Source organism: Nelusetta ayraudi, unplaced genomic scaffold, assembly GCF_046127955.1.
Source record: "Nelusetta ayraudi isolate G7.1 ecotype Tasmania unplaced genomic scaffold, CSIRO-AGI_Nayr_v1 ptg000161l, whole genome shotgun sequence".
NCBI classification, from domain to species: Eukaryota; Metazoa; Chordata; class Actinopteri; order Tetraodontiformes; family Monacanthidae; genus Nelusetta; species Nelusetta ayraudi.
This window is the reverse complement of record NW_027466211.1, coordinates 33-72121: the sequence shown is the minus strand read 5'-3', so window position 1 is coordinate 72121 and position 72089 is coordinate 33. Positions and strand designations below refer to the sequence as shown.

At 48.0% G+C, this 72089-nt stretch overlaps 1 protein-coding gene across 1 annotated transcript; it reads left to right on the top strand.

Moving 5' to 3' along the window:
• Positions 1–28691: 28691 nt before the first annotated feature.
• Positions 28692–71649, top strand: LOC142880195 (neuropilin-1a-like). The gene is made up of 8 exons (XM_076013923.1): positions 28692–29133; positions 30201–30375; positions 46680–46861; positions 53324–53551; positions 55749–55904; positions 59726–59892; positions 68771–68926; positions 71455–71649. The coding sequence occupies exons 1-8, from the start codon at positions 29067–29069 to the stop codon at positions 71647–71649; spliced, it is 1326 nt and encodes a 441-aa protein (XP_075870038.1). The 5' UTR covers positions 28692–29066.
• The last annotated feature ends 440 nt before the right edge of the window (positions 71650–72089 follow it).

Below are 72089 nucleotides of genomic sequence, written 5' to 3'. Positions count from 1 at the left end.
CCTCGGTTACTGTCGACTTGACTTTCTTCAAAAACTTGTCCCTTGCCCAAATTCCACTTATTCTCAACAGATCTGAAATCATCTTCCGAATGGGGAGCGTGATCTATTAATACCCCAGCCCTAGAATCCACATCGGTCGGCGCTGTCAGACTTTAACATGGGGGAATATTGGAAGTTCTTTGGCACGGCCGTGTACCTGGCTGAGCCAGTAATCAACCTAAACTTTTTGACGATGCCTAACTTTCACTTCACCTCAGTGGACTGTCCAGATGCCGAATGTCGCCAACTCGTTCTGACTCTTGCCCGTACTCTCAGATCCTATTTGGATAGCTGCCACTTGTCCACTGTGCACCAACACAGCATCAGGTGCGAGCGTGCGTCTACTCCCGACTCATCCCTTGCCCAACTCTAATTTCGCCCCCTGCCAACTGGTGGCGGCTGGCCGAACAACCGCGAGCTTTGCCAGAATCCCAACACAGGCTGCAGATGCAAAGAGTGACACGGTGGGCCCCCTCACCCCGATGGCATTAGCCCCAGCCCCCCCCCCCCCCGGCCATCTGCTGCCCCCAGAACAGGTGCCAGTCACTCTTCACACCAGCCTGCACTCCGCCGAGACCCCTCGGACTGGCTTCACAGCTCCCGCTCCCACCGCCTCGCTTCCCCGCTTGACATCAGCGACTTATCTGCTGCCCAGGCAGGGCCGAGCCCGCGGGACACGCAGGGCCAGGCACCAACTAGCCGTGGTTCGCGCGGAATCTTGATGGGGGAGCCGGCGCGGAACACGCGATGATCAGAACGAGCCGCGTTTCGCGCGCAACAGATTTGTCCCTTTGTAGCGGCCCGAGCAGCGGAGGAACGGCGGAGCGGCAATCTTAGCCAGGCGGAGCGATCGCTTTGTCTCTGTTCAAAGCACAACGGTTCGAGCTGCTGAAGCAGGGGGGTCACACCACGGGCACCAGGTCGCCCCCAAGGACCACATGACACTGCGTCAAAAATTCACCTTTATCCAACCTTCTTAAGTCATTGTTGAGAATTGAGAACTCATTTAACGTGATCGGCGTCTTCGCATGGATCGGCGTCGTTCGTCATAACATACAACTGAGAAAGTTTATCCAAGTAGAGTGAAGCGAGAACCGGCTGCGCCTCATATGAACCCAGGACCCGTGAAACGGTTGGTGACCCCTGTGCGCTAAAGCGACGTGGCGCACAGGTAGGATTTGCTCAATCAATCCGTCACACCGTCAGCCAAAGAGAGAAATCTTCCGGTCGGAGCGGCGAGGAGCCAAAGATGGAGCCACTGATTTGACTGATGACATTTCGGCAGACATTAGCACTCCAGCCGCCTCTCAGAGAAGCCCATCAATATGTCTGTCTTGCCATCGAAAGGCAGCACTTTGTCCGAGTCGCACTATTTTCCATCTTTCATGTCATCGGATTGGATGTCTGCGGAGCGGCTGTGATTTGTTTGTTTGCTCGCTGACAGTTCAAATGACACGGGGGGAGGGGCAGTACATCAGCGGTGACGTTATTTCCATTTTGAATCATGTTCCCTGGGAGGGGGGGGGGGGAGACTGGCTGCTCTCAGTTTGACTTGAGTAGCTCGAGTTACTCAATCAATCCCCCCCACTCCCCGCCCCCCGCCCCGCTCGTCGTCAGCGATTGTACCCCAGAAAACAAAGAGGGGGGGGGGAAAGAGACTTTTAAATCAAGAATAAAGTTTTGTGTCAAAGAGCTGAAATAACTGTTTATGCCCCTTTGACAAAAGACACTCATAATTCAGTTCCTTTTGAAAGCCGAGGACGTACTGCCCCACTTCGGCGGCACGTCGTGAAAGTCCCCCTGGCGTCGCGCCGCACACATCAAAAACTGCTCAACAAGTTAATTCGGAGGGCGGCGTGGAAATCCGTCCCCTGCCTGTGCCACACTCGGGTTGACATGAAGACGGACGTTATTGGTGGTCCCATTGAAATGCCGCCGTTGTTTTTCGGGGCGGGGGGGGGGCATTGAAGATGACGAGTTGCCGCTCTGAACGCGTCCTGTGCCGCTGATGCGCGGCGAGATTTACCAGATGCCAATTACAGACTTTGGGGGAGGCTCTCGCGTTTGCGCACTTCAAAAAGGTCCAGTGTGTAAAATTTGACTTGATTTACGGTTTTCATATTGCCGCGCATGCATCAATAAAACTGTATCCTTGCCGTGCAATAAAAGCAATTTGGTTTTCCTGCACTTGCATTATTGTACTGAACAACACATTGGGAAATAACGCAATCAATTCCAGTGTGCGAACCGCTGTACACTGTGTTCACTGAACGATTCATATTGTCATGATGATGTTGTCTTTGTGTCTCCTGTTTTATTTTGGGGATTTTTCTGTGCTCTACATCCCGTTTCTGTTTTCCCGCCTTTTTTTTTTTTTTTTTTTTTTGTCACCCCCTTGATTTCAACACCTGTGTCTTGTTGTCAGGTGTTGCCCTTGATAGTTTCTCACCTGTCTCGCTTTATCCGAGCTCGGTCATTGCCATTTCTTCAAGGGCGTTTCCGCCCGCTCGTCTTTGGTCTCGTCGCGGTCGCGTCCTCGGGTTCTCGTCGAGCTTGTCCCTCCTCTTCGCGTCAAGTCTCCCATTTTGCGTCTGCGTGTGCATTTACGTATTCATACTTTAATGACTGCGCGATTGGTTCAGACGAGGAGGGAGGTCCCCCCCCCCGCCCCCCCCCGCTTTTGCCAAAGTTTTAATTCTCAACGACTCAAATGCGTAATCTCCTTCACTGCTTCACAGTTGCGCAGAACAATTGCAGCCTGAGTGCTTCATATTGTATCAACAGTGTGATCGAGAGGAAACAAAGGCCTACTTACTAATTGCTGGATGTGAAGAGGAATAATTAGTTTGACAGTAGAGAGCCACTGACAGCATACAGTAGCTTGCAAGGAGCTCATCAGTGCCCATTCACAGAGGGGTATACATTTCCTGTAATGTTGTCAGATGAAAGCAAATTCTATCACTGCAGTCTATTTACTGCTTCGCTTTTGCAGTGGAAACGGATTCAGATGATCTCAACCAAAGCTAAATGTGTGGAACAATTTGAAATGGCACATGATCATTCCAAAGCTACCTGCTAAGAAGCACTCTTACCGAGGTCCTCTTGTCCTCTTGGCTGCGTTTCCATTACCCCTGGAATCGCGCAAAACCGAAATACCGCAATAAACTTCGCAAAACCTCTCAAATATCGCTAAAAGGTTTTGACGCGCTCACGAGGTGGTTTTCCAGACGTATCGATATAGAGGTGCGTCGCAAAAGTGTCACGAAAACACTTTTTATCGCGTGTGCACGTTACCGGACGTGACGTTGTGTTTGGACGGAGGAGGAGACGGAGTATTTTATTTTTACAAGTAAGGGAAAAATGGAACAGCTATTCATGAAACAAACGAGAAATGTAAAGAAACAAAAGAAAACATCATTCTTGTAAATCTCGGGGGACGGGATTTTACGAGAATTACGGTTTCGCTGCGCTTGACCCCATTCCACGGAAACGCCTGCAAATCGCAACTGTACTTTTTTCTAAATTTTTAGAAATTTAGCTTTCACTTTTCCAAAAAACTGTCACGGCAACGCAGCCACTGGCTCGTGATAAACCTTCTCGGCATCCGCCGTCGAATAGCAACGCGCCCCTCCGCAGCCGGCAACCGAGCTCGTTACGACGAGCTCTCTATCCCGCGGTTGCGGTGTTTAAGAAGAAAAAAAAAAAAAAAACAGCTTTGTGACCTCAGCGCCAATGACCCACGTAACGTCCATTTCTTCCCGCTGTGGAGGTTAACCAACCCTCCCCTGTCGGCCCGGTGCAACATTTGGATGACCAAAGCATTCAGCGGACCATTAGCGGCGTACAAAGGGAGCAAACAGTACGAGGAAAGAGGGGTTGTGTGTGCACATACTTCAGTGTAGCCAAGCGTGGACGGACGTTAAAATGCACTGTTTTTACGACATTGTTAAGACCACAAGTGAGGGCACTTGGGACCAACCACTCCACGCTTTGCGGCCGCGTCCTTGTCCCTGGTGGCGGCCACACTCTCCCACTTGGTTTTTTTTGGCAGATTCTGAGTGGTCATGTGTCATTGTGAGCCCAACTGTTTACTTTTCTCTCTCTCTGTGTCGCATTGCGAGGCCCCCCCCCCTTCTCGCTAACACAAAAACCCCATAGACCGACTTGAGCTTCCCCTTGTTCTCCCCTCCCCTGGCGACATTTCACGGAGCTCCCCTCCCCTCAAGTCGACACGAGGCGGTGATTTTTCACAGAACATGACCGAAAGAAGCTATTGTAACTTAAAGCTTGAGTGGGGAAGAAAAAAAAAAAAAGAAAAAAAAAGAAAAAATATCCGGGGCGGCAATCGAATTGCGAAAGCGAGAGGAGCGCATTCGGATGAGATATGTTAATAAGCTCGCCGAGCGCGAGCGCAGTTTCGGCTTAATGGCACAACACTACAATCTGGCCCTCCAGGGGAGAGAGAAATGAGCATCTTTATCACCGCGACCCCCTCTCCTCCTCCTCCCCCCCTCCCCACAGCCGAGAGTAAGGAAGAGTCGCATGGACGGGCGGCATTAAAGAGTCAACAAGTAAGACGGAGGAGGCTACACAGCCGAGCCGTCTGCGCAAATGTCTCTCTTTCCAAGACGCAATTTCGGAATAATGTCTGAATAAAGAGCGCGTGCAAGTAGGAAGAAGGCGGCCCGAATGAGAACTTAATTGAACAGAAGTGAAGGAGAAATGCAGCGGATAGCAGGGATGAAAGGGGGAGGATGGTGTTTTTTTTTTTTTTAAAGCAGCGGGGGTCGGGGCGGGGGAGGGGTTGGGGACACATCAACGCTACGGATTTCATCGCACACTCACCCACAAATGTGATGCTCATGAAAAAAAAAAACACATCACCAAACACCAAAGAGATTCGCGACTGGAGCCCGAAACGACACACAACTGACACACAATAACACAATAGTCGCACAACTGGACGAGCTGGGTGTGTGTGGTGAGGTGCACATATGTCAATGAAGGTGTACAAGTTTCGTGAAAGACGAAGGGGCCCTCCGGCCAATGGGAGGCCCTCATTAAAAGCACCGCCTGTGTAGAGCTATCCGAGACAGAGCTGGATTTTTAGTTTTTTTTTTTTATCTATTGTGCGTCTGTGATGAAATTTTGACTCGCGCATTCCTTCTGATGAGACGTCCTCGAACAACACACGACTGCCTTGAGTGGCAGCCGTTTGTGAGGATGTATTCACGAGATCGTCGCCGGGAGGATAAATTAGCATTTTCCCCCTTCGAGGGAGCCGCCGCTGCCATGTTATTTTCCTCACGCGACCCAGAAGTGAACCCGCTGGAAATTTGATCCACTCGTAGAACAAGTGTTTTTGTGTGTGTGTGTGTGTGTGTGTTTGTGTGATTTTTCTTTTCTACACTTCACAGAGTTGCGAGAGTGAGACACACTGCACGCTAAACAACATCTCTAAAATAATCTCCCTCTAAAACACGATCCAGTTTTATATTTAGCTTCACAATGGCGCAGTTCAAATAGCTCCGCTTCAAGCAACAAACAACTATAACAGTAAGCGAATTAGTTTGAACAGAATTTATATCTTTTATACGAAAGAGGATTAGGGCCACAATAAGAGAGAAAGACATTTTTTTTTCCAAGTTTCCAATCCGAGAATAAAGTTGACATTTCGAGATTAAAGTCGAAATTTCGATAATAAAGTTGACGTAAACAAGACAAAATTTAGTGAATGCAATCGAAATCTTGCAATTAGTGTCAACGTGAAGTGAGTCAAAGTGGAGTACTTCCGTTTTCGCAAGTTTCCTTATTACTGTGGGTGAACCTTGTGGGATACACCTGTTTTTCGGCAGTTTACTTTTAACTGTGGGTAACTGGGTGAATCCACCATCTATCCGGTGTACTCGCCAATTTCCACTTTATTTGCGTCGACTTTATTCACGAAATTTTGACTTTATTCAAGACGTTTCGCCTTTTTACGTCGATTTTACTCACTAAATTTTCTCTTTTTTTTTACATCGTCTTTTTTCACAAAATTTAGACTTTATTCACGAAATTTCAACTGAAAACTCAAAATGAAAATCTAAATAAAAATCTCCCTCCGATGATATTTTTCTCTCCTCTTGTGACCCTAAAGGTGTTTTTTTTTTTTTTTCCCCCCAAACGTAAGAAGTAGAAAGTACAAATGTTTGTGCGCAAATGTAGGGAGTAAAAGTAAAAAGTTGTCAGAAACAGACACGCACGAGTAAAGTACCGATACCTGAGAAACTACTGAGGTACTTCGAGACAGCATTTGTACTTGGGGGGGGTGGGGGGGGGGTAGCTGGTTGTCTGCAGATTTGTAAAACATCTACTTTACGTATGTCGTGACACATTGACACGATGGTCTTCGGTCCTTTTCTCGCAGCTCATCCCTGTCGCTTCGCCTCATACACACCGACAGGTTAACATACACCTCCGTTCCGCACGTGCTTGCGCGTGCGCGTGCGCCATCAGACCCCTGGAGTCGCTCCCGCCTTTCCCTCAAGATTCCCGCCATCGCTTTGTCTTCCCGCTCCACGAGACGGAGGAGGCGCGCGGACGGCGGCACGACGCAGAGATTAGCGTCACCCTGTGGTTGCCCCTCCTCGTCCCCTTTCTCCCTGGAGTGATAAATCATGTCAGCCCAGTGCGTGCGAGAGTGAGGTGGTGCGCGTAGCTCCGGCAGCTCGTTTGAACATAATTACGCCGCAAAATGTGCTCCGCTCGCTCGAAAGCCGATGTCACAGTCGATCAGTTAGCCCTCTGTTGCGCGCGGGAGATCCGACGCCGACGCGGCACAGTCGTAATGATAAAAGCATTTGTTTGCAGGCCAAGCTTTTGAAAGCTCATATTGTCGACAGGGAAATCTTCCTCCCTCGATTCACTTCACGCTGTTCCACTTCTCTTCCGCGAGCTAACGCCGTCCCATCGTGCTCCGTGTACCAGGCTGTGCGCTACGAGGCGCGCACATTAGAGAGACAGAGAGAGAGATGAAGGGAGGGAAACTCCGCTTTCACAATATATATCCAGGCTGGCTAATCAAAAGATTTAGCCCCTGAGTTAGCGCTACATGGGAGAAGAGAAGTCTAATTATGTCCTGAGGGCCGAGAGAGAGAGAGAGAGAGAGAGAGAGAGAGAGAGAGAGAGAGAGAGAGAGAGAGAGAGAGAGAGAGAGAGAGAGAGAGAGAGAGAGAGAAGGGGGTGGTCCTCTCTTATGAACTAGTTAGTCATTACATGTACTGAATACAGGGCATAGCCTCCAGTTTTGAATTCTTCGTCTGCCCCGTGTCCTCTGACAACTGCGGCCTGTCCACTTCATACTGGAGCCCATTATGGGATAACGAAGGCCAGGTGACCGATAAGCGGCTGGACGCTCCACAGCCGGGTCAGTGAGAGCGCTGACCTTTGCAAGCGCCCGCAATCGTTGACTCATTCCGCAGAGAATCCCAGGACCTGTGTTGGCACGGGAGGTTATCTACATTTACAGAAAAACAAAACTACATAAAAATAAATAGTAAAAAAAAAAAATATATATATATATATATATTGTGGACTTTATCCCCAGCAGACTTGCAGAGAGAGTAGCGAGCTTGTGTGACCTTGTTAGCCTCCGTGCTCGCAGGAACCTCAAAGCTGCCCCCTGGTTAAAGGTTAACACTCGGCACAACACAGCCGCTTTTGTAGCCGCTGACCTCTTGCGCACATGGATCTCGTTGCTTGTGTAATACATAACGGCCGACGCCACCCCCCCCACCACCCCAGTAAATTACAAACTAAAACAAAGTGCCCACAGAGCCGTTTGCTCCTAGCGGCTCACTGCGCCATCGCGAGTGTAGCGCAAGTCTCACAATACCAAAATGATTAATTATATATTTATAATTAATTATGATTATATACTGATGCAATATATTTGCTAAAATGCATACCGTGGAAAAACATCAGTAAAAAAGACCATGAGTCTTGGAACAAGGTAGGTCATATGGTTTGGTATGCAGTCAGAAAAATATTGACCAACTACCCATAGTAATTTCATAGTAATATTACTAAGTTCAGATAAATCTTGCCTGTATATTTTCAACCTGCTATGTTCTGCACATACCATTGGCAATATATATGATTCATTTTTCGTGATTTCATACCTGCACCTTATGCTAACAGTTCAAAAATTCACTTGCACACATTGCATATATTATGTGTATATACTTACTGTACATTGTATATAATTCACTGCTACGCACTTCTGGTTGGATGCTAACTGCATTCCGTTGCTCTGTACTTGTGAGTACAGGACAGTTGAACGTAACGTAATTTAGAGCGTCCACGCTCATACCGCCGGCGCCAGATTGACCTAGCGGCTAACCCATCGTAGCGTCGTTGGTCTGCAACAGGAAACCAGCTGGCCTGGGCTTTGTTGAAGTTTTGAAGAAACTGAAAGAGCCACGAGCCTCCATGGTGGGAGGGGCTCACCTGACTTATACACTTTCCAGTAATTGTGCAAGCGTCTTTGCAGGACAAACGTAGTTTGCTCTCATTCGACTTTTCTTCTCGAAGGCATAAAAATTCTTAGCGAGGCATAATTCTCTCATTGTCCGCGCGGGTTTAAAAAGCACTTCCTCTCAGGTGGGCGCGGAGGTGTCTGTGGGGTTTCCCAGACCGCCAACGGAGGCCTGCAGAGTAGTGTCGGGTTTCACTCGCTCTCCACGAACGGAGGCGTCGACTCCCGTCGTGGAGGCGGGGGCCAGAGAGTGGCCGGAGCTGCAAGCGGCCTGACGAGCGTCCGCTCCCGATTAGTTGCAACGTTGCAAAGAAATCGTTCATTGGTCTTTGACCCAGAGACCCGTGAGACACGGCCTTCATCACTTCTCATGGTAGTCCTCGTCTTGTACCAACCTGCGCTAGTGGCAGTTCTACTTTGTGACAGGAACAAAACTTGACATGCGTGTGTATTGGCTAAATCCACTGAGGTTCCTTGACAGTTCTGGATTGGATGTTCTTCGAAACTTCATACTTCCGCTTTGGATTAGTGTTAAGTCTAACAGCGGTGGAACAGAGGCTTTAAGTTAAGTTAAGTCAATGAGAGTTGCCAGTAAAGTTCAGGATGTGAGAGGAGAAATTGTGTCTTTGTTTCAAAAAGGTAATTTGATCCATTTTTCCTGTCTATTAGATCTTTAGTTTTCATCATAGACTTCAGTATTCAAAATGTTAACTAAAAATGTATATTTAGCTCTATGTGGGATTAATAAAGGCTTCTTCTTCTTCTTCTCCTACTGCTACTATTGCTACTGTTACTTCTTCTTTTTTTTTCTTCTTCTTCTTCTTCTTCTCCAGGTTTTAAACTTTGTTTTAAGCCAGGCTAAGTTGGGGGTGTGGTTGAGCCGGAAGAGAAAGATAGTTGATGGGGCAGAGGTCGACCCCTCTGTCATCTGTAAAAAAAACTCATCCAGTCCAGGCTGCGCATTGATTTTATGTTTTACAGGAGGGCAGGGGACTTGGAGCTTTTCTGTGACATGTGGACTTTTAACAGTGCATTGTGTGCGGTGACAGAGGGGGAACTATTTTTTAGCGACGTGCTTGCGTAAAAAGAAACAACAAGAAAATTATTTATTTATTTATTTATTTAGTTTGATTGATTGAATGGAAATGAGAGCGGCAAATAAATGTTATTTTTCAAAAATCAAAAATCAAAAAATCTTCTACTGCTACTATTGCTACTGTTACTTCTTCTTTTTTTTTTTTTTTTTTTCTTCTTCTTCTTCTTCTTCAAGCCCGCTGCTTGAACGCTGTGTTTTAGCTTCCTGGGAAGGGGACAAAGAAATGTCTCGGAGGGAAGAGCCACTGGCTGGCTGAGGACGTTGTCACTTTAGGCCAGGGGCCCCCAAACTACGGCCCGTGGGCCACATCCGGCCCGTTGCGTGTCTCTGTCCGGCCCGCGTGAAGGCAGTCATAATCCCCCCCCCCCCTCCCCTCCCCCGCCACGTAACTTTGCCAACACGTTAGCGTAGCGCGACAGCTATAGCGCGCTCCCGTTAGCGCTATTTCCAACCAGCACAAACCCACCCCTCACCCCCCCGTCAACGAACCGTGGCCCGGCGACATGATGCAGTTCCGTCATGTGGCCCATTGCTAAAAAAGTTTGGAGACCACTGCTTTAGGCGGTAGAGATTTCAGTGAGAGGGCTGATATTAACAGAAGTGTGTGTGTGTGTTTCAGCACACCCTTTATGAAAGGAGGGACCGTCTCAATCCTGGGGAGTCCCCCCCCCCTCCCTCCACAGAGAGTAGAGACACAAATTAAAGTGGTATTTGTATAATTTGGCACTTTCAAAAACAAGGCATTTTTCATTCCTTCCCCTTTTTCCATTTTTTTTTTTTTGGTCTTTGTCTGCGATGTTTGTTCTCGCGACCGTTGCCCACGCTCGAAGCATTTTACGTTTTCTCCGGAATGTTTTCGTCGGGGGATGATTTCCACGTTCACGCTCAAAAATATTTCCCCTTTGAGTTGTTTTGACAGGGCAGAGACAAACAAACGCGACAAACAAGTCAGCCTGACAATTACATTACATGCAACATTTAAGTTTCCCCCCCCCCCCCTCGCCTTTGTCTGTACTGTGGAGTTTGGAGTTTGTTGTTGCCGTCGTCTCTCAGGTGACCCCGGGCTGACCGCACACAACGAGCACGGACGTGCGGCCTCGCAAAGATAGGAAGTCGTTGCGCAAACCTGTTGACATTTCAGCGCGTTGCTCAACTCTCAGCCATAGTGTCACGTTTTCGCACGTGGCCCCCGCGCTGCGCCCTCGGATTTCTCAGCCAAACCAACCTGCCTAATCAGGTTTATCCCCCCCCCCCCCCCCCCCACCCACCCACCCGGTCGTAATATTGCCTCCTCCACGACAGGCATTGTTATTGCTGCATGGCCATTCGGAACTGAACAAGGTTATCAAGCCGTCGCGTCGTTCGCCCCGGACGTGACTCCAATAGGCAGTTAAGATATTCAAAAAGTGATGGGAATAAAGGGAAGGGGGAGGATAAGAGACGCCTCGCAGCTCTGCAACAGACGGTGTTCTGTGGCTTAGTCCCACGTAGACCATTCATTTTTTTTTTTTTTTTTTTTTTTTTTTAACACACCGGGACACATTTTTGAGTTTGTGCGTCTGATTGAATTCCTGACTTTCTCAACTCGAAAATTGGTTCGACCTCGAAATCACAAAACAGTTAAAGTGAGATTTAAAAAAAACAAAACAAACAAAAAAAAACAACAACATAATTTAAGCACTGCAAGTTTTCCGAAGATTAAATGCATGTAATAAAAGATCTGTGGGTTGCCTCTAAAACATTTAACGTTCCCTGGCCACCCACAGTTTGATCAACAATCTTAAACTTTCATTGCTGACTTGGTCTTGGTAAATTCATGTAAAAAAAAAAATTCAACTCCTTTACCTTCTTTTCATCGTTTGTGATGTGGTTAATTTCAACCTGTTAACAAAACCAAAGTGACTTAAATGTTCAAACCGAAAACAAATCATTTGTTACGCAACGTTGACTCGTGCGTTTACCCGTTGTCTGTCGCAGTGTTTTCACGATATGGGGTTTACACGATATTTGGAAAAGTATCGATTTTCAATACGATTTCCGATACTGGCGTGGAGATTGCGTCGTCCCGTGGAAGTCTCTTCGCGATGCGATCTCTCGTCATATCGTTTTTGCTTTTCAGTACAGAAAAAAATATAGCGACAACCTAACTTAACATAGCATTACTCAACCTAATTTAACTAAACTTAACGTTACATAATTTAACTTAACTCAGCATAACTTCATTGAACTTGGTACGACGCGCCTCAACACAACTAAACTTTGGGTAACTTACCTCAACTTAACGTTACATAGCTTACCTTACCTTGTCCTAGTATAGCGACACTTAACTTTCCTTAACTTAACTTTAACTTAACTTACAAACAGCTAACAAACTTATTTCTCGTATTTATTCATGAACCAGTAACTTTTTTTTTTTCTACCAGTATTCATTTCTTCCATGCCGTAAGACCACTTGAGTGCACTCCCTAAACGCAGCCTGTGATAGAATCCCACCCGTTGACAGTGTATTACATATTTTAACACGCTGTAATCTGGCTGGAGTTAAGGCTTGGAGTTTATCTTCGAGAGCCGACTTGGGCCGGCGCCACCGACTGGAATATTTTCTTCCGTTCAGCCTGAAAAAATGCGTCCACCGTGTTGTGTTTGCCGCCTCGTCCCTTGATCAGCACGCTGTTGAAATTGTTGTGGGGCATTGCGGTGCAAGCAAACCAAATCTTTTATTGACAACCAGCTGACAAAAATGGACACAAGCGTGCGCACACACACATACACACACACACACGCAGGCACACACACTCTTTATCACAGCAGCAGGGGGTGGGTTTGAAGCTGTGACAGACTGTCCAGCCAAGCTGCCACTATCCACAGAGAGCCCCCCCCCACCTTCCCTGTTCTGTTGTTTGATGCCACTTTCGTAATTAACTCTGACAAAAGCTCCGACAGCTCCCCTTCTGATGTGCGCTCGACTCGTGCGCGCTCGCAAACACACATCCTACATCAATCATTGCCGATAAAAGCGGAGTCTGAGGAGGCAAAAAAAAAAGAAGAAGAAAAAGTGATGCGTCAGCAGCGTCAATAGCATCATTGAGAAATAGTTTTCAAATGTGACTGTGGGAACCTGCGAGTGTCTGAGACGGAGTCGAGTCCTCACACGTTTTAGTTGGTATTAAGAAAAAAAAAAAAAAAAAAAAAATGAAAACGAAAATAAAATTCCTCCATTTCCAAGGCCGAAACGGGAGACATGGCAACAAGCCGACTAGTGCAACGTGTAAATATGCAGCCAGTTACTCCACTAACAAACCTCCTTTGTCCTTGAATGCAACAATGTGAGTGATGTCAATCAAAAGCTACTTGGAGAGTAGTTTCACTCTGTGTGTGTGGTGTTTGGACTAGGGCTGTTGAAGTTAACACTGAACCGTTAACCGTTAGTTGAGATTTTGTTTTTGGAGAGCATTCTGGACAGTTTAAGTATGTAATCATTTTGGAATGTTCCAATGAAAATAAAAATAGAATATTTCCACAAAGGAATTGTTGTCCAATCCAATCCTAGACTATAAGAAACAATAAATATCTTGTTACGTTTCATATAGAGCAGGGTAAAAAAAAAAAAAAAAAAATTGCACTTAATTTGCGATCAATCGCGAGTGAACTCAGGACTCGATGCGATTAATCGCGATTAAAAATTTGAATCGACTGACAGCCCTAGTTTAGACCATTTCTGTGGTGGCTCTGCGTTCGAGTGGGTGAACCCACTTCTTTTTTTTTAAGGCCGGAATTTGCTGTGATGCATTTACAAATGGAGCAAGCAACCCTTGGAAGTAGGACCACCAAAATTATAATCCATTAAATCTGGAAATCCAGCTTTGCTCTTGCCCACACTTGTGGAAGACTTGGAAATCATCGGCGAGCAACTACTCCTCTCCTCTCGCCTCCGAAAATTTGTTTGACCTACAGTCACTGGCAGCCGCCGTTCTATTTTTTTCCCTTTGCTCCAGCCTTTGTTCCCTCCTGCCTGTCTTCATTAAACTTGTCAAGTTCCTGCTGCAGCTTTGCCAGCCCTGTATTATACTCGGCTGTGCTCATCACAATGCCCTTCAGTTGCCAGGAAACCAAGTATGACGATGACACGCAAAGAGGCAGCGAACACCTTCAGACGGGGGGGGGGGGGGGGGGTACAAACATCGCACTGTGGAGGATGAGGCGTATGGAAAGTCATGGGGATGAAATTGAGGAGCGGATTGAGTGAACTTCGACAACTTTTCCTCAGTTTGCGCCTGGTGTGTTCGTCAAGAGAAGCCAGCGGGTCCCTCCAGAGCAAGCATGAAGCGACGGCGGCCAGGAAAAACTCCCCGGTGGGAAGAAACCTCCAGCAAACCCTGCCAACTCTGGAAGGTTCTTCCACGGTCTTTCAAAGTCTGGACTCTTTTACAATCAACTTTGTCGTGGACAGTAATCAAGGATACGCGATAGGGTTGAGTGCTTTAGGTACTTTACTATAGGTTTGTTTTTGGCTGTAAACAAAAAAAAAACAAACTTAAGGTAGTCTGTTAATGTAACTATTAACAAAAAAAAAAACTGGGAGACTTAACAGAAAAACAGAGCAAGGCCAGTACAAAAGTGCTAGCACGAAAGGAAACCCAAGAACAACAGCCAGGGACAGCATGGCACAAACCTTGGACAGAAGATAATGATCCCACAAAGACAAAGGCAGACAAGGACTATTTATACCCCGGGGCAGGGGAGCACGGGTGAGAGCAATCAAGGGCAGGGCTGACGACGAGACACAGGTGACTGTCATCAAGGCATGAACGCAGCAAGTGACGCTGAAGACTTCCTTCAGTTTTACTTTCGCGTATTCTGGAAACCGAATAAGCGGATTTCAAAATAAAACAGGAAAAACACAGAACATGCCACTCAAGTTTCAGTACGTAAAAAGGCCACGACACGTGACAGAATTGCTTTCATTTTCTTTCCCCACAGATGCTGTGTTATTTGAACAACATTCCTCAGCGTGGTTTTTAGGACAAGATCACTGCAGTACAAACGCACATTTAACAAATTTGTCATATACATACATAGAGAACCGGTATCAATGTTGTGGTATGGGCACATATTTTACACGTACAAGTAGAGTACTCAACCTTGGTATTGGTACGATACCCGACATTTGTATACCGGCATCAGCTGTATACTAAAACTCCTTATGGACCGTCTCTGATGTACTGCTGTGTTCACTCTCAACGTCCGCATTCAAATGTATGTATTTATTCTCCTCCTGTCAGCCCTCGCTAGCCTTCCTCTTCTTTGAATCTGCACCCAAGAAATCTCTATTTTTCATCACTCCATTTCTGTCTCATATCAATCTCCATTTGTCACTTCGGCTGTAGCTTCATACATCTCTCGCCCCTGATATTTCCATCTCTCTGTTGTGCCTCGCCGCTGTTTGTCTTCGCCCGTCTCGTCCTCGTCCCCGCCGTCTATTTTTTTATTTTTTTTTCCCCCGCCGGCGCGGCGTCTCTTTTCTCTCGCTGTCCACCTCGATTTGTATCCACGGACAGGTCCGCGCCTCTCTGACACGCTCAAATGGACTTGGTTTGTTCCTGCGGGCAGGTGGCGGCACTTAGCAGTCAGGATATCAGCTCAGCATATTGATGGGGGAGAAGAGGCACGCGACTGCCGGGGTCACTGCGAGCTGGCCGAGGGTGCGAGAGGTGAAGCCTTTGATGAGCCGCACGCAGCCGCCTTGAGCACTGAAGCGGGGACGGGCCGAAAGAGAGATTATGGTTTATTACCACAGTGTTCACATTTCGTGCGAGGTAAATGCTCCGCATTAAACTGGACAGGAACACGGGGGGCGTAGGGTTAAAATGAAGATCATCACTACTGAAGGCCTTCACGCTAACACAAACGTTCTTGGGTGAAAAGGAGTGTGGTATGCTCCTGATCGTTAAGAAGAATCGGAAGGAAAGTTTCACCGTGCAAATGTTCAACCCAACAGAAGCCGAACGCAAGGTCCAAAGTATTTTCAGCTCACTCCAGTTGTACGTCAACCGCCCACCTTGTCTTTTTTCCTGACATAAATCTTCTCTTTCAAAGATGCAAAGATCCACAAAACACTTGGACTAGTTGGGCAAACTCCCAATTTGCCCTGCAGCGCCCCGGGGAGGGCAAACAGCTGGTCCACTGATCCAGGGCTAGGACGTAAACCACACGGCTCTTCCAGTCCGAGGATAAAGAGTATTGTGGCTTTTAACGGATTTGTTTATCTCATTCGTTTGGTTCATTCAGAATCAGTGGTTGGACTTTGGAGGTGAAATCTCTCAAAGATTCACCGTTGCCATCGGGACTTTTAACTTTAACCTTCACATCGTCGCACTGACAGCAATTAATTGCATGGTCGGCGGTTCACGTCCCAGCTCCCACTGTCCGCATGTCCGAGTGCCCTTGGGCAACACACGGAACCCTACGTTACTCACAATGGGCCTGCTAGCGCCTCGTGTGGCACCAGCCAACCAATGGTGTGCGATTGGATGAATGAGAGGCTTTCAGGTTGTTGAGGTTCGATGAAGTTGTTCAGTGTGGTGGTCAAGCAGATCCAGAGTGGCTAATCGAGAGGGCTGGCCTCAACCGGTGCTGTGTTGATTTTTCTGCTGCTTTGACACATTTTCCTACCGCTGTTTTAAACAAACCCTCACGCAAACCTAACTCTAGACCAAACCTACAGTGGCTGATAAGGGGCCGAACGCAACTGCGTGATGCGCCTTCGTTAGCGAAAGCAGCCGCAGGTATGGAAGCCATGCAAGTTCACAGACACAAGTCGAGACAAGGTACAAAAAGAGGATTGTGGTGCAAATGTTAAAACATATACTTCATCGTCAAATGTGCTTGCAAACAGAGAAGCGATGCAAAACGCAACAGGTGCAAACCAAGAAGACACACGCAAACGAAAAAAACGCTGCAGAAACCAGTCACTACACTGGAAGTGCTCCAAACCTGCAGGGGGCACTCTAAGCGGAACAGCTCAATGGCTAGAAAGTTTTGAGTAGAAAACGAGGCTAAAATATACTCAAATAAAAGTCACATGACCGTGCTAAGCCCCGCTGTTGTTTGAAACACCGTCAGTCAGCCGTTCTCGGACACTAACCTTCAAAAAAACGAAGAAAAAAAAAAAACGTTCTCGAGGATGTGGAACATATGCAGAACCAGACGCACCCTGATGCGTCATGTGACACGTCTTGGCCAATCCGGAGAACATAAGGAGCCCTTATTGAGTCTTGATCTTATTTGCACTGAATTGGAAATTTAGAAAAATACACTCAATTACGAGGCCTCAGAGAACCGCGTCCCTTCTGTAGACTTAACATGGAAGATTATAATTACACGATTTTTTGATATAATAGGTTGTGATCTTAAGTGGGTCCCTCTGAGGCATAACAAAAAAAAAACAAAAAACCCTAGGCTGAAAATGAGACCCAGTCTGGCCCTGAGATCAGGTGATGCAACTGTCCAACCTGGCCTGGCAGAGAGGAGGCCACATTGTCACAGCTGAACAAGAGGGAACGGGACGGACATTCCGTCCCGAGCGGCGTGCGATGGAAAAATGTTGTTGACACTGAAAGAATTCCAGTCTCATCAGCAGGTGAATTCTTTGGCCAGACCACATTTTTGCTCTTTAAGGAAGAAAAAAAAAAAAGAAAAGAAATTCCGTTGCGCGTTGTAATTGTGTCACATGACCTTTTTCTTTTTTTTTTTTTTCTTGTTTTTGATGAGCCTTACAACACAAACGCGTTTCATGTGATGAGTCGACCGGCTCGTTCTGCTTTCTGACGGAATTAAACAAACTCTTTACTTTCTTTTTGTGTGTGCAACTCGCGCCTCCTTTCAGAGAAATAAAGCCAGAGAGAGAGAGAAAAAAAAAAAATGCTTTTCTTGCCCTTCACTGTGATCTCAGCAGATTCCAGCTTCCTCTATCCCATCCTGTCCCGTGTCACGCCATCAGCACTCTGAGTAAATAATCCAGAGATGTCTCCGCGGCCCTCTCGCATTCAGTCAGCAGCGACTGACTTTGTGACGAAGGCCAGACCTGAACAAAGACAACAACTCAATAAAAAAAAAAAAAAAAAAAATGACCAATGCGGCGCTCCTTTAAAAATAGATCCGCTGAAAATGAAAATGCATAGCGTTGGGGGAGCGGGGGGGAAAAAACAGCCGCCTCTTAACTGCAGCGCTCTGTGTTCTGGCCTGGCCGGGCAGACTGATAAGATACCTCCCAGCCTCGGAGCAACAATTACTGCGGTACAAAGGCCGGGTCTCAGGTTCCACTGTAGCCCGCCTCACTGTATCGGCCGCTCTCTGGCAGGACACTGCAGACTGTCATTGTTTGGATTCCGCGTCTTAATTACCAGGACACTGGGCTTTGTCCCTGCTGCGCTGCTGCTTTCGGATCCATTTCTAAACCTGTTGTGTGCGCTGTTTCTCTGTGTGTGTGTGTGTGTGTGTGCGCGCGCGTGTGTGTCGTTGTCCCGCCATGAGCCCAAATAGCCACGGGGGCTGCTCAGGTTTACCACCTGTTGTTGGAATCACTGACGGGAGCATTAAAACGCAGGGAAGGGCCTTTTTCGTTCGCATTTCAAGAATGAAATCATTTGGCCAAAAATTTGACGCGCCGTATTTAGATCACTACGATTTCCATTTTTGAAATCTCTCATCTGTCTCGCCAACCTCGAATTGCATCGTATTGAAATGGATTTGCATCGTATTGAATTCGATGATCCGAGGCTCCTCTTGCAATGAAAGCAGCAAGCAGTTACTGCTCGACAGTGTTGCTGGGATTACTCCATAAAAGTAATGCAACTACTGATTACTCCTGAAATAATTCGAAGATTTGGGAAAAGTAACAAAATTACTGAATAAGGTAATTAGGACATACTTACCACTTTTGCCACGGTAATCCCATTACATTACTCCGTTGCTCCAAAAGTATTTTTGATGACAGTCGTGGATTGCATAGCAATAGATTACTTGCCAACGCCGCTACAGCCGCGTGCCCCCACAATTCCCCCACAACCCCGGGAGCTGTACTTACCTGGCCGAACTGTCGGCAAAACGGAATGAGGAAACTAATATTATTTGAGGTTAGCTCAAGCCAAGGTGGTACACTTGGGTTTGATAGGGAGACGGCTCATCTCGTCCATGGGTTGGCAACCGTTGCCACTCGGAGTGCCATTTGGACCCCCAGAAAAGAACACACTGGGAGCAACAAAACCCTTTCTGCTTTGCGTATAGTCAATTTGCAAGTTTTCGCCGCCCGTTCCAAACACACCCTCACAAGATGTATTTGTTTGATCAATTTGAAAATGAAAAAAAAAAAAGATGAAAGATTCGGGAGCCGTTCCATCTGGTGAGCCAAATTATCAGACTCATTCTCTTCGCAGAAAAAGCCGGGGGAGATCAATAGCTGGCGGATAGTTTTTTTTTTTTTTTTTGTTCGCTGCAAAAGATGCTTTGAGATTTCAGTGGGGGCCACTTAGACAGCCGGGGCAGCGGTTTAACAAGACGTGACAGTGCGTCACCTCCACCCTCACCCAACACTTTATTAGCATTGTTTAATGCTAATGGCACGATTTGAAAACAGTTCAAACCTTGATGGCTATTAATTTGGGTTGCAAGCGGAGCAAGGATAACTTCAGAATAGAATATATTCATGAGGACATTTCTCATGCATAGCATTATAAAGGTGACATTTTAGGCGAGAACCCACTGTTTGCTATTCATCGTTATTACTGATGCATTGTTTTCCTCCTGCTCTTGAGGGAGTAAATGACTTGTTTAATGACACTTGGCTTTGCTGCCCTCAGCCGTCCCGTTTCTTTTGAGTAAGTGTATAAATGATGAGCAGACCCCCCCCACTTTATGAGTCATCGTATGTAAGAAAAAGAGAGAGAGAGTCGCATGCAACGCTGGAGTGCCTTCAAGAGTTCTCCGTAGTCTCTGTGGCATTCAAGTCGCCACCAATGTTTGTACAACACAGCGTCTGTCAGTGTGTTTACTGGAGCGTAGAGAAATTAACGATTTAATGTGTTACCCCAACAGAAACCAGACGTTCAACTTCTGCGTTCAGCATACCAGCACACTTGAAATCATTATCAATGAGAGCCCTCTGTAACGCAGCAGTGCGATTGGGTGCCCATTTACTTAGACTGAGGCTGACACAGCATTAATAAAACAGGAGTAATGCAAGATGAAAAGAAATGCACAAGACATTTTTTTTTTTTACCAAGCTAGTGTGAACAGGTTCATTTAGCCTTATGACTATTTATTTTTTGACAGGCTAATTTTCATTGATGTAAATAATGGGATGACACATATAAATCACCTGACAGATGACGTCACCGGTGAACACCTGGCCGATTCTTCCAACAAAGATGGCAGAAGCAGCCATCCAAACTATCAGGCTACACCAATGAAAATGAGCCTGTCAAAAAAGAACTTGTAAATTGATGAATCTACCAGGCTATAAGGTTGTCTGTGTGCCATGATACCAGTGGGCCACTAACTTATAGGTTCAGTGTTTCGATCCAAAACCCAATAATGAACTGGAACGCGGCAAATCGCCAAATATTTTAGTGGTGTCAGTAAGTTGATTCACCTTCTGTTCAGTATACTAGCATAGACTCTCAGTATACTGCACCAGGACAGCTAAAGTAAATTTTTTTTTTTTTTTTTTTTTAAACATACAATTGTTTTTGATAAGCAGTATATCAGTACATTTTGATTGATTATTATTTTTAGTAGTAGTAGTCGTAGTTGTTGTTGTTGTTGTTGTTGTTTTCTTTATTTTGAATTATGCCCTCGCAAAGAACAATGTCACTGTGTGGGTCCGTGAGTTTTTTCTAGAAGTTCTTGCATCATTTTTTTTTTTTTTTTTTTTCTAAATTGAATCCCAACTCATTTTCCAGACATTTTCCTCATCAATGATATCGTTTCCGGATCAAAGCGGTTCATTCGAGGAAGCCTTTCCATTCATTCAATAACTCATTGTCGTGGGCCGCAATTTTGAGTATTAAATCGTGTACATTCAGCTTAAAAAAAATTATGTATGTCATACAATAACCAGTGCAGATGTGTATGGGTTGGGGCTTCCTCCTGTACCAAGGTCATTTCGAGGTGAATTATTCTATCATAATTTGAGTCGCACGGATTCACCGGAAATCAAATCAGCTTCCTGGACTGCTGAGCGGAGGAGCCAATATCCCAGTGCACTTCTCCATTGACCTACATAGCATCCCTCCCTGAACCCCTCCTCCCACATCCCCGACTCAACCCACCCCCACCCGGCGCTGTCTGCTCCTCTCTCCCGGTTGCCTCCGTCGCCCAGATCTCCGGCGATCTCCGCGGTTCGCTCGTCCTTTTGCGTTTGATGATGAGCGGCGCAAGGTTCGTCCTTTCAGCCTTTGAAATCAGACGCGAGGAGGAGGAGAGAAAAAAGGTGGAAGGAAGGGGAGGAGCAAAAGAACATTAACCCGCCCTGAAATGGCGGGGGGGGGGCTTTGCGTTGTTCCAGAAAAACTCATCAGGCGTCAGAGAGAGAGAGAGAGAGAGAGAGTCTAGAATGTGGGTGCTAAAAAAAAAAAAAAAGGTGCTAGCTTGTTTTGGTATCAACGATCGGATACTTTCCGTCGGTGACTAAGTGAAAATTGGGATGTTGCATTTTGTCTGCGTCTGAAGGTGTGTCTCTGTGTGTGTGTGTGTGTGTGTGTGTGCGTGTGTACACGCGCACTCCCAAGTTCCAAGTCCGGGGCATAGCCATTTGCAGTTGAATGCTGTCACATATGCAGACAGACAGTAAGCGCCTTCATCATTAATTCAGGAGCCATCACTCTCCAAGCGCTCCTTCTGCCCCTGAGAAGCGCGGCATGTTTCCCGGCAACATTATGCATATTTATTCGCACAACTCAGCTTTGCTAAATGTCACCGTAAATGTTTCTGCCCCTAATGAAGCCGCATTCTTTATGTTTTTTTTTTTTTTTATTTGTTGCCCCCGATCGCTTCCCTTCACCCTAAACCTCAACCTCCTGCGTTTCAGTGAGGACAAACCCCGGAAAAAGAAACAACATTTGCAGGTTGGCCGTGCTCTCCCCTTTTCTGTTCTCTTCATTTTTTTTTTCTTTTCTTTCCTGCTCGACTCTCCATTACCATAATGCCTCTAAACTTCACAGGCACTTTATTCAGCCTTCTGCTAATTCACACTTAGTTTCATCTCACTCCCCGGACACCTCTGAGGAGAAGCGCTGTCTTTGTAGCAATTACTCCGGAACCTTGATCTGACTGAGCCCCACCACTCCAACACTTTAAGAGTCAGCAATACAGACAAGTTTTTTTTTTTCACACAGTGCCCCAGCGAGCGGAGTAAAAAAAAAAAAAAAAAACAAAACCACAAAAAAAACAAAAAAACAGCCAGCTCCCACTTGGCTCTTGTTTCCTTCCTTTCTTTCTTTCTTTCTTTCTGCAACTATTCATGTGTTTTTCTTCCCCCCGTTTACGTCCCAGCACAGCCGTGTTCTACTCCTGCACTTCTGCGGCTGCAAACAGACGCTGCTTGAAAACCTGTAGGGATGCACCAACGCTGATATCAGTATCAGATATCGGTACCGATACTCATACTCAATATCTGCCGATACCACGACACCGATACCAGTTGTATATGTATAAATATATATATATATTTTTTTTTGCACTACAATAAAACTTGTTGGTATGTTGTTCAAATAACACAAACATCTATGGAAAACCGGGTAAAAAAAAAAAAATCCAATGTGTAATGGCCTTATTAAGTACTCAGTATTGGTATTAGTGAGTACTGAAAATGTTAGTACTCGTGATCTGAATCCCCAAAAACTCGAATTCGTCGAAGGATTCGCGCCACGCTGAGCCGCCGGCAATTACCACCAGCTGTGGACGTACTCAAACAGGTACGGCAGCCAGCGCAAGAACGGCTCGGTCTCCCTGTTCATGATGCCGTCACTGTGGTCGCCATGGAGCACGGGACAGACTGGACTGTTTTATGATTAGTGGGTAACTAAGTGGGACTTTGAGAAACTTCATGGCCTGCTCTGCTGATCTGCTTCGGAGGAGGAACGTGGATTTAAATATCTCTCTCTCTCGCTAGTGGAGTGGAGGGAACCTGTCATCTCATTCCAAACTTTCAGTTCCTCGCTGCCTGTTGCCAAAACCCCACTGATGAATACATATATATTATGAATATATTACAGCTCGTATCAGAGCTTTTCGGGGGTTTATGGCGTGTAATTCTATGGTATTAGATGGCTCATGCGACGGTAGCGCAATGTGCCTGACAGATTGGCGTAACATATGTTGAATCATATGACATCAAAACTGGCACACAGCACCTGCTCATTTTGGGGCTGCAGGGCTGGAACAAAAAAACAAAAAAACTCAGGCCTGTGCAGCTGCAATTGGAAATAAGGGGAACTTTTTCATCTTGGAAGGACTGTTTGGGAATGTTCTCCTAAACCTGAGCAGTTTGATCCTCCTCCACAAGGGCGTATCGAACTCCCTGGACCATATGAATTGATTGCATTCTTAGTGCAGAAAAAGGGGAGGTGCTGTAGCTGTGGGTTGAGCTGAGCGATATGGGCAGTTTTTATCAGATCTCCATGACATTTCCTTGGTAAAAGAGCAACGTGCAAAGGATTCGGAAACGGATTTTCTCCGGAAAAAGGCCAGCGGCGCACATCAAACATTGTCCCCGGCACCATTGGGAAGCAACATGCTGTTAAGACATTCAAGTGGCGGCGGAGAAATCTGACTGGCCACCTAATGTGTCAGACCGAAGCTCCAATTGCCTTTCACATCCCTTTTGGAAACGTCAGTCACTTTCCAAGTGACTCCTACGAGCTCTCTCTGCGATGGTATAACATTAGCTTCGCATAACATTGTCATACGGCAGGGTTGAACATTGTCCTGCTAATAGAAAAGGAAATGGGCTGTCAACTCTGAGAAATAATCAAAACCAATTTGAGGCGAGCTAAAATCAGCAGGTAAGAAGAAAAGAAAATCAATGCCTATCTCTATTGATCAGTACAAAAAACAGAGATACGTGGTGACAGCGCCCCATAAAACCTCACACATGTCACAGAATTGCTTGACTAATGCAAATGGGGATAAATGGGGACTTTTTACAGTGCGGGAGACACGCCTGTGGATCGTCGGTCCCAACAAGGTTTTTCAGTCCCTCAGGTTGCACTCCTACCGTGTGTTGCAAGAATGATGTACAGACCCCCTTGAACGCACCGTGCATACGTTGCCCTTTCCTAGCTCCCCTTGTACCTGCTGCAAAGAAAATCCTATTTTCATTGAAAGGTTTCCTTGGCTCTGACTCACTCAGTGCCAACATCTGCTTTTGTACCGGAGCTGAGTGTTCAACAAAAGATTTGCACGGACAAACATGTGAAGAGGAAAAATCATTTGAATGCACTGGCCGCTCCTTTGTTCCAGATACTGAGTGAAATAACTTAATAAATAAATAAACACTATTCTTCCCGCCTGCTGTGATGTACGGAAGTGCATTGCTGCCACCCTAGATAAAAAAAAAAAAAAAAAAAACAGGGCTCAGTATCACATTATAACGTCAAACTATCACGTTTTAACGTGATATTTTTCAACGTAAAAAACGTGGGGGGGGGGGGAAATCACATTATTTTGTGATAATTTCAAGTTATAACGTGAAAATAATTCCGGAATAACGTAATGACGTGAAACTATCACGTTATTTTGTGAAGCTATCGCGTTACAACGTGAAAATGATCACGTAAAAACGTGAAGCTACCACGTTATTTTGTGAAACTATCGCGTTACAACGTGAAAACTATCACGTGAAAACGTTAAAGTATGACGTTATAAAGTGATACTGAGCCCTGTTTTGTTTTTATTTTTGTTTTTGTTTTTCCCCCCTAGGACGACCGTCGTGATGAACCGGTGACTGGTCCGCCGCGTATCCCGCCGTCGTCCCGACACCGCGGCAGTCACGCCCACCACCAGCGAATAAGATAAGTAGCGATAGAAAATGGTTGAATACGCGGATGAATCGCGTGTCCTCAAAACTTATCCCCAACACGTGAAAGGGAGTTTGCGCCGCCTTTGTAAGCGAATCCTCCCTCCGCCCCTCTCCCTCCACCCCCTTCCATTTTTTACATTCGCGTTATCAGCAACGACAGAGAATTATAGAGTGGCGCGAGAATAAGACTACTCCATCTTCTGTTCCGCCAGCCCTTCATTTTCTAAGAATGAAGTAATCGCGCGGAGGAATTGTGAGCTTAGTGTGCGCGTTTGTGTGTGCTGAACAGGCCATCTTTTAATACAGTGGCGTTGCGTTGTAGTTTTGTTTCACCGTTGAACATATATTTTCGTCTTTATTCCTGTGTGAAAATCGCAGATTCTGGCTCACAGGTGGTGTCACGGTAAGGAGAAATCAGAGAGCGCTGTCGACGCTTGAATGCTGATGCCATTACACACTGAATACTGTGTACACTTGCGAGGGGAAAAGGAGAACAACTTCTCTATCAGGGTTTTTTTTTTTTTTTTTTAATGCACAGTTCAGGTGAAGCAAAAGGGGTGAGAAGCGGTTTCCCTCCGTGCCGCTCACCAGCTCTGGTGACCCCTACAGGACAGAGGGGGGTCCTGACCCTAACAACCTGCAGCTCACACCACCTCCTCAAACTGATTGGAGTCAGTTCCTCTCCGGCCCTCGGCCCCCCCGGTGACCGTGATGAGAGGAACCGCGAGCTGTTTGAAAGCCCAGCCGGGAATCTTCACTTCCTCCTCTCTCCCTCTCCCTCTCTCTCTCTCTCTCTCTCTCTCTCTCTCTCTCTCCCTCTCTCTTTGAGTGTGGTTTTCGCTCAACGAGAGAAATTCCGAATTGGTGTGAAACAAGAATGTTTTGATCCCTTCACAGCGATTTGCATTGAGCCATCCGCTTTTAATTGAATCAGACGCGTCCGGGGTAAAAGTGTTTACAGTCTCCCGGAATGTTTGCTCGTGTTCTAGGAACAAACGAGTCTTTCTGCCCTTCCTTTTTTCATGAGAACAATCATTCGATATTGAGCAATGTTTCATTACATCACGATCCCAACATTTTTGAAACGGCTTATTTGATACAGACGGGAGTGCCGCTGTAAAAAATAAATAAATAAATAAATAAATAAAAATAAAAATTCTGGCTGTTCTGAGGGGTTACGGCCTGAAGTGAGTGAATGACAGCCCTGTCTCGCTCCTCGCTTGCCTCGTGTGCCAAGAGAGAAGCGATTCTCTGGAAGCGGAAACACTCCCCGAGCACTCTCAGGGGCCCTCGGAACCTGCCGGAAACACGGCCTGCAGTGTGGGCGCTGCCATATGTTATTTTACTGAAAATCCCTACATGGGCTCCTTCAGCGTGAAATTGATTTATTAGCATGTTTAATATACTGAGTTAGCGTGCTGCGTGTGGCTGTGTGTCCCCGCACGGAGACCGCTCTCGCTGCTTGTGCGTGCGTGTACGTGTGTATGTATGACACACACACACACACACACACACACACACACACACACACACACACACACACACACACACACACACACCCGCAGTGTATGTATACATTATCATTGTTAGCGTTATTTGAAAAAGAGTTCGAATTGAAACTTAGCCAGCGCAGAGGTGAATCCTTGCTGCGTCAGACGGTGACGCTGCCGATAAAGTAGATGGCTAAAATGAGCAAGTCGATTTGAGAGAGAGCGAGAGAGAGAGCGAGAGCGAGAGAGAGAGAGAGAGAGAGAGAGAGAGAGAGAGAGAGAGACTCGCTCACAGCAGCGCGAGGAGCTGGCAGCGCCGCATTCGCGTGAGCGGAGGGAGCCGAGAGCGGCGGGTCGCAACAGGAACCAGCGGAGAAACTTCCATCACAATCAATCTGTACTTTTTTTTTCTTTTTCTTTTTCTTTTTCTTTTTCTTTTTTAAACTCCGCGTTTCCCGACTTTACACTCCCAACCCCTATGACATTTTTTTTTCTTTCCCTGTGGGAGGTGTTGGCGGTGGGGAGCGTGTGTCGGATTCCCTTCCTCCCTCCCCGTGAAGCGCTGAGAGGAGACGGAAGGAGCAGCGGAGGCAGCGGGACGGTTCAGCGGGGGAGACGGCGAGCGCGTAGCCGGGGAAGGTCAGCGAGTGTCCGGGCATCGGCGGCGCGTCCTTTCGCGGAGCTGAACGCTTACGAGCTGCCGCTTCACTTTCCCCAGGAGGGGTGCAGCACCTCCGGGCCAAGTTGGTGTCCTTCTTCGGGGGGCGCAGGGCGTCGAGCCGGTGTCATTTTTTTTATTTTTTTTTTTAATTTTATCATTATTATTATTTTATTTTTTTGAACCGGATCGCGGGGGGACTTGAACGCACCGCCGACTCGACGCATGTTCGAAGTCGGGGTGGGGGAGCCGGGCTGGATGCCGGTGGGTCGGCGAGGCCTCGGGACGCAGGTGAGTGTTTGTTGTTGTTGTTGTTGTTGTTGTTGTTGTCGTCACTATTGCGCATCCATAAGCTGTTTGTTAGTTTTCTAAAAGTCATTCAAAAACACGGTCGCGGCCATTTAAACACGTTTCCCTACACTCCGGGGGTCATTTCGAACAGCTTTCTGGGATATTTCCACAAAACAAAACGGAATTTTATCTACTCGTGTATTTGCTCTTCGTTTTGCGACCAAAGTTTCTTCTCCATGTAAGGAACGCTGGTTCCTTGACCCAGTAAACAAACAAACAAACAAACAAACAAACAAGCGCAGTCTTCACGTTGCTATAATTTAGGTTTTGATTTATTTCAATCTCAATACCCCCCACCCCTATAAAACCCATGTGAATGTTAGTTTTTAGTCCTGTTTGGATTGCGTGAGTTTCATGGAGGTGGATGAGATATGGCGCTTCACTGTAAATCAACATCATCGCAACGAGAGCAGGGAGAGAGAGAGAGAGAGGGAGAGAGAGATAGAAAAATGCATTCAATTATTTAGATGCCACTGGGGGGCTTTGGAAATAAAAGCTCCAGAATGATGCTTCCATTGGAGCCGGGATCGGCGGCGCGTTCGGTTGTTCGGATGTCTTGACCCGGAGAGGGCGCACCCGGTCTCGGGTTGGTTCGCGAAGCGATCTACCCGACCATCTGACAAGAAGAAGGAGAAAGGAAAAAAAAAAAAATAGTAGTAGAAGAACAAGAAGAAGAAGAAGAAGAAGAAGAAGACGAGACTTTCGCAATAAATCACGATGTTTGGTTTCCGCATGTGCCCGCCACATGTCGCGGTGCGTCATATCCAGGATTAAATATTCCTGGATGGAGTCCTAATATGCGCGTTGACGTCCCCGCGCGCGCACACGCACACACACACACACACACACACACACACACACACTCACTCACTGTGTGTGTGAGTGTATAGGGAGGGGAGGGGAGGGGAGGGGAGGGGGAGGGGGGCACAAAGGAGGAAGAGAGAGAGAGAGAGAGAGAGAGAGAGAGAGAGAGAGAGAGAGAGAGAGAGAGACGGAGTAAAAGGAGGAGGAGGAGAGAGAGTCATGTCACTTAGCGGACTGCCGGCGCTCTGCCAGTCAGTGCGCAGCTCCGCTCCGAGGTGCGCGCCTCGCTTACTCCACGCAGGGCTTCGTTTGCGCACGCAGCTTCATTTCTCTTAAACCCCCCAGACCGACCACCGACCACCGCCAAAGTCGTTCCGGGAGAATCGGGGTCGCACGTCATGGCGAGGGCCGATCCGATCCCCCCAGCGCCGGCGTTCCCGCGGACATGACGCGAACATTTCGGCAACGAGCGGAGCGCACGGACGAAGCGCGGAATCCGAAAAATGCTCACATCTGCCTGTCTCTTCTCTTCTCTTCTCGCTCTCCACAGCCCGGGGACTACCCTCTGCCTCGTCGGAGGCAGCAGTGATCTGGTTTTATTCTTAAGAAGACAACGGGAGTGAGCGGTTCATTTTTTTTTTTTTTTTTTTTTTTAATTTTGTTTTCGTTTTTGTTTTTCATTCTCATTTTTGGTCTTGTTTCGTTCTCTTTTGAGAGAAGACATGGACGAGTCGGCGCAGGAGAGGAGAGCGCAGCCGTCACAAGGCTCCGAGAGGAAATATGAGCTGAATCACAGGATGCCCGCTCGCAGATCACTTCGTTTTTAAGGCGACCAACAAAAAAAAAAAGAGAGGGGACACTTCTGCTTTCCTGAAGAAGTGAAAACGAGGGTTGAGGAAAAAAAACAAAACCCAAAAGGCGAGGGACGAAGGAGAGAGAGAAAAAAAAAAACTGTTGGACGACTTTTAAGTGCGGCACTCTAATTCTTTTTTTTTTCTACGCGTAATTTAACTTTTCGGATTGAGGAACCGAGGATGCATTGTGGATTAGTTTTTATCCTGTTCATGGGGATCCCTTTGGCGGCCAAGGCTCTCAAAAACGGTAAGAGTGACATGTCAGATCCTTTATATAAAGAAGAAAGCCTATAGTAAAGATTGTAATCCCGGATTTATAAAAATTGAGGAGGTTTGCCCTCCGTGATATGAGCTGATCCTCCGGGCAAAGCCCAGCCTTCACCTGCCAGTTAGACGGGGGGGAAAACCCCGCCGTGACTTTTGACGAAAAGTCACTTTAAAGGACACAACTGGATTTTCACTTTTTCTGATGTGTAATTGCGATTTTTTTTTTAATTTTTTAATTTTTTTGTCCTTCAAGGGTAGCTATACCTCGCATACTGCCTGTGGGCCGTTATCAACGCTGATGATGATGATAATAATAATAATAATAATGAATTTGACTTAACTAGGGGTTTTTCTGGAAGAGGAAACAGCAGCATAAGCAGAAACTCTATCAATGACAAAAACATATTTGCCTGTTGGTTAGAGGTAGTTTCCAAAAGGGGGACTTTTTTTTAGTGTTTTCTTAAAGGTGGAAGCGCTTTCATTTCCTCATTTACTAACATAACTATGCCACACTATATACGTTTAATGAGGAGACTTGACCGGAATCATTTAAAACGGTCTAGTTAGATCTGAATGGACCCCAACCTTTGCGCTTCTTTTCTGTGCAGTCGTCTGAAGATGTGCCCACTTATGTTACAGCGGATTGTGGAGGCTTCCATGTTAAAATAAAAACTAATGAGAAATACGAAGGGTCAGTCTACAGGCAGTCAGAGGTGAGGCAGCACTCTGGAAAAACAAAACGCCTGCTTATTTTTGACCCAGGCAACTGTTGGCTACAGCAGAGCTGAAGCCTCTTCAGTGAGACCTTTCAATTTCTGTGGCTCGTCAACCGAGGAGTGAGTGGAAATGTGGCTATTAACTGGGTACAAAAAAAAAAAAAAAATTGCTGAGGGCAGACGTATCGGTTTCAAAATTCGAATCCAGGCGGAAAGATGTGAACTGCACCTGTAAGCTTAAAAAAAATAATAATAATATTGGCAACAGATTCAAGGGCAAAATATCAGCTGACGTGTCAAACATCCACAGCAACTCTTCTCCTCGCCACAGACAAGTGCGGAGGCAACGTCAGAATCTCAACGCCCAACTACCTCACGTCGCCCGGATACCCCATGTCTTACCCTCCCTCTCAGAGATGCACGTGGGTGATATCCGCGCCTGAGCCTCACCAGCGGATCCTCATCAACTTCAATCCGCATTTTGATCTGGAGGACCGGGAGTGCAAGTAAGTACCCTGTGACTTGCACCTATTCTGATGTCGCCTAACGAGTCCCAGTCTTATAAAAAAAAAAAAAAAAAAAAAAAAAATTGAGATTATCCTCGGATGGGTGTAGCTAATTCCCCTAACCCTAACCCCCCCCCCCCCAGCAAATAATCTTCATGTTATTTCACACCGCAGAAGTGAGCGTCAGTGAAAACAAAACATCCTCAATGTTCTCAAGCGACTCTTTGATCTCCGACCATCAAATCTGGGAAACCTCATCGTTCCTAAATGTTTGTAAATGTTTGCTTTATACTCGACACCGGGTGCAGATATATGGCTCTCGCGCTCGTGCCTGTGTCGGGCCTGACCCCGCTCCTCCTCCTCCTCCTCCTCCACCTCCGACGCCGTATTGCGCGTGAAATACCGCCATCTAGTGGCGGCAGCCCGGCCGAACCCGCGCGGCGGCAGTCGCTCCGCCGGCGCTTTGCGGGGGAGCGGGAATGTGCACCGCCCCCGTCTGCCGTCTGGATTTTGTGAACGCGATCGCTTCCTCCTCGGAGGGAAATCGCTCCGTCGTCGCGCTGATTTTTTTTTTTTTACATTTTTTTTTTTTTTTTTTAGACTCCCACTGCGTCTACAGAAGGGGGAATATTCAAGGGAGAAGGATGGGTCACAGAAACTGCGACGATTCAATAGATAACGACAGGAAGAAGAAAAAAAAGCAAGTTTGTTTTGTTTTAGGCTCATTTTCTCTTAGCCTCGTGAACAGATTTGGCGTTCAAACAGGGTCAAATCTGACCCCTTTTAAAGGCAACAGTTGTGAGCAATCCCCGTTTGGATCCTTGTCACATCCGACAAATGGGGGTCCGAGCGGCGAACCTGTTGTCAGATGGATGGTTTAAGCCGATGAAAAGGGACAGTAATGCGATGAGCTGGTGTCGGCGCGAGCGCTCCAAGGTGAGCCTCTGCCTGCCCTGTGCGTGTGTGTGTGTGTGTGTGTGTGTGTGTGTGTGTGTGTGTGTGTGTGCGCGCGCGCGCGCGCGCGGTAGTTGGTGGGGAGGAGGAGAGAGAGAGGGGGGTTGGGGGCCGTAACGTGCGCGTGCAGTGTGTACTCTCGCCTGCTCTGTCTCTGCTGTTTGTTTACGCTGCGGGGCTCGGGAGACAACAGGGTTTTGTGCTGGCTCCTGTTACTGTCGCCCCGCTCCAATCAAACGCCTGCGACCGCTGCCTCATCCCTCTTTTCCGCGCTCCCCTCAACGCTGCTGTGCATATTTGCCATTTCTCTACCCCCCCCCCCCCCCCCAAAAAAAATGAAAATCTTTCTCAAAGCCTTAACTTTGATCGCTGTCAAGCAACTATTTTCTTCAACCGCTCCTCCCGCGGAAATGTATAAGAAAAAGAGCGAATGCGGTGGTCTTTTGTTTGAAGCACTAGACCAGGGGTGTCAAATACGCGGCCTTGGGTGCCGGATCAGGCCAGCGAATGTGGTTTTTTTTACCGGCGCGCGAGATGATTTCGCGAAATTTCTTAAACGCGATAGCGTTTTCTGCTGCGCAAACAAACTGTTGGTAGCCCGCGGAGCAAGTAGGCCCAAGTGCAGCCACTCTGAAGCTACGTTGTCTTCCTACCTACCCTATTGCGTCTCCTATTAGCCACTCTCATTGCCCCCAAAATGTCTTGTTTGACACTTGCAGTGTTGTTGGGATTACTCCATAAAAGTAATCCGACTACTGATTACCGATGACTCCTTCAAAAGTAATCGAAATTGCTTTGTTGCATAAGTAATCAATTACTAATTACTTTAGTGGGGGGAAAAAAAAAAAGACGAAGCAACAGTTGCTCAGTGCTTTGCAATGAACTTTACTAAAGTGCAAATTTTGCAATTCCAAATCTTGCCGATAAGAGGAGTGACTGTTTGCTCTCTGAACACAAACTGCACATTTCACAGAACAAACTCGCGTACGGCACTGATTAGAAGCGCATTTAGTTGAAAGATCTCTACTTTGCAGAGTACTGCTGACTTATTTGTAAACATGGCTTTCAACAATCTCGGAGGTGTGACATTTTGAGGATAACAAGACATTTTTTTAGCTTGCGGAATATTTCGGAAAAGTAACGGAATCGTTACTTAATAAAGTAAATTGTGATATCATCGCCACAGTAATCCTGTCACGTTACTCCGTCACTCAAAAAGTAGTTTAATTACAGTAGTGGATTACTCAGTCATGGATTACTCGCCAGCACTGTGCACTACCAGACACTCCTTGGTTACTTCTTTTGGGTCCAGTTTCAGCACCAGAGGGACTATTAAACTGTCCCGGGTCTTCAGTGAAGAGGGCGAGGAGGGGAGAGTGGGGAGTGGTTGTAAAAGGGTGCACCGACAATGCTGGCTCTAATTAAATTAGTCAGGAATTAACTTCCTGTGTTTAAACAAGTGGGTTAAAAAAAAAAGAAGGGGGGGGGGGGATAAAAAGTATTCATTCCCTGCAGGCAGGCTCAAAAAAAAAGGCAGCTCTCGAATTTGAAAGCGGGGTGAAGCTTTCAGCTTAGATATCCATTGCTGCGTCCTTTAAAAAAAAAAAAAAAAACGGCACCGTTTTCATTTAAAACAGCTGCTGAATTTGCAGATTAGCGTTTCATTGGCCCCTCCAGTCGAGGGAAGTTTTTGTGCCGCGTGCGTGTGTGGGTTCCATCTGTGAAAATCCGGCCCTTCACCCTGTTGATTATTTTGGTATCATTATTATTTCCTCAAGATTGTTTTCGTCCTTCCAATAAAAGCAGCGAGTGCGTCTGGAGATCGCGGCGCACGACGCCGGAGTGACTCTTCCGCAGCCCTGGCTTTACAGCTCCGTGCTATTTTTAACCCCCCCCCCCGCAACCATTTCACTTTTAATGTTTCAATGCAAGTTTTTTTTCCCGTGCGACTTTAGTTCCACTTTTTCTCGCGCATTGTGACTCGCGCGGGGGGGGGTGGGGGTGCGCCGTTTTGACTTCGAGCAGGACGGTCCTCCAACTCCACCATTCCCCCCCCCCCCCCTTCATTTCCTTACCTAATTTTGAATTAGGGCACTGTGTAACATGAGAGCGGGTCATTGTGCTAATCGCTGACAAGGCATGTCACGGTAACTCAATTAGGAGAGAGAGAGACAGAGGGCGAGCGAGCATAGTTTCTTATGTATCTGCGGACAGTTCCTGCGTGTGATTTGTGTCGGAGCCATCAGACTCCCTTGCCTGTCGCGAAGAAGAAAAAAAAAAAAAGAAAAACACTCACCAAATAGGGGCCCCTTACATAATGGAAACTGATGAGAGCCAGAATGGCTTCCTTATCTGATGGACCCGGGCGGGGGTGGTTGGGTGGGTGGGTGGGTGGGGAGGGGGCCCACAGTGCATGCTTCAGTGCACTGCCTTGCAATCTAATTAGCGAGTAAATGGAACACACATGCACATGTTCCCCCCAACTCGGCCGTTATCAGCAAAGCAAACAAGGAGCACTCAAAAGTGGCGCTCGCCGAAAGGGATAAACAGGCCTTTGCCCGACTGCTTTTCTCGTTTTTCCGCGTCGTCGTCGTCGTCATACGTGCGCGCTACCCCTGACAGGTTTGTTTGGGCAAGTGTGCAAGGGGGGGAGAGAGGAGGAACACACTTAATCACGGAGATAAGGCGGCTAAGTGAGCCCTGCCAGTCTCAAAGCACAACGTGTTTACCTTTCACGCATCGCTGTAGACTTTCACAGGGAGGGGGGGGGCGGGGGGCTCCGCCCCTTCCGTGCCAGGCAAACATTTGAATTCAGTTGAGCTCTGAAAATCATTCGAAGGAGCCGGGCTGAAGTTGAGCTGAGAAAAGTGCCTTCCTCCCCCTCCAACCCCCCCCCCCCCCCCCGTATGTGCATTCAGCTCCTTGGTGATCTGATAAGAGCTGTCAGGCATATCTGACCACTGGCAGTTCCTCCATATGGGGAAAAAACAAGAGGTTTTGCGGGATTTCCAGCAAATCAAGACAAGGCCGATCCATACACGCCACCCCACCCGACACGGAAATGTAATTGACTTGCAAGTTGGATAACGATACCAGTTTTTACTTTCAGCTCCAGTTTGTTTTGGGAGTAGTCGATTAAAGTCTTCCGGATTCGGCTGCGAGTCGTTGCCGTTGTTTCTCCCGTCCTTGTGACGCAGAGCGGGAGCTTTTCATTTCAAATGAGGGTGGAGTGGTTCTTTTGAGAATTCGCGGGAATCTGACACGCTGAACGAAAACCGCGGCTACGTTTACGTGCAGGGCGTAATCGGACTACGCCCATAATTCGCTTTTCCTCGTCCAATCGGGCTTCTCTCCCCGTTTACGTACACGCGCAGCTGAGAAAAATCGAATTCTTGACGGGGACGCGTGCGCCTCCCCCACACTAGGGGGCGATATGAGTCTTTTCAGCACGTTAACTTCTGGTAACCTCTTTCCTCGCGCGCTAACAAAACAGCTGGAGTGCGATGCAACGCCGGTGTTATGTCCCTACTGTTCTTCAATCTGACGTAATACTGCCGATTTTACTGTCGAAAGCCTACTTCCTGTGAGCTACCGAGACGCACAGCTAGCGCGGCTTTCTCCAAGTGTTCGTAAATGAAGTTAGCATCCAGCTAACATTTCTTATCTGGCCTGCCCCGATGCAACTGATTTCCCTCGGCAATCACATCTTCTCTACGTGCATTAAAATCACTAGCAGCGTGTGTGCGAATTTTTTGACCACCTGCTGTCGTTTTCTTTCTGGGTGTCGAGGAGCAGGAGAGGTGGGTCTCAATCTCTCTCGGCCCCACAATAGTTTCTTTTCTTCTCTCTCTCTCTCTCTCTATTTGGACGGTGCTGTTGCGGAAGCCCGCGGAAATTCCATTGTAGTGATGGTCCGTGTGCTTCACGGAGGGAGGGTGGGGGGGGGGGGATTCGGGTTAGATGTAAGGCGGTGGCGGGGGCTGCTAGGCAGCAGAGATATTTGAGGAATGCCCTCATTGGCGGCCTTTTTTTTTTCTTTTTCTTTTCTTTTCTTGTGTGTGGAGGCAAATTGGGGCCTCCAGAAGCCCCCCAGAGCCACCCCCCCCCCCGCCTTCAGGTGTACGTTAACTCGAAGCCCCGGGAAGAGCCGCAGAAGCATTCTTCTTCCTTTTCACAATTGCCGTCGACACCTTCCTGCCCCCCTTTTCATTGGGAATCCCTGCTGAGCTACACCCTCCGTCTCCCCTGTGGAGCTCGGACGGCAAACATTCCACGTTGCGCGCCCCCCCCCCCCCCCCCCCACAATAGGCGACGGCCCACCCCTCCGGGGCATCGGCCTTCCTGCGACGTCGACTTGACTGCGTCTTTGTCCCGCGGGAGCCCGCTCGCTCCAGTCAAAGGCTGCCACCTGCTTCCGGGGAAGTGGCGGCGGAGGACGGAAAGGTTCGTGGAAAGAGATGAATAGTGGCCCCCGCAGTTCCTTCTACCTAATGAAAGAAAAATAAAATAAAATAAAATAAAAATGTCGGGAGTCACATCTGGGCGGCGGCGAGGACTATTAACTCCACGCGCCGTCTGGAAACTGCCCCCTAATCCTAAGCGGGAGAAGGCGGCCCGTTTTCTCAACCGTCGCAGAGGCTGGAAAGTAACAGTGCAACAGGAGCCTCTCCTCGGCGGCGGCGGCGGGCCGCAGGTGGAACGCGGCGTGACCTCCGCGCAGCGAGAGGACGGCGCAGGCTCGGAGTGACGGGGATTACTGGAGATACTTAGGAGCCTGTCGGGCAGGCAGGCAGGCAGGCAGGCAGGCAGGCAGGCAGGCGTTTGTTGCCGCTGCGCCCCTTCCTTTTCACGGTGTCTGTCAGAGAGGTATTTGTGCGCGGGCGGGGGGGGGGGGGGCGGCGGAGGGGAGGGGTACGGGGGGTTCAAAGACGGAAAGAAAGAAAAAAAAAAAACAACAACTCCCGAAGCAGAATAAATCATGCGGCGGACACCGCGGCTGCTTGGACAGAAGCAGGTGGAGAAATTCTGCACCTGGTGTTTCTCCCCGGCAATGGTCTCCTCCGTGGTTCGCGACAATGAAAATGAAATCGCACTGGAAATTGCGTTGTAATTTTATTTTATTTATTTATTTATTTTAAACGGGCCTTTATTAGCGGCGCATGAAAGAGCAAACTACTTTCTTTGAATCTGTCTTGTTTGCATTTGACGGCAATGATGCCAATTTTCTTCGGGCCGAACTTGCCGAGACAAACTCCGCGCGCTGGATTTTTCGTTCGGGGGAAAAAAAACAACAAAAAAAACCCACACACAACCTTACCTTTCGTAATGAGGCGGCCCGAGGAGAATGAAAGCCGCCGCCTCGGTGAACGTTTTGACCTTGCACATTAACCAGGGGGCAGCGGAGAGGACAGCAGACAGAGGTGTCGCGTCAGGGAGACGCTGACCTTCACTCTCATTACTTTCATGCCGCCACCTCGTCCCTTTTAAATATAAAAGGGAAAGCTTCTGCCTGGCTAATGAACAAGATTAAAGTGTGCCGCGCGTGTGTGCGTGCGTGCGCGCGAGTGACCACCGGGCTGAGAGTCCTTTTCTTTTATCTGCCAGCAAAGTGTTTCACCTTGGCCACGGCTTGGAAGGGCAGCCTGATTGAAAAGCTTTCCAGTCGTGGCATCTGCCATCCTCCCCGCTGCTCTGTCACCGTTTTGATTCATGCACCAGCCCGACTACAATCGGGAGTCGGGCCATTCTGCCTCCCAGCGGGTGGGCGGGGAGGGCGGGGGTGTGGGGGGGGTTCTACTTCACTTCGCTTCTCTTCGGCAGAGGAGCAGGAAAAAAAAAAAAAAAACGGGGGGAGGAAATTAGCAAAGGCGAGACGAGGCCCATAAATAAAGCCGATTGATGGCGGAGTCGCATACGTAGAGTGACTCCATAGATACGCATCGGAGGTTCACGGAGGTGAAAGACACACAGCCAGTCCAGTCATGAGACAATGTAACGGTTGCTTCGTCTGCGAGAGCTCGTGACCCATGTGTGCCAAATTGAATTGTTTGTCAACAGTGGGGCTGACAACACATGCTTCTTCGGATGGATGTTGCAGCAGCTGCGTTTTTCCCTTTTCGCAAGATAAAAGTGATCGCTCTGAAGCACAACGCACAATTGCGGTTGGCGGGTGTTTCCGTTGAAGCGCGCGGGCCACCATTTTTTTGTAAAAATCCTGTCTCCCGCGAGACCCCACCACCTTGAGCATAACGCGCCATTTTCACCCGGAGTGAAGTGGTCACGTGACCCCCCCCCGTGTAAACGCGAAAAAAGTGTTTCCATGACACTTTTGCGATACGCCTCTATATCGACACGTCTGAAAAAAAAACACCTCGTGAGAGCGCCAAAACCTTTTAGCGATATTTGAAAGGTTTTCCAGAGGTTAGGTGTTTCAACTGTCAGGTTTTTATTGCGATGTTTAGGCTTTTCGCAATTCGAGGGGTAATGGAAACGCAGCTACTGAAGGCGCACATGCACACAAACACACACACACACACACACACACATATATACGTATGTATGTATGCATGTATGTACACATTGCCTTTGCGCCAGAAGGCAGAAAACTGACTACAAATGTGCTTTCTTTTAAAAGACTGCTGGTATTAAAGTCTGTCTTCATCACTCTGCCTGGTACAGTACAATTAGCAGCAGGTTTTTACACCTTCTGCCGCCTTCCCGTCAAATACTGATTACTGCTTGTGAGGCAGCAGTCTCGAGTTTGTGTTACGTGGGCGGCAATGACTTATTTTTGAACCCTTCCCTTTAGAGAAAATCGAAAGAGGGGGCCGTTGAGAGAGAGAGAGAGAGAGAGAGAGAGAGAGAGAGGCGGGGGAGGAGGGTTCGAAACACTTTAATACAGTGTGTCAGACCTGTTTCGTTCAGTGATCTAACCTTGAAAGGGATTTGCGAGTTTGAATTGATGTGGCCGTGGTTCTGCGAGGCCTGTCGGTTGCCCCAACACCCCAACGCTTTCAGATCCACCGGGGGGGGTTGGAGGGGGGGGGGCTGGCAGGTGGGAGGAGTGGCTCACCAACTGCGGGGGCCTCTTTATTCAAACAGTCACCACACGTCCCTGGGGTGGGTTCTGGGCGACGCCAAGTTTATTAGCAGCGGGCGAGAGCGTCGGGTAGGTAGGTAGGTAGGTAAGGTGCAAAGCCCAGAGGCCTCGTCGTCTCGGGCTTCGCTCCCCGGGGGTTCTTTGTGTTTGCACTCCGCGGGCCGCCGGGGGCTCAATGGTGCTTCTGCTCCACTCAAGCCGCCGCGCCGGGGCGGCAAGTGGACGGTGATTGATGAGGCGGCGCCCCGCCCGCAATCTGATTGAGTCAGACTCACTCACGATCCCTCACCTTCTTTGCGTTTTGCTTGACCCCTCGTTGCAATCGTCGATGGACAACTTTATTTGTCTTTGTTTTTTTTTTTTGTTTTTTTGCAGTGAAGACATTTTTCTTTCTTTCGGACTTTATTCCCTTTGTTGTCCGGAAGTAATTGAGGAAAAAAAAGGCCTCGCACCGAGTCGTCATGCAATTACCACAGTAGGACAGTGCTAAAAGTGACATTAATATTGCGTGTGGGTCTAAATTAGGGCCCTGCGAAAGGCGCGCCTGTGCATACTTCCCCACACATCTCTCAGAGAATGTTGAAGTGGCCTCCTACTTGGCAGAAGGGCTTTAACTATAGGGCCAGTAAAGTCAACTTGGGCCCCCCCCCGACCCCCCGCCCCCCTCTCTCCCCCCCACACACGCCTCCCCTTCAATGCTGGCAAAGGCTGGCAGGCTCACTGGGATTATGCCTGCAATGCCAAGCGCTCAGCCCGGCTGCCCAGCACAACGGTGGAGATGCACTGCTTGGCACGAGGCCCTCTCGGCAAGACCGTTCTTGGCTTCCAAAGTGCTGCATCATTGGAAAAACCTGGAGTTTTTCTTTTTTTTTTTGCAGGCAGGTAGGCAGGCAGGCAGGCAGGCAGGCAGGCAGCGAGAACAACACCATACAAGTTCATAGTGAATTTAGAAGTTTCAAATGCATCCATCCACCCGTTCTCTATCACCGCTTCAGCGCTTGGGGCCACCGAAATACCGAAAGGACACAGGTCCCTGGTATGGAACCCAAGACCTCCTCGCTGTGAGAACAACCACCGTTTGATGACGTTGTATCAAAGACCTAGACAACGTCCCCCCCCCCCCCCCCATTACTGTTGGCTCCCAGAAATAGTTTGTCACGTCCGTGGATGTCGTAGAACAATCCAAGTTTTCTAGAACACCATCCCAGAGTCTTATTTGGTTCCTGGCGTAACCATCCCAGAAGGCTCTCCGACTGTCCCGACCACTCGGCCAACCTAGCAGACTGCGTGGAGAATGTAGGGGGGGGAAGGGGGGGGGGGGGGGGGAGGAGGTACCGGTAGGGAAAAGGATGGGATGCTTTTTGGGCCTCTACGGTCTTTGCAACGCCGCATGAAAGAAACTCCAAGAAAGAGAGAGAAGACATGTCGTAGGACGCCGTACCTTTCGCCGGATCCGTCCCGGCACCTGTTTTCCAAATACCTCCGAGCCTCCTTTGCACCGTTCCACCCCTTTGCCTCTCTTCCTGTGCACCGTCTTATCAGCCCCGGCAGTTACATTCTTGTATATGCCTTGCTAATCTGCTTCCTCTTCTCCTGCCTTCGTCTGCCACCGTGCCTGCCGCACGCTCCCCCTCTTTACTCTTCGCCTTTCCTGCCCATTGTGGAGTTTTGAACGGTACCCAGAACTCTTACCTCCAGTTGACCTCAGACTCACCCCGCCGCCGCCTCCTCCTCCTCCTCCTCCTCCTCCCTTCTCATCCTCCTGCGCTCCTCTCGTCTTCTCTGAAATTGCCGGCATGCTCCTTGCGCACAAGGCCCATTACCCAGCGGGGAGCACCACAAGCTTCTTGCAGTATCAGGAGAAACATAGATGAGTGCCTCTGAATGTGCCTCTCAATTTTTAGGAAGTGGCGGGGGGAAAGCATACTGTTGGCGTTTTATGTCATTAGCTTGTGAAAATGGAAGTGTACACAACCATCACTGCTAACTTTAAGGCCTTGCAGAGTTTGGAGGGGGGGGGGGGGGGGGGCGGAACGCTTGCTTATGGTTGTTAACGATTCCTTTTAACGTCTTTCATCCTGGTTTCATGTGACATCCAGTCATAAACATTACACACACATTATTACGCACTTATGTGCCACTGGACAGGAGATCCAGCCACAGTCTGTCCTTTCCAGAGACCCTCGTTCTCTCTTTTGTTCTACGGATACTTTAGGCTTATTTCTTCAGAACTTCTCTTCGGGGGTTTGTGGATTTTTACAAACATCTGATAGACGTGTGTGTCGGCTTTTGGGTTCCTGTTGAGCCACATAAACAGTCGGTTTGTGCAAACCGCGGCAGCTCCATGTCCCCCAAAATGTGGTCATGAATTCATAAACGCCCAGCACTGATTACTTCTGAGACTTTGTGACCTTAAATAATGCAAATTCATGCTGGTGCCACCCTGAATCATGCAGAATCTCCCGTCTTGCTCGCAATTCGGGGGCCAATTTCATGGATGGGAATGAAATATCGAGTCTTGATTGTGCAGTTCTCTGAAACGAGACATCCCCGCTCTCTGTGTTCTTGCAGTAAGTGTGCAGTAAGTCCTTGCCATTGAGTCCCATAGGATCCCCAAAGGGGGGTTTTGTTACATCGCAGGGGTGGTGGCATGGAGAGTGGTACTCGGACTGACCCTGCTCCACCACTGCGAACCCGTTGTCGAAGCAAAGTGTTATTTTTACCCTTGACTTTTTTATTGTTTAACAATCACCGCGAAGGACTCTCGCGTGGCTCACCTCTGCCTGCCCCACTGTCCCATGTAATCAGAGATCCTCTCAAATGTCAAGGTACGACAAATGGGAGGGGGGCCGTTCCCTCCCATTATGGCCCTAGAAATGGACTTGAGTGCATATCGTCTTGCTCTCTCACTCCACCCCTATTATTTTTCTTTTCTTCAACCAATGAGAGAGGGTGCAGAACCTTTAACTCAGGCATTTTTTGACCCATTTTTATTCCCCCACTTGACTTTCAAGTCAACCCATGGCCTCTCCTCTCCACTCACTAACTGACACAAAAGCCTGTTTGACTTTCACTTCCCTTTTTCTTTGATCAAGTGTATGAAACGCTACAGAACTCCAAATGCAGAATAGAATAGAATTGCCAATTCAGCGATCCCAATTCCTCATTGTTAAAATTTTACGAATTATCTATTTATTTATTTTTATTTGATTCTATTTTTGAAACCTTTTTTAATTAAAAAAACAAAAAAAACAACAAAAAAAAAACAGTTTTTGCTATTAAAGCTCTTTGTTTGCCTTTTCAATTCCTAAGTAAAACAACAACTTGCTTCGAACTCTGTATAATTTGCATGCACGCTGTCCGTTAGCGGGGTAGTAGTTCGCGATAGCGACTGACAATATTACGAATAACTTACAATGCCTCCTTTTTAACCACTTCCTAAGTACATCTGCAGCAAGATGAACACACCGTGTCCCTCATTTAGCCCACTGAAGTGAAACCCACCTCGACTGTGACCCGTTTTTCATGCTTCTAATGATGCCCTAATGGAGGGGGCGGGGGGAGGGAAAATATGCACTGGGTCAGACCCTTCAGGCATGTCATAGTCGCCCATGGGAACCGAACTTAAGTCAGCTGAACATATTGGAGCGCCGCCCGATTTCAAAGGCCCCCCCGCATGTGAGGGTGAGGACAGCCGGCTAACAGAGGGAGCCTTTGTGATCACTTCTATTTCCTGCTCCGTGTTTGTACCCTCCCTCCAACCCCAGCCTGACGAGGTCGCGCCCAGCAGGATGGAAGAGACCTTGTAGAGACCTAATAGCCAAATTCATTAATTTGACGACAGCGCATCTTTCACAGGGTAATTAAGGAAATCTAATGGAGGCACATTGACTCCACCACTGCGAATAATGAGTCCTCTGCAGTTTGCTAAATGTACTTTGGTAATGCACGGTCACAGGCATGCGCACGAATTCAAAAGCGGCCAGGGCGTCTAAAAATATTACCACTTGCAAGGGGGGGCGTCCAAAGAGGCTAGTTGGATGGGTGCAGCTGATCCGCGCTTTCTTTCTTTTTTTTTTTTTTTGTTAACATCTTTCCCCCATCTGTCTGTGTGGCAGCGTAGAGGTGAGTAGTGCAATCAAGCCATTCTCCCCTCTCCAGCAAGGTCTCTACTTCTGAGCCTATCAGCTCTGATTGGCTGGCGGCTCGTCCAGCTGTGTGGCTGTCGTCGCGCCGAGAGGCCTCGAGCTAATTTAAAAATGTTGTCTGCAGATCGAGCTCTGTCTGGAGACTTCTCAGTTTTGGTTTTTCCCCTTTTTTTTTTTTTTTTTATTTGTTTGTGATGATGCCTCGATCTTCGTTGGAGATCAAAAACGTTTTAAGAAGTCAATTAGGATTCATGTTTTTAGCTGAAAATGAGATTTGTTTTGTTTTTTTTCTCCACGCTGCAGTCATAAGTAAGCTAGCAAGCTGTTTTGTTGACCCCAAAAAAGTTTGGGAATTTGTTATTCTTGTCACATGCAAAATGTGCTCAGTTTGGGGGGAAAAGATGCAGAAAAAGAGGCTGTTTTATGTGAGTCCATTGTGCGTCCGAAAGACGCCGGGGATCAACTTGCTCCTCGCCCTCTGTTACAAATGTTAATGGTGTTTTGTTGCGGCGGCCCCAGGTGGCAGGCTGACTGCTAGCCAAGCCGCGTTAGCGCGGGAAGTCGCCGGGCTGGGCTTTTCTGACAGCTGACAGCCAGTACCCCCCCCCCACCCCCCACCCCCCCCTGTCAGGTCCCATAGGCCCCTCTCGGGGTTTGTCCTAAGCCTGTTGTTTAAGGTTTTCCACTTGTGTTAGCCCGAAATGTTTTGACACGTTTTAAGTGACATGTTGTGGTGCAATTGCGACGTGTACTTTGACAGCCGTAAGAAAGAGAAATGCCAGGAGAGGGTGGCGGGCATTTGTTCCGCACACAGCCGAGGGAAAATGGAGTCAAAACAAAAGGGGTGGGCGGTGGGGGTGGGGTGGGGGGGTTTCCGTAGCTAGGCGGCGCTTATAAATGGCCTGATTAAGAAACCGAACCAATTGTGGGAGACTTGCGCCGTCTGTCATATCACCCCAGATTACATTGCTTTTTGTAGAACCACATCAAGCAGACGTTTATGGTGGGAGGACAGATTATTTCCATGGGAAAGCTTCAGGCAATATAACTGTTGAATTGCGAGGGTGGTGGTTTGTCGCCTTCTCTTCGGCTCCGCGGCGAGGGATAATGTTTTCGCTCGACACCAGCGGATTGTTTTTCTCTCCGTGGCCCGAAGAAAGGAGGCAGCCTCATACGTTTGAGTCAGTGGAACGAAGGTCATTGAGAATTACATTCAGCCCGCCGTGCCCCTCCCCCGCCCCCCCCTCCCCCCATCACCGCCAGCAGCGAGACCCCTTCTCTTTTCCCCCCCTTTAATTTCCCCGCTGAATTGGAAAACGTTTTGCTCTATTAGCACCGTGGTAGACAGCTTGCTTTGTGACTGCATGTGTGTGCGTGTGTGTGTGTGTGTGTGTACGTTGGTTGAATGCATGTGAGTGGGTGGTAGGCCCACCCAGATTCGAAAAAAGTGGCCGGATAAATAGGCAGATAGATCCGAAATGGCATTGATGCAAAATTGGAAAACCGCAGCAGAGGCAGGCAGCTGACGGGAACAATCTAACTTTAACTTGGTGGTTTTAAGAGGACGCGAGTGAGAGGTGCAACTGAATGCGGCCGGCGGGGCTTCAAAGTGGGCCGTGTTCCCCATTTGTGATTCAACATTGACGTTCCCCCCGCTAGGCGTCTTCTTACCCAGTTCCCCCCCAATGGGGATTTTATCCACCCGGTACAACGGATGCATACGTGAACATGACACGATGAAATGTTTAAATGGAGACTGTGAGGAGTAAAAACTCAAAAGGATTTGTGATTGGAACACAGTGGGGGTTGGGGGGGGGGGGGGGGGGGATGTGTCCATTACGTTGCAAAGAGGTGCGGAAAAGGTGTCACCGTCACCTCTGCTGACTACCATGTCCTCGACATGCTTTCCTACAAAACGAAGAAGAAATGTGTGGTCTTAACCCAACCAACATGGGATTAAACAGAGAGAGTTTCACTTCCTCATACTACAGACATCAAAGCCACCACATCTCACTTTCATTCCGAGGCGTCGGCAGAACGGCTCTCTCAGTTTGCCTCATTCGTCCCAGAGCGCTTGGTCCTCGGCCGAAAGTACCACCGCTAACGGCCGCGCGAGCTATCGCCGATCGGACGTTTTTCGATCGACTCGTTTCTTCGTTCTCGGCGAGATGGCTGAGAAAAATGGGCCGCCATCAAAAGCATTGAAAATGTCGCTCGTTTTGACAAATGTTTCCCACGATGCCCTCCTGGCGATACGGAGATGTTTCGACAAAGCATCGCGCCGTTACGCAGAAATTTCGTACCGACACATCCGTTATACAGGCACAAGTAGAGACATTTTCAAGGATGATCTTCTTTTCGATTTCAATTGGCTGGCAGCAGGGGGGCTCCCCAGAGCATATCCTCTACAAACGTTTATACGCAAAAAAACCGATACAGATATATCGCGTTTCTCTTGTTCAGTCAGCAAATTCGGGGTTTTTTTTTTTGAGGACAGGTGCAATGAAAACACCGGCTACCTGAATACACTGACACACTGTACACGATACATTCAACTCTCCTCAAACTTTACGCTCACGTTCTCGCACTCTTGCATCGCCGTCGGCGAGCGACCTCGCGGACACCGGCTCGACCCTCTCTGCTGCACCGCAGTGCGCTCTTCCCTCCGCCCTTTTATGTCAGTGATGAAACTGGCCATCAATTTTTTAGGCACCTGGCAGCGCTGGGCTATTGACAGCGGTGCAGTAGCAGAGACAGAGGCCCGCGTGTTAAATTATAAGTCCGCTGATGGAACCGAACAGGGGGCGCGAAGGAGATTGATGTTCTTTGTCGAGCGGGGAGACCAAGAGAGGAGGGGAATTGGATCGCTTTGGGGGAGAAATCCTACCGACTCTGTTTGCTTGGAAAACTCGGTATATATGTTGATGAACCCTCTCCCCTTTTAACGTTTCGTTGAAAGGTTTACCCAATACGAGCCCCAAGTGAAAGGAGGCTTTAAATTCCTCCGCATCATCATAAATATTTGCACTGGTGGCAAAAAAAAAAAAAAAAAAAAAGGATCTGGTTCAAAGAGAATTCTCTTTAAGCTAAGAAAAACAAACTGCCATTTAGCAGGAAAGTGGGGGGTTAGCATAACCTTATAAACACTGTGACTCGCGTTTTTCCGTCATGCTACAGCTGATGAAGTAGCTGAGAGTGAGGAGAAGTGGAGCGCGTACAAGAATGTAGTCACAGCTGGTGGGTGACCTGGTGAAAAGGCAGGACGGGGGTTATAGATTAGCATACATTAGCAGGAAAAAAGATAGCAGCCAATGACAGTGCCTGAGGATTTCAGGAGATTCATTTGTACTGGGAGCAAAGTTTCAACAAGAGGTGGTTTTAAAAACAACGTCAACAAAGTCCACCTCTTATCGCTTCCCCCGAGCAGGAACACGCGCAACCACGTCCATCCGTCACGAAGCCGTCCTCGCAATCTTTCCAGCAGCACCGCATCCGTCCAGCTCTGCTTTCTATCCAAACAGACAGCAACGACTTGCTGAAGTATTAATGTTCCGAAAAAAAACCCACCGCAATTTCTGTGTCACCGACAGGGCAAAGGAGACCCCTATTCAGTGGTGACCTAGGAGGGTGCCTGGCCCCGCCCCTCAATCAAAGTGTAAATGACTTTTTTTTTGTCGAGGGAACCTTTGGCCCGGTTTACACGAAGATGGCATTTTTTTTTTAAACCGACCGTTTTTTTTTCGGGAAAAGCTTCCGGTCGGAAAAAAAAAAAAAGCGACGCAGCCGCCTTCAAAAAAAAAATGTGTGTTGACAGAAGGGAGAAGGAGAAGGAGAAAGTGGGTGGTTCCAAAAGTAGCGGCTTGCTAACATAGCCGGACAATAGTTGAACTTCTGCTGGCAGTCGCGCCAGTAAAAGTTCACTGATATTTTGCTCATTTGCATTTTCCGGCCTCAATATCCTAGTTCGCCTACCCCGGAATTACAATTTTATTTTGAAATATTTTTTTGTTGTTGAAAGTTTTAAAGTTACGAAAATATGGACAAAAATTGCCTTCCGGGTTGTGACGCCCTTCTCTCTTTCTTTTTTGTTCCCTGTCACTCAGGTACGACTACGTGGAGGTGCGGGACGGCGTGGACGAGAGCGGCCAGCTGGTGTGGAAGTACTGCGGGAAGATCGCCCCGTCTCCCGTCGTCTCGTCTGGAAACCACCTCTTCGTCAAGTTTGTGTCCGATTACGAGACGCACGGGGCGGGCTTCTCCATCCGATACGAGATCTTCAAGATCGGTGAGTGGTGGCCTTCCTCCTGAAAAAAAAAAAAAAAGTCGGAACTCGGAGTGACCTTCATGCAAGTTTATTTTTTTTTAATTAGCCAACCAATCGGTCGGCTTTTATTTACAAAGCGCTAAATCACAGCCAAGGGCGAAGTCGCCAAGAGGAAACCGCAATCAAAAGAGAAAACCAGCTGATCCCTAAAGGGCAAGCACGAAGCGACGGCGGCCAGGAAGAAGCCCCTCCCAGTGGGAGGAAACTCCCTGGCGGCCGGTCCTCTGCTTCCAACAGTTGGGGTGAAAAGGAAACAGAGAACTCAAGACCTAAACTGGTGGAGTCTCAGAACCCACATTTTCTTTTATATGTATACATATATATGTCATATATATAGGGAGAGAAATATATGTATATATATATATATATATATGTATATATATGTCATATATATATATATTTCTCTCTCTATATATATGACATATATATATATATATGTCATATATATAGAGAGAGAAATATACATATATATGTCATATATATAGAGAGAGAAATAAATATAACACTTGAATAGTAATTTCTTATTTTGAGGTCGGAATGAAGTAAGTAACTGTTGCATTCAAGACATGCCAGAGGGGTTGGGAAAGGGGGGGGGGGTGGGGGGGGGTTGGCGCGAATGAGAGTCTTCGACTAATTTCATGGTTTGTTTGTGATTTGGTCGAGGCGGAGGCAGAGCGCCGCGTTACGCAACCGCAATATGTCGGGCAATATGCTCGATCCGAAAGCAGCGAATCGCGCCGCCCGCGCCCGCTCCGTAATTGCGGCTTTTTTTTTCTTTTTTTTCTTTTTTTTTTTTCTTATCTGGCGGCGAGCGACTGACTGCACGACGAGCCTTCGTGGCCGGCCGGCCGTCGCGTCGTCAGGGCAAGCCGGCTCCTCGAGTCCCGTCGGGCGTCTCCTCCCTTCGCCGAAAAATAATGTCGACCCGGCGCGACGGCCCCGCGGATCTCCCTCCGTGAGCGACGGCAAAGCAGCGGAGGGGATTTCCTGCGGGGGTGGGGGGGGGCCCGCTGACTTCCTTTGTTTGGACGGAGCGAAGCGAGGGGGAGGAGGGAGCCCCTCCGGTGCAGATCGGCCTGTCATGTGACTGCCAGGCAGACAGGTGCTCCAGACTCCACTTCCATTAATTAACCTTAGCAGTACTCTATCGGACGCCCCGCCCCCCCCCCCCACCCCACCCCCCACCCCCCGGTGACCTCGGAGACATGATAAATGGACCCTCCGTCCCTTTTTAATCTGGCCCGGCGTGTGTTTGCGCTGGGTGTTTGCCTGCCTTTTTTCCAAACGGGTGTCTGTCACAGACACAGCCGGGCAGCTGGGCGAGTCTCCATTTAGAAGATCAAAGTCACTCTCCGACCCCCCGCCCCCACACACACACACACACACACACACCACCGCCACCTACCCCGAAAATAGAAAAGCTCATCTACGCGCGTTTCCCTCAACCCGCGCTACGGTCTCGCCGTGATTGTGTGCACATTTGCGAGCCTCGTCCGTCAGCCGCCGCTGATTGTAAATGAGGCGTATTACGGCCCGGCAGGCAGTAAAAGATGAAACCGCTAAGCGGCACGCTCGCGGAGACTGGACGGAATACAGACGCTATTGTCGGCAGAAGGCAGGAAGCCGCTGATTGATCTCGATCCTGTCAGCAAACCACACACAAATGGGGAAAGTTCATCCTTCACTTCTTTTTTTTTTTTTTCTGGCCGTTTCTTCTTCTTCTTCTTTCTGCAGGAGGTTAAACAGAGGGCTCCACGTGCCGCTAGCTTGAAATTCATTAACCGCATGCGATGATTACCCACGTGATTGCCGCTCCGCTGGAGTTCAGAATAAAGAGTAGATCTGACAGCGGGTATGCAGTGAGCGCAATGTCGTAGTTCGGAAATATTTCTCCCCCGTGAACAGAGGTGAGCCGTGAGAGGTGCCGGCGTTTGGCTAGCGAACCCCAGGCCCAAAGCCGTTGTGTTTCCGGGTCCACTCTTGTGTTCCGACGAACGGCCGCCGGCAAACACGGCCGCGAGATCAATTAACGGCCGTGTTTGTCCAAGAGCGAAAGCCCCGGCAGAGACGGTGGAGGTAGATTCCGGCGCTGGCTGATTATCCCGGGCTTTACCAGCGCGACGGGTATTAGCTGGGAAAACACTGTGTTGGCTAACACGTTTAGCGTTAATGACGACACGCGTACGCTCCGACCGATCGGGCGGGGCGGAGGAACGCAGCGGCTTGCAAAGAATGCGTGCCGATCGCAGGCGCTGATAGTCCCCGGGAATGAGTGGAACGCGAAGTCAGCCGCTGGTATCGGAGCCGACTTTCATCCATCCCGGGGGAAGGCGGCTACAAACGCGCAAGCAAAGGTCACGCGTAAGATAAACAAACCCACAAGGCTAACGACGTGTAAAACGCGCACCCCCCCCCCCTCAGGAACTACAGTACAATGCCAACTTAAGCACAGGTGTGATTGCGCGTTCCGATCGAGCCGCGGTAGTTGAAAAGCATAAAACGATATTCACGGCGCGCGGAAAACACGCTAGCTAGTTCTCGCCAGCGACGCTTTGAAAAACCGGCCCGAACGGGAGAGAACAGGTTGTTTTGCAGCTGCACGCCGACCCCCACCCCCCCCCCACCCAGTCCCCAACACCCCCCCCACCCCCCTCCCTGATCCCATCCAGCCGTCTTAATTAGCACGGGCTATTTATTTTATAGCCTGCAAATTGGCAACCCGCACTCGGCCGGCTCAAGTCTGGCAAGGAACAGCGAGGGGAAGATGACAGTCGGGAGTGAGAGGAGATAAAGTCCGCCGCGAGTGAGGAATACTCTCGCCAAGGGGGGCAGATTAGCGAAATGGTTGCGCGCGCGTCTCCGTGGAGGCCCCAGAGAGGGATGGGGGGGAGAAAAGTTGAGCAAACTGACGAGACGGAGAGAGAGAGAGAGAGAGAGAGAGAGAGAGAGAGAGCCAGCGATGGGTTTGGACCGAAATCCTCGGCCTTCCCGAGGGCGATGTTTATCCCCCTCGTCTGGCAGCGTCTCACTTCAGACCCTTTCAAGTCTCTGGAAAGATCCGTCCTCGTCGCCGCGCCGCAGGAGCCCCGCTGCACGTGTTTTCCTTTAGCGTCTCAGCAGCTCGCTGGGACGACGGCCACATCAATGCCGTCCGAGGGGCCCGTTGATGTGGGCGAGGAGGCGAAGACGTTAGCCAACCGAACCCTCCCCCCCACCCACCATTAACCTCTCTCTGCTCACCGTCTCATCTACGTCTCCTCTGCATTACTCAGTAAGAGAGGGTTAGATTGATTGGGAGGCGTTCTTTCTTCTTTTTTTTCTGGGGGGGGGGGGGGTCATCGGTTATTTCTTTTCTGCCAAAAGCCGCACGTGATTGGTCCAGATGTGAAGCGACATGATGAAGTGTATAAGTGGTAAACATTTAATACTCTTGATATCACGAACATCAGCCGTTAATAGCCAGTGTTGTTGCGATTGCTCCATGAAAGTAATCCAACTACTGGTTATGGATTACTCCTATACAGGTAATCTAATTCCTTTTTTTTTTTTTTCAACTACTTTGTTTCGTAAGTAATCGGTTACAAATGACTTTAGTATGAAAAAAATGATTTTTCCGACATTTTGCACACGACAAGACATTCCGAGCTAGCATTTTTGCCAGAGTAATCCCGTCACATTACTCTGTTACGGAAAAATTACTTAGTAATAGATTACTCGCCAACACTGTTAATAGCACATCACTTGCTCATAAAATAATAGACGCAACAAAAGAACCGGAAGAGCAGGAATTCCCACCGAGGGATGGCGAAGGAACGGACGCTTGTTTTTCAGCAAAAGAAAATCACACCCTCATTGCCATGTTGGGGGGGAAGGGGGGTGGGGGGGGGGGGGCATGCGGGCGTTTTTCAGAGAGCACGCACACCTGCGAAAACATCTTGAGTGCGTGTGGGTGGTGGAGTGGGGTCGGGTGGGGGGGTGGGGGGCACACTCTGCTCCCATTGACCGCACGGCCCTAATGGCGTTGGTCACATCTGGCTCGGATATACGCCGTTAGCGCTCGCACGTGGAAACCGGAGACAACAAATGTGAGAAGACAAGCGAATGAAAGGGAGGGAGAAGGCCCGCCCAGTTCCCAAACACCAACAACACCGTGCGTTCCCCCCCCCGGTTCACAAAGGAAACCAAATTTACGGGGGTACGCCACTTATTTATAGCGCTTATTTGGATTTGTATAATTAATAGATATATTTTATTTCTATTATTTCTTTTTAATTCCTCTCTTTGCACTGCATACGCTGCCCTTAGCATTGTTGCTACAGGAAGTTGGGGCTCAACGTGCTGTATTCTGGATGGTTTGTGTAAAGGTTTTTTTTTTTTTTTTTTTTTTTATTTGGTGCATAGTTTGTCACATGACGCCACTGTAGTGCAGATCTGGAAATGGCAACGGCAATACGGGGCCAATGAATCCCGCGTCAACACTTGCGGCGCCTCGGGCCGTCGTGCGCACGCCTCTCCATCTGCCGGAGTGTCTGCCGCACCACGGGCTTCAGGTTAATGTTTGATTAAGTGCCGCTAAACCGCCAGTGATGTCACAGGAGGAGGAGGAGGAGGAGAAGAGGAGGCGTGACAAAGTGGCTCGGCCGATTTAACCGGGCTAATGATTAGCCGGAGAGCGCTGCACAGAGTAAACAGCGGTGATTTAGGCTCGCAGCCCAGCGACAAACCGTGTCGTGTCGCCCCCCCCCCCCCCCTCCCCCTCCCCCAGGGGGGCCTCAAGAAGAAGGAGGAGAAGTGAAGAAAAAGAGAATGGGCGTGTGTAAAGCCAGTTCATTCAGTTGGCCAAAGCAGATGAGCGCCCCCTGGAGTTTAGATCTACTCTTTTTTTTCTCCTGGCTGCTGTCACTCTTTGGTTGCTCAGAAGGCTTTCGGATGGTTTTCTCCTGATTGTCCAAAGTTCTTCGAGGCGCCTTTAGGTGTGGGGGGAAAAGAAATTCAAATTCAATTTATGATAAAGGGGGGGGGCTGCTGAGCTGAGAGCCGGCCCCATTAAACAACATTCACATTGCTCTCAGTCTCTTGGAGGACACGTCGTCAGAAGAATCAAGCCTAAGACGCACCCTCAGAGTTGAAGTCAGAACTCGGCTTTGCCCACAGTTTAAAGGATCGTACTTGGACACCAGAGTGGCCCGAGTGGACGGCTGGTTGTAAATGTCGAGAGTTCAAGATTGTCTCTTCGTCCCCTCTCTGGGGTTTTCCTGTTGTAAATTCAGCTTGTACCGTATGTTTATAGAGCGGATTAGAGTGTTTGACTGTTTGAGCGCGTTATAAATTCACCCCCCCCCCTCCCCCCCCCAAAATCCTTTCTTTAATAATTTAAGCTCTTTCACTACGAAGATTGTAACTCCACCGACAAACAAGAGAGAGACGGGGACCTTGCGGAAGGCAGTGGGTTAGCGTCCGAAGACTTCGGCACCACCTAGCTAAGTGTCGTACAGAAGCATGTCAGTGCTCTCCCCTTCCTGTTTCAAAAGGAGCCGCTCCTAAAAACCAGTCGACTGCCGGCTGGCAACAAGGATCGACATGGAACCGAAGAAAGAGGCTTGAAGTCAAGTCACGATCCAACTCGTTCCGAAAGTCACTGCGCCGCAAAACGAGTTTGAATGAAAAGTGCACGCTGAAGCGCGCCCCCCCCCCCCCCCCACCCGGTCATGTGGTCGGCCCGCGCCATGTAGCCGCGAAATCCCTGTGTCTCGGCTGCGAAAATGAATGGCGACGCAGTACCTTGAAAAAGCTGCACACTTAACGCCGGTGCTCTTTGGAGTCGAAACGCCCATTGACTTTTCTCACGCGGCTTCCTCCCTCCTCCCTCCTCCTGCCTTCCCGTGGTCCACCAGCAGTGGACTGCAATTGAGAAGCTTGAGTAACAGTCGGGAGGGGCGGGGGGGGGGGAGCAGTTTGCCACAATCATAATTTTGCCGACAATGACTCCATCTTTGCGATAACTGTCCGCAATTTAGGCCCCGAGACGGGCTCCAGTTGGAAGGCGAGCACGCCGGCTGCCAGGCTACCGTGAGAAAGGACATTACCCTGAGCGCATTATTTATTTTATTTTATTTTTATTTTTTATTTTTTTTGAACGATCGCCTCGGACGGCAGATAGCTCTTCTTCCTCTGGTGCTAGTGCGCAGCCAAGCATAAAAAACTTTGAACATGTGTCAGCGTCGCTCGTTGCCTTCACAGTCTGGGGAGGCTGGCGCTAGTTAGCGCTGCTCATTAGCTAAACGACAGTCATCCCAAGTCGTGACTCTAAAAGAATGACTCACTTCTTTGGGATGCGCCGATAGTGACACAGGTATCGTCGAGTTGAGTACTCCTTACCAACTCCATACCAATAATAGACCAATTCTCCTCCTCCCCACGCAGGTCCTGCGTGCTCCAGGAACTTCACCTCCAACAGCGGCGTCATCAAGTCACCGGGCTTCCCCGAGAAGTACCCCAACAACCTGGACTGCACGTTCATGATCTTCGCCCCCAAGATGTCGGAGATCATTTTGGAGTTCGAGAGCTTCGAGCTGGAGCCCGACCCGACGCCCCCCGCTGGCGTTTTCTGCCGATACGACAGGCTGGAGATCTGGGACGGCTTCCCCGGTGGTAAGCGACTCGATTGAAATATCGAGATATCCATCTGTCTGCTATATATAGAAATTCTCTGTCCTCTCCAGTCGAGAGGAAATCATTTAGTTGACAATTTTAACCTGACACAACCGGGGGCCCTGAAGTTCTTCCTGTTTCCGCTTCCTCGCCTGTCATTGGCTGCTTTATGGCTTCGCAACAGCGCATCGGGGAGTTGTGCGTGCGCGCGAGCGCAAAATGAATTGTGCACACACGAAGGCGCCATTCATTGACTGATGTGTGAATTTAAAAAAAAAACAACAGTACTTAATTTAGTTGTAAGAAAGACACAAAAATGAGACATTTTAAGACGGTCCTGCGTGTCTCCAACAATGAGTCTGCATTCACTTTAGCCACTCAACACCAAAAACAGGATTGAAGTGGCGCCTCACCCGTCACGTGTCCCTGGAGGTGACTGAAGCCGTGATGAGGAAGACAACCCATGAAAGGAAAGTCATGCTCTGGCCTTTGATCGGCGTTCCCCACGGTGCCTAGCTAGCTGGATTGTTGGTGCATTAGCGCAGGGGCTGCGGCGCCCGCTAGCCTTCGCTTGTCTGCCGCGCAGGCGCCGCGGGAATTGCGACCGTCCTCCCGCCCTTAAAAGCACACGTACCTCAAGGAGGGGCAGCTGCTGCGGAAGCACAACTGCCCCCCCCCATCCCCGAGGAAGGCCGAGACTGGGAGCGAGTGGAGGTCCTTTAAAATTTCATGTGCGCCGCGGTAGTCATGCAGATAATCCGGGAGATGGCATTTTTTTGTTCCAGCACAGAGTCACATGGGGTTCAGGGTCTCACATCACACCTCTCCCGTTAAGCCCGTGTGAGGTGGCTTTCTGCCTTTCATGTAGGATCTGGTGCCGGGAGTTGCGTGTTGTGGCAGGCAATTCCACAAACTGCCCATCACTGGCACTTTTTGGCCTACTTCAGTTCTCTAATTTTTTAAAAAAAAATATAGTGAAGTTTTTGGCCAGTGCTGATTATGCACAAATGTCTGAAGTCAGCCTTGCTAATCTGCAAAGTCATTAAGAGTGCATCGCCTCTCTCTCTTTTTAGTCAATGCACTCAATGCTTATTCGGCTAAATTGCAACATGTGCGAGTCATGAAAAGTGTAAAAAAAATTTAAAAAAAAAACCCTTTGGAAGCATTTTTTACACTTACACAGGTGGAAACAATCAGGCCGACAAAGACTAATCAGACCAGGTGGGGACACACAAGGGAAGGGCAAGGCAACCGACACGCGAGGGAACAGGATTTCAGAATAAAACAGGAAGTCACGAGACAATGAACGCAACTGAACCGACAGACTTCGATTTGGTTTGTATACAAGGAACATAAACTGCAAAATATTTACTAAAGTGTAAATATTTACCAAGGAATACTGGAAAAAATAGTTGCGTGTTAAGCTGCAAAATTTAGCAATGTTTTGAATAAATAAGCGCAATAAGAACACAATTTGTAAACAATCTTGAGCCAGGCATATTTGCCCTTCATGTTTACTCAACCCATGATTCATTTGCTGAACAATGTGTCGGTCTAACTCATGGTCGGAAACAACGAGAAAGCTTTCCCACGTTGCAGCAGCGCTCCTCTTCCCCCCCCCCTCCACCTAGCATCCCTGCGTCTTCTCTCCCCTCCCGTTCTCTCACATTGATTCCCCTCATCCATTTTGCTAATTAGAACTCGGCCTCTTGCGCTCTGTCTTTAATATGCCCACCGAAACCCCCCCCCCCCCCCCCACTGTTCCTGCCGCATCTTTATTTGTTCGGTCTCCCCCTCACAAAAAACCCCGTCCGTCCGTCTCTTCGCACACCTCGAGTCTCCGAGGGGGGAAAGGGAAGACGGGAAGTCTGCGGAATTTACGGCCGGCAAACAGACAGAGACCGTGACCTGGCCGCGCCGCGGGGTCACTCTGCAACTTTGCCCTCTTTGTTTCCAACCAGCGAGCAGGCCCGGAATGTTTGGAGTCCCTTCCCAGGCATTTTTATGGAGTCGGCTTTTAGAGAGGAAAGAAAATAAAGCCGGTGCCATACCTCAATGGGACTCGAGTTTTCACACCGCCGCGGGGAAGACCGGTCGTTAAAACCATGTGTGACACGGCTGTAGAAATACAAACAAATATTGAGTCAGCCCTGCAGTAACAATGCCGGCGCTTGTTTTTCACCCCCTTCCCTTGCAGTTGGCCCGTACATTGGGAGGTACTGTGGGCAGAACACTCCCGGAAGGATCATCTCCTACACGGGCATCTTGGCACTGACGATCAACACCGACAGTGCCATCGCGAAGGAAGGCTTCTCCGCCAACTTCACTGTCATCGAAAGGACCGTTCCAGAAGGTGAGCTGGCGTAAAAAAAATAAATTAAAAAAAAGCATAAATAAACGAAATAAAACTCTGGATACCAGACAGGTGGGACGGGATTGTACTGAGAAAAACTGTGCAGTGTTTGGAGATTTAAAAAAAAAAAAGGAACGACGACATCAAGAGGTTGCACTTTAGATTGCAGCGCTCACTCGCTCACCCCCCCCTCTCCTTCGCTTGCCAGTGAGCTACAGTGGCCTGCGCTAGCAAACTCGGGTGTCTCGTTCACCTTCCTCTTCGTTGGTTTATTTGAGGACGGCGGCGTTCGCACTAAGAAACGGAGACATCAAGAGGTTACACTTTAGATTGCGGCGCTCACTCGCTCACCCCCCCTCTCCCTCCTTTGTCAGTGAGCTACAGTGGCCTGCGCTAGCAAAGTTGGGTGTCTCGTTCACCTTCTTCTTCGTTGGTTTATTTGAGGACGGCAGTGTTCAGGCTTCTCATATAAAATAATCATTCTATGGGTGGGAAAGCCAAATGATTTGTATTGTACTGCGAGTATACACCTTTATCAGTGCGTTCCTACGAAGCATATTAAGCTTTTAGCAATATAAAAAACAACTAGTCAGGCCATATTCTATACGTCAGACCTCTAGATTCCAAACAGCAAACATGAAGGGAGGGATAGAGTCAAAGAAGTGAGGAAAATAATGGAGAGCAGTGAATGAGTCTCACTTGAAACAAGTGGTTGCAAGAGTGCCAGGGCAACAAACGAGCTCTCAGGATTTATATTCAGAGAGAAGAATTCGCTCACACTTAACAGACCTTCTGCATTATCAAATAGACACTTCTCTCATTTGGTGCATGTGTTTTTTTTTTTGGGGGGGGGGGGCACATGTGCACCTCCTGCCTGCGGTTTACGTCTCGGCCTCCAAAAGGCATCTCTCCCCCCCCTGTGCTGCCCTCGACCGGCTCCAGCACAGACTCGCACACATCCCCCGAGCGTTTAACGGGCGGCGGCGGCGTCATAGGACCTGACCCCTGACCCCCATTTTGCAAAACTGCTCCGGCTAAACATTTCATTAAGGGAAGACGGCTTGCTGGTTGAAGCCATAAATCTGTCCGCGGGCCAGACCACCCCAAACACTCGCACGCAGTCAGTCAGTCAGTCAGCCTTCGGGAACAGATATAGAGATGGATGACGTCCAGTAGATCCACCAATCATCTCCACAAGGGTTTTGTTTGGCTCCGGGGGGGGGGTGGAGAAGGAAGGCAGCAGTGGCAGGAGTGAGTTCACACACTCAGATGTAGTTGTTTTTTTGGTTTTTTTTTTTTTTTTTTTTTCCACCGCTCACTGATGTAATTCCTTTTTGGCCTTTCTTAGTCTCTTTAATCCCGCAGACAAATTGAATTACGCATTTTACAACTTTCCACGTCTCAAATTTCTGATTGGTGCAGCGGGTCAGGGGTGCGGGGGGGGGGGGGGGGGTTGCTCGGTCTTGCATCAGCCATCCGAGGTAGGTGCAAGAAGCTCTAAACTTTGTGCAGACTCTCCTGCAGACTTGCGTGAGTTGAATCATTCATAATCCCCTTATGTATAATACACGGTGGATTTTCTCACTTCTGCGCACAGTTGGGTCTGGCTGTGAGCTGCTGATGTGAGGTGATAAAGCCATGAAGGGGGGGTGGCGGGAGGGGGGCTTGTCTTTTTATTTTTTTTATTTTTTTTTTTATCTCATTTTGACAAAAATAGGAGATAATCTCTCCTCAGCCATCCAGACTCGCGTCATATCTACACCTCAGCCGGCTCTCTATTTTCCTCAGTCACCCACATCAGCGAACGCCTCAAGCGGCGGACAAAAGCCGCTTGTTTTCGCACCAGTGGCGATGTGTTCGTCCACGGTTATGTCGGCCCGAGTACAGAAATGTCGCAGGCGCTCGGCGTCTCGTCGGAGAGAGCGCCTGCGACGGGCGCTGGGAGGTGCGAGACTGTCTTCTCAGCCTCCCGCCGACACTACCACGCAACGCGACGAGCCGCGCGTATGCTGCAGCGCGCGACACACGCTTGCCGACTGCGGGCGCGCCCGCCCTGTGACAGATGGAGCGGCCGTCTGTGTTCGCTTACAGGTAGCCGCTGCCGCGTAGCAGATCCACGGCGGCCCTCGTCCTGGCTCTTGCGCGAAGCACGTGACTGCGCGCTGGGGGCCGGACTGCCATATGTTTGTGTCAGTGCTGGCCTTGTGTATAGAGGCGCAAGCATGGTAGATGGTAAAATGGACCTTTATGGTACCCCCGGAGGGCTTTACCTCTCATTCACCCGTACAGTCGTACCCAACGGGTGGCCGCTGCCGCGCAAGGAGTTTCAAGCCCCATTGGGAGAAACCCAGGGTTCAGTGTTCTGCCCATGGAAATTTCAGCACGTGGACAGTTGGAGTCGGGGATTCGAACCGCCGACCCCTCAGATTGTTTGATGACCCGGCCCGCTCTGTCAATTGAGCCACGGTGGCCCCAACGCCTTGAGCGGAGGGTCTGAGACGGCGCAGAGGCCGATTTCCGCGACCTTGCTCACACCCGGATGTAATGTGAAAGGAGTCGACAAGGAATGCAGTACAAACCGTACAGTAATTACAAGAAAGATTCAAGTCAGTCTATGTACAAACAAACAAGAGCAGATGTGCAAAGGACAGACTAAGAAGAGTGACGGATCGCAGGGGTGAAAGTGTGCCTTGGCATTCCTCTGCGTCGTTACGGCTTTATTATACGACTCGGGGGTCGTAAGGTCACGTTGCTGGTTCCAACAGTGACCCCACCCCCGTGCGTCGCGGTGTCAGCACGTCTGACCTGCCGGGCGCTGAAAGTCCGACCCTTAACTCACACCCACTGGTTCTCCAGCTCCGGAGCCCAGGCTGCGCTAATGTCAACATAAACGGGGGGGGGGGGGTTTGCCTCTTCAAGGTGGGTGGTTGGCTCCTCGTGTGTACGAGGTACACCCACGTTTTTGGCTATAGTCGCACTGCTGTCATATCTCTCTTCGTTGGCCCACCAATGAGCTGCCAGCTCGTACTCTGCCTTCACCCTAAGCTAGCTCGCTGAGGTTCCAGCCAACCTGCAACCCAGGGTGTCTTCTATTTTTTTCCCTCTGAAGTCACATTTTCTGAGTCCAGGGCCGACCAATTTAAAGTCAGAATTTCAAGTCGGTGTGAGGAACCTCTATAGCCTCATGCTTGTAATTCATTTCACCTGGCGTTGGGTGAAAACCGCGTGTCTGGAAATAAAAAAAGACGCGTATTACGCGAGGTCTACCTCAACCTATTCATTCAGGCAGGTGTTGACTCATAACTCCAAACACGACAATGTATTTTTTTCCCCAACAGCTTGCTGGAATGTTATCACCCCAAACATGCGACACTTCTCTTTAAAAACCTGAATTCCCACCAACACGTCGAGCTGGGGGCGTCTGTCCCAGTGGGCCGCTTAGCATTTCTGCACACGGGGATGAGAGGGATCCACGGACTGGAAAGAGTAGCTAAAGTGAACGTCTCTGTAATGCCTAATAATTGTGGAAAGCAAGAACCGCTCTGAATGTTTTATGAAGTCATTCTTTCATCTTTAATGCATAACACTTCCATTCAACCTGCATTAAATGCCGGGCAGGGAGGATCCAGCCAGGCGTCTCTGATGTGCTGTTCTCTCCCGGCCAGCAGCGCTGAGTGCCTGTCGTGCCGCGTTCTCCCGGCCCGACACTGAAAGCCCACCCTGGGTACGGCACACTCTGGCGCTCTCAGCTAGACCTCCACTAAATGTCTCGTCTGCTCGTTCTCCCTCTCTTTTCTGCCACCCCTTCCTTTCCTTTTTAGACTTCGACTGTAGCGACCCGTTGGGAATGGAATCAGGGGAGATAACATCCGACCAAATCATGGCCTCGTCCCAGTACAACCCCAGCTGGTCGCCGGAGCGCTCTCGACTGAACTACTACGAAAATGCGTGGACGCCGGCAGAGGACTCCAACAAGGAGTGGATACAGGTAGTGCACTCATCCCCACGTCGTATTTCCATAGTGCATTTACGGTTGCTGGAAAGCCACTAATTGGGTGCAAAAGCAAATTGATCTTGTCGACACAGCCTGGTAACACAAGCAGAGCTGTTGATTTCGTCCATATTCAATGTTTTTCACGCTGTGTTGGAAACTTGCGGTGAAGACGATAAGACTGCATGAGGGGGTGACTCATCACTCTTCCTTCCGTTCTGTGACAGTGGAGATGTGTGTGTGAGCAGGAAGTGCATATTTTAAAAATTCACCAAGTTTAATGGCAGTGGCAAATGTTGCTCCTTGTTTGGATTAGAAACACAGCAATTATGCACTTAAATGTATATTATTGTATATATGTTTTATGTGTTGATTGAGGCCTTTTTAACAACAAAGTATATTTACATACACACACACACACACACACACACACACACACACACACAAATATATACAATATATATATGTGTGTGTGTGTGTATATATATACACACTCACACATGTACGTGTATATATATATATACATATACTGTATATACATATTTGTATGTATATATATACATATGTGTGTATGTGTATATATATATGTGTGTGTGAATATATATATGTATGTGAATATATATACATGTGTATATATAGACACATGTACATATATAGTGTGTGAATATATGTAATGTATAGAGAAATGTATGTGTATATTTATGTATGTATATAGATATTTATACACTTATATACATATACAAACGTACTGTAGATACTTATATATACATGTACTGTATATATATATATATATATATATATATATATAGAGCTATACATATATATACATATATATATATATATATATATATATATATATATATATATATATATATTTATACTTATTGTATATATTGTGTATATATACATACTTTGTTGTTACAAAGGCACATAGATATATATAGATATATATAGATATAGCTATAGATATATAGCTATGTGTATGTATATATATATATGTATGTATATATAATATCAAGTGGCAATGGACTAATAAACCAAGTATAGTGGTGAGTTGCGAGATCACCCTTCAGAAGCCTAAAGTCATGGGAGTAGAAGAAGTCGAAGAATGAGCGGCTCGCAGGGTCTGTACAGTATAAGAAATGATCAGCGCCTTGCTCCAGAACAGCAGGGGTGTCCCATATTTGTCCTTCAGTCTCTTGGAGGTTCTCCCACGACGCCGCGGCCATCAATTCCGGTGATGAATGCGCACCGCGCGGACGGACCTCCAGGTGTTTGTTCTTTTTGGGGGGTCCCGCGTCCATTCTCTCCGTCATTGTCCACCCATCCGGCTGCGTCTCTCCTCCCTTCCCTCTGTCTATCTCTCCCACGTGGTCACCCTCTACCAAGAATTGATAGCTGCGGCTGCCTTCGGCGGGGGGGGGGGGGATTAAGTCCAGGCTTCCAGCTCAGACACACACACACACACACACACACACACACACACTGTGGGGATGGGCTCTGTCACATATATTTCTGTCCGTCAGATTATCTTCAAAGCGATCATTAGCCACCGGGAGAACTCTGTGTGGAAAGATTGAGGATTTGGGTTTTCCATCCCGTGATGGGGATAAATTCACACATCCCAAATCCCCGCTCGCACATCCCTCCGCCATTACCCCCAACAGTGACACAGCCCTGACGACGAATACATTTCAGGCAAGTTTGATTTATTAACCAAAGGGCCAGGCTGTTTTTCCCTCTGTTGATTTTGCAAAGTTTGGCCGTCATATGTTTCGGCAGAGGGGGAGACGAGGAACGGTGCTGACACGCAGCCAAACATTTCCCCCCGGCCGGGACGTAAACATGCTTTTCCTTTCATTATTGCGCTGTAAATATTGTGCCTGACGGTCTCTGTTACTCCGCCGGGCTGATTCAATCGCTTGACTTGAGAATGTGCAGAAGGGGAGGGTGGCTTCGCCCGCGCAAGCGTGAGCACTGTGGGCCTTTTGCGTGTGGAGTTTCGAGTCCAGACCCCCCCTCCAAACCTCCACCACCCCTCGTAGGAATCTCAGGATGTTTCCGAAGTTGACGAGGAAGAAACGCGCCGCCCTTTCCGCTTCCCCTCTTCGCGGCGTCAAGTACATTTGCTTGACGGGAAGGGAAGCTCCTGTTTGCAAAACACGCGCGGCCGCACCGCTGCCCTGTTTTGTCTTCCATCTCGAGCAGAAATTCGCCGCGAGATTGCAATTGCCACCGTATTGATTGCAACGAGGCTTTGATTTGGCGGTAAACATGGATTTTCTCCGACAAGCGTGCTTATCCCCCACCAATGCTGAGTGGCTCCTCGAAAATGTTCGGATTCCAAATGCTGCCGAAAAGGGCTGTCGTCTGTGGCTTTGCTCGTAATTTCTGTTTTCTATGGAGTGCCACGCGCTCGTGCCAGGCTCTCCAAGCCGGGGGCCAATTATCGCGAGGAGTGTTAAAAAGAGTAAGAAATCCGTCATTCCTCTCTCACTGCTGCCTGCCTGCCACGCTGCAACACGCTCTGGGCCACTCGCACGTTCACTTTATCTCACCGCCCCGTCACATGCGCAGCAGTCATGTATTCATATTAAGCGCTGTCAGCGTTAACGCATTAATCGCGATTAGTTAAATGCAATCCACGATGCAAATTTTTCAATACTTCACATTATGGAGTTGAAACTGCCTTGAAATGCAGACGAGCAGAATTGTACGCGTGCAATTCAAGCCGCGATTAATCGCAGTTAACTGTGAAGATTCTGCGATTAAAAAAAATGAATGGTTTGACAGCCCTAATTCACATTCATTCTTTATTTCATGATGGAATCCTGTTTGGATTCCCATGCTATAGCTTGAGGCAGACAGCGTTGTTATTCACGTCAGGTAGCCTTTTCATTTTTCCGGGCCATTTTTCTTTGCTCTTCTTTTCTTTATCCTTTATTCCCCGACTTTCGGTTTAACATAATCCAGATTTGTTGTCCATTTTAATGCTCGCCTCTTTTTTCTTTTTTTGATGCGCCAAGAGTCAGCTTAAGTCTGCGCTCGCTCGCTCTCTCTCTCTCTCTCTCTCTCTCTGCTAGGTAATTAGATTGGCGTGCTGTGGTAGCAGCACTGAGCGCCGGGTTTGCTGGGCCATTAATCAGCCTTTTGGTGCACGCAGGGGACCTTCAGACCCCCCCTTTTCATGGGACTTTGTAGTTTGAGGAGAGATGAAAGAAAGAAGGCCATTTCATTTGTTCACTTCAGATCTTCTCCTGTTATGCCGCAAATTCCCCCTCTGCGCAGCGCCGGTCGAGTTGCATACGTGCGTCGAGGTAGAGCGGCACAGGACAGAGTGGGTCTCTCCAGCAATGTGCATCAAAAAAAAAAAAGAAGAAGGAAAAAAAAAAACAGATCCTGTGCCCTCTAGCCCAGCATTTAGCCCGATCCTTGTTTCGTTATTTCAAAGTAGTTTGAACGGGAATAACACACGGCACCAGCGTGTGATGTTAAAGTAGTTACTGCACATGCCCGACCCCTTTCTTCCCTTCTGGAGGAGAGGAATGTTCCAGATCGGTGCCATACAGGAGATGACAAGAGAGTTTGGTGCGCTGTAGGAAAAAAAAAAAACCTAATGGCCTCGGCAGAGGGGAAAAAAAAAATCAGCATAGCGTTATTAATTAAAGCAAAGAAGAAGATGACCATTAGGCAGCCGACATTGATCTTTCATATACACACAGCATGAATAATTGACACGGTCTTGGAGCGAGCTGTCAATACCTGAGAGCCCCTGTATTGAGCCTCTTAGAATGGCAACATACCGCACATAGGCGTCCCATTCACTCAGGTTCTTCTTCACATTAAGCACCGAGTTGATTTTTTTTTTTTTTTTTTTTGGTCTCCATATCCATAATTTAGCTGCTGTTTCTTTTTAGCCGGGGAATAGTTTATGCCCAGACGACATCGTCTTCACTTTTGTTTTTTCTCTGCCTTTGTGCAACCGATAGCCCAAATTATGTCTCGCAAGATAAAGGCGACGCGCTCATCTCACCCGACAGATGAAAAGCGCCGAGGACGAGAGGCGCGACGGCGCTCGGTCACACGACGCAAATCCCTTATCCGCGGCATGTGGTTCTAATTTCAAGGTAAAATCGAGCGTTTGCAGGCAAACTTGGCCCGCGACTTCAAACGCCGCCGCGTCATCAAACTGGAAACTGGAAATTGCACGCGGGCCCCGGCAAAGGCCCCCACTTAGCAAAGATAACAGTTTAAGTCACAGCGCCTGACCAACCAAACAACCGCTAATTACACACTGCGCCGCCCGTTTATGTCTTCTGCCGCTCCTAGCTTGGAGGCTAACGCTCAAACTGCTCGCCTTGCTCTGCCATGTCCCGAACTCTGTCTCATCCAAAAAGCGTGCTCATTTTACACCAGCCCCCACCTGCCCCCCCCCCCCAAAAAATGATCCGTCCCCAATTTTCAGGGCTAACCGTTTCACAGAGTGCTAAGTAATTAGAGATTGGACTGGTAATTAACAGCAGCTTTTCTGGAAAATGAAGTCCAACAAGGGCCGCTCAGATCATCGCTGCGTTGTAGAAATGGACACAACCGTCCCAGATCTGCATAAAAATCTCTCTCAGTTGGCCCATCAATGAGGCAAATGAAGGAAACCCCCCAAAAAATGCAGCATTTTGGAGTCATTTTTACCGTCTGTCTGCAGAAACTAGGAAAATTCCAAAGGCCGTTTAAGTCAGTTGTCATCGCTTAAACAGTCATCCGCAGCTGTGTGTACTGAAACAACACCATCCAGATGTCATTAGCTTTCATCTTATTACAAATTAATCTCATTTACATCAGATTGAGACAATTCCAGGTTGCGTTCATCTGACTGTACCGTCCTTTTTGCGTCCGTGAAGCGTCTCCTGACAATTCCCGATTCTCCTGGCGATTCCGGGAATCGTTTCCCAGAAGCCGCGCCAGGTGTCACCTGTGTGAGCGACCTGCTCTTTGACTCCACCTTCTCTCCTCTTGTTGTCCTTGTTGTCCCCGGGACAGGTGCTCACTTTTCTGCCGTCTGTTGCGTAGGCAGAAGAATGGATTTCAAAAGTATTTGGTAAACTGAGCGCAGATTGCGGAATCCTGGCAACTCGATTACAGGCTAATCAGCTGGCGTGAGATGAAGCTTTCGCTGTTTTCTTCAGCCCCCCCCCTCCCCGCCGGTTGTCACTGTACGACTGTGACTCTTCGCCGCGCCCACGCGACAGCAACGAGACTGTATCCTCCGTTATCTACGGTGCCGCTCAGCTGCAGACCCGAGTCACTCCGAGCCAAGGATAACAGTACACCGGGTATCGGGTGGACCTGACGGCGGCGCCCGCAGCTGCCGGCGCAATTGAGGGATCATTTGGAAATTATCCCTTCAAAACCTTGTGCAAACACCCACAACGTGCATTCTCCGTCTGTCATTTCACACGCTTCTACCCCCGGGGCTTCACACGCATGTCTGGGCCAACGCGAGTTCCAGTATGTTGATCTAATTCCGCCGGCTGCAGGCCTCCACTGACTTCACTCGTCTTCTGCCTCTCTGCTTTCGCTGGAGTCCACACGGCTGGAGTTGTGCTTTGAGTCCTTGCTTGGTCTCAGCTTGAGAGGTTAAAAAAAAAAAAACAATCCTATATGATAAAAATAGATGAATAAAATCGCAGCTGAGCATCTTTTCACGCTGCGCGGGAGCAACAAACGGACAAGGACCCGCATGAAGTTCGAACTGAGGTCACCTCAGCGATTCTCAGAAGTCTCGATGTCTCGCTTGTGACTCAGACAGTGCACGTGTGTTCCCTCCACATATGACTTACGGTGTGTCAGCATTCTAAGAATTTCACAGTGTCGTGGAAGGGCCTCGTAATGCCCACCCCGAGCTGAAACAACCGACGCCGGTCGGTCAAGATGGTGCGGGCGGAATCTGGACTCGTCATCACGCCGGCCGAGTATGAAACACTGCAGCGCGGCCAAAGTAGATAACGGATCACGAGCCGCCATTCACACCTCTCCGCGCGGTGATTACATCGCCCATTAGGCATGAGTCAGCCTTTCAGGGCTCACTGGCCAAACACTTCATCATCATCACCACCACCCGAGGATGATTTATTAAGCCAATGTTCGGCGCTGAAATTTGTCGCTTTTTTTTTTCTTTTGATAAAGTATTTACCTTTGCTGAATGAGGTTCATTGTGTCTTTGTAAGATACATATTTGATTGTTTCTTTTATAACAGACACACAGACTATTTACGTTACCTTGGTGATACAAACGCATCATCCAGGTGACTTTCTGAAAACGGACGAAAGTTACCGTCGAATCGTCTCATAGCATAGAAATAACATCTGAAAATAGTCACCTATCTGTCATGAAAGAAAAATGCTGACAATCGTATATATTTATCTCTGCCTTCAAGAATCCCAGTTTCTCCCCTCTCTCCCATGCGAGACCCTTTCTTTCAGCATCTGCCTCCGACGAGCCGCCATAGATCAATCATTTTGCTCCTATCAGCCCTTAAAATCGATCTGCTCTGTGTGCTCTGTGCTCGTCTTTGCCCCACACGCTCCACAATTCTGCCCCCCCTCACATCTGCCGTAATGACTGCGCCGCATCCAGTTCCCCGCCTTCAGACCGCTTCCGTCTTTTGACCGCTCTTTATTTTTTCATCCCTCACCTCCCAACTCCTTGTCACGTACCGCTGAGACGCATGCGTTGAATATTTCAGAATTTCCGTCAGGGATTTCAGTTTTGGGGCATTACTCGTGCCTCTCTCTGGTTTGATTGAGTTAAAGCGAAATTCCTAATGATTGGAGAAAAAAAACTCTGGAAAGTGCTTCCCTTTGAACAAAATTACAGTATTTTGGAGGGGGGGGGGGGAGTTATATGTATCAAAAATAGACCTCTTCAAAAAGCCACCATATGTCTGCACGCCGAGTCCAAGCAACCATGTGTGTTCCCAATTAGCACGACGACTCATTAACTTCCCCCCGGTGCTCTTCATCTCCATTACACCTCACGAAATCCATTTTGCAGAAAAAAAATGTTCCATGACTCGGTATTTCAATTAGAGGCACCATTATGTCAGGCTCCACCATGAGCCAAACCGTATTCCGTTTCCATTTGTATATTTTTTGGCAAGTCCATCCGAATCCTTTGGGACGTCAACACACAGAGTGGGAGAGTAGCGTGGCGGAACTCCATTTATCGCCCCCCCCATCTGTTTACAGTGTGTCTTCTTACTACTGGAAGTGAGGGGATGGAGCATTCTGGGGCGTGCAGATGTTTCTGTTCTGCTCTTTTCGCTTTGAGGCATTTAGCACAGGGACAGCATGGAATAGTGTGTCTGTGTGCGTGTGTATACATACACATATACAAGTTACATATGGAACAGCAGGGTAAAAAATTTGGGTAAAACGTAATTTGCGATTAATCGCGAGTTAACTCAGGACACTAATGCGAATAATCGCGATTAAAAATATTATTTGACTGATTAATATATATATATATATATATATATATATATATATATATATATATATATATATATATATATATATATATATATATATATATGTATATATACATATATATATATATATACATACATATATATATATATATATATATATATATATATATATACATACATATATATATATATATATATATATATATATATATATATATATATATATGGCAAACACAAGGCTGACTAGCTCCACTGCATGCATGGTTTTGACATGCTGCCGTCTCTCTGAACCAGATTACTCGCCTTCATTTTCCGAAATGTCTGTACACGTCTGCTCGGAGAAAGGATTTTTCTCTCCTGCCGCCGCGACTCACATCCTCTCTCCGAGAAAACGGCCCAATGATCTCCCTTCTACGCCGGCCGCCGTAATCCACTCAAGACTTTGGCCGTCACTCACCAGAGCCCGAGCCAATCTCGCGCCGTCAAACATCAAAGTTCCCCGTCGTCTCTCGTTGCGATCTGGAGACCCCGCTCCCGCTAATATCCCGGGCCCTCTGGCATTGCTTTGCTTGTAGAGTGCGGTCCGCACGCAACGCCATTAGTCCTCATCAGTGTCAGTCCTCCACCTGTCACGCTGGAGCCGTTTGTTGCTCCCCTGTTTCGTACAAACCCCGCTTTTCTCTGGGATGGATAAAAGGTTTTTGTTCCTTTTCTGAGGGCGGTGGTCCTGCACACGCGCTCCAATGTAATGAAAACCAGCGACCACCTCTGCCAGACATGAATCTAAAGCAAAACAAACAGTAAAACACGGCCCATGCGCCTCTCTGATCCCACCGGCTTTGGTCGTCTTGACGTGATGAAAACAAAATAGCCTCCTGCATATTATAATGGCACAATGTTTCTTATTCTGTCCATATCTTTCTTCTTCTACCGACCTCCATTTGTTGAAAGTTCACTTTTATCCAATAAGCTCTTGTCTTTCATCTCAGGAAATTAGGTGATCATCATGTGTCTCTTTCATGAATATAAATATTTGATTGCTGTTTATTAAATTAAAGGGTAGCAGTAGATGAGGCTCCAGCCAAAGATGACTCAGAAACGCTCTTCTTACATATATTTTATTTTCATCTGTGGCTTGTAGCCGATGAGGCATTGGAAAAAAAAAAAAAAAAATTCACAAATTATTCACGCGTTTGAAAAATTGGAACATACAGAGAGTGGTACGTTTCAGCTTCATTAGGATAATCAGTCTTCTAAGAAGTGAAACTCTTGTCATCCCTCCTTCCTTTTAAGCCGGGATTTTCTCACGATAAACCCCCTTTAAGCAGCTTTTTCCTCAGCCTTATTCTTCTTCACCCACCGTCTCGCTCTCTTCTCACCCTCCACAGGTGGACCTCGGGTTCTTGCGTTTCATCTCGGCTATAGGCACCCAGGGCGCCATCTCCCAGGAGACGCGGAGGATTTACTTTGTCAAGTCCTACAAAGTGGATGTCAGCTCGAACGGAGAGGACTGGATCACTTTGAAAGAGGGCTCCAAACAAAAGGTAGGAATCCCTGTTTTTCGTAGGCTCATGTTCTACTGGCAAGGCAAGATCTAATAGACTTTTGTGGCTCTCGGATATAGATATAAATGTGTGTGTGCATATGTATATATATATGTATATACATATATATAAATATATATATACATATGTATATACATATATATATATATATATATATATATATATATATATATATATATATATGTATATATATATATATATATATATATATATATATATATATATATATATATGTATATATATATATATATATATATATATATATATATATATATATATATGTATATATATATATATATATATATATATATATACACACATATATATATACATATATATACACACATGTATATATATATACATATATGTATATATATATATATGTGTATATATATATATGTATATATATATATATATATATATATATATATATATATATATATATATATATATATTAGGACTGTCAGCGTTTTATCGTATTTCAAACCGAAGGCTGGGTGTAAACCTAGCGTAAACCTTTTTGTCCCTTTTACTAACCCGTAGTCGGCCCCTCTGGCCGATTTCTGGTAAGAAATACTTCCATCATGGGGTTAAAACTGCCTTGAAATGCAAAATCACAGAATTTCACACGTGCAATTCAAAACCGCGATTAATCGCAGTTAACCATGAAGCTTCTGTGATTAATCGCGATCAAAAAAATAATAATCGTATAAAGTACCTTTGAACCCACTTTTTTCCACCTTTATTATTCACCTTGATCACGTTATTGTCAATGCAGTCATCTAATGCATGACGAATAGGCAGCAACATGAGAAAAACTCCTCCTCAGGAGTTGTTTTCAACTCATTGGGGGTTTGTTTGATTTGTTTGAGCATCTTCCATCCTGACGACGACCTCCTGTAGCTTGATCCTCAGCTGAGGTGAGAATGCCGCACCTCGAGTACGTGCTTCCCCCCCGCTGCTGTTGGCATGTGCGACGTTGGCCCCTTCGCCGCGTCGCAAGCAGGAGCGGCGACGACAAACAAAAAAAAACAAAAACCTCAACAGAGGGTGAAAGTGGACGGAGCAGAAGGAGAGCAAGCTGTCGCGTTTGAGCAGCTTTGCAGGAGGCAGAAGAATGGAAGAAGAGTCGGGAGTGGGGGGGTCGGGGGGTCGGGGCGGGGGGGAGTCGGGGAGGTGGGCGTAGACACTAGTGGTGTGCAAACACCACGGAGGTGAGGCTTCGTGTGGAAGGAGGGAGTGGGTGTGTGTGTGTGTGGGGTCGTAAAAAGCCTTTCTCAACACGAGAGCACTCACACTAGCATGTTTGCACTGCAGCGTGCCGCTCTCCGGCTCTGGCTAGAAGAAGAAAAAAAACAGTGCGGAGCTTTAAGGTGAAGCCTGAGTTGTTGTTGATTTTTTTTATATATATATATATAAATATATATATATATATATATATACACTCTAAAGTGCTTTTTGCGCAGAGGGGCGCAATTTACCGCATGCTGAGCCGGCAGTTATGACGTCTCAGCGCCGCCGCTGGAAAAAGTCAATTTGCCCCGTGAACTGGTGGGGACGGTCCTTTGGCATCCTGACATTTCAGAGAGTGGATGACTTTGGTCCCCGAGAGGCTGCGCAGGCTTTATGGGGACTAAAATGTGTCCGCCGCGCCGGTGGTCGTTTTAGCGCTGCCGTTATCTCAGGGTTTGTTTTTTTTTTTTTTTTTTTTTTTTTAATCGTTGCATCCTTCCTGCTATTCGCCTCTCCGCTGGATTCCTTTCAGCCTCCGTAGCGCCGTCGAAGAGGTCAGGAAGTTGTGCGATTGCGCACAGGACGAGGCGCTGCTGTAAAGTGTCTGCCGTCATATCTGTAACTGAAGGGAAAGACTGCACATGCTTTTTGATATTTTGACATGACTTTGTGAAAGGTATACATATGTATGTATGTATGTATGTATGTATACATGTACATATATATAAATATACATATATACATACATATATATATATATATGTATGTATATTTATATATATATATATATATATATATATATATATATATATACACACATACATAATTTTCAAAATAAAATTGACAAATGCGATCATGGCTTGAGCTAGAAACGCAATAAATATCTTGTAAAAGTTACATATAGAGCAGGTTTGCGATTAATCGCGAGTTAACTCAGGACACTGCGATTAATCGATATTAAAAAATTTCAATACGTGTATATGTGTGTGTCTGTATATACATGTATAGACACACATATATACATATATGAGGTAATCTTCTCAGCTCTGCAGATCAATAAATAGACAAACGAAACAAAACACGCGGTTCATCTCACTGCGTCTGTCCGTCCTAATAAATCCGTCGTCCAAAAGTTAGCTAAAAAAAAAAAAAAAAATACTCCTTGCGCTTCTTTTCCCGAGGAATGCCGCAGCCTCGCAGAAATTCCAGACTCTGCGAATCGCCTTCAGGTTTTCGCTATTAATAATTCACGTCTTCTTTCCCCCCCCCCGCAGGTTTTTCAAGGCAACACCAACCCGACGGACGTTACCAAGACGATGCTTCCCAAGCCCACGCTGACGCGCTTCATCCGGGTCCGCCCCGTTACCTGGGAGACGGGCATAGCGCTGCGCTTTGAGGTGTACGGGTGCAAGATCTCAGGTGGGTCGCCCCCCCACCCCGACCCCACACCCCCCAAACCTTCCTGCTGAGACACACACAAACACACACACACCTCGGTCAGACAATTTACTGCTACGGTTAGCGAGGTCCTAAACCTGGAAACGGCTTCGGAATCCGTGAAACAATTCACCCGTCCTCGGATTATTCCCGCAGCCCATAATACTCCCCGTCCCTGTTGCCCGCCCCTCGCACCTCACCACGGCGAGTGGGTGCGAAGTGACGCCGCGCACACACTTGTACAAACAAGCTGCTGCAGAGTGGAGGAGGAGGAGGAGGAGGAGGAGCAGGATTACCTATTTATGGTTTCCCCCTATGTTAAGATGTCGCTCATTCAATATAAATGGAGCCAACAGCTGCCGGGCCAAGCAGGACCCAGTGCGGCGCCGCCTCTTTGCGGTTCCAGCACCGCCCCCCCCCCCGCCCCCCTCGCTCATGCTGCTTTGATTTTTGGCAGCGCCCGTCCTCGTCC

Excerpts from the sequence above, each read along its gene's own strand:
- LOC142880195 (XM_076013923.1), top strand. The coding sequence starts at position 29,067 with ATGCATTGTGGATTAGTTTTTATCCTGTTCATGGGGATCCCTTTGGCG. Across the intron at positions 53,552-55,748 it reads CTGGGACGGCTTCCCCGGTG|TTGGCCCGTACATTGGGAGG; the intron begins GTAAGCGACTCG and ends CTTCCCTTGCAG. Across the intron at positions 55,905-59,725 it reads CGAAAGGACCGTTCCAGAAG|ACTTCGACTGTAGCGACCCG; the intron begins GTGAGCTGGCGT and ends TTTCCTTTTTAG.